General features: G+C 41.7%; 3 protein-coding genes across 3 annotated transcripts; 1 reads left to right on the forward strand and 2 right to left on the reverse strand.

Moving 5' to 3' along the window:
• Positions 1-20,791: 20,791 nt before the first annotated feature.
• nf2a (NF2, moesin-ezrin-radixin like (MERLIN) tumor suppressor a) lies at positions 20,792-45,888 on the reverse strand. Its single transcript, XM_079162054.1, has 16 exons — positions 45,305-45,888; positions 44,091-44,216; positions 43,820-43,942; positions 41,150-41,233; positions 35,311-35,379; positions 35,082-35,164; positions 32,821-32,896; positions 32,137-32,271; positions 31,798-31,872; positions 31,525-31,638; positions 31,258-31,380; positions 30,611-30,828; positions 29,185-29,290; positions 27,524-27,642; positions 26,518-26,677; positions 20,792-22,207 (listed from the first exon to the last, which is right to left on the reverse strand). The coding sequence occupies exons 1-16, from the start codon at positions 45,419-45,421 to the stop codon at positions 22,157-22,159; spliced, it is 1,779 nt and encodes a 592-aa protein (XP_079018180.1). The 5' UTR covers positions 45,422-45,888; the 3' UTR covers positions 20,792-22,156.
• A 1,582-nt stretch (positions 45,889-47,470) lies between these two features.
• fbxo21 (F-box protein 21) lies at positions 47,471-53,709 on the forward strand (the record flags this gene model as incomplete). The annotated part of the gene is made up of 12 exons (XM_079161833.1): positions 47,471-47,694; positions 48,237-48,372; positions 48,469-48,578; positions 48,750-48,871; positions 49,064-49,210; positions 49,366-49,502; positions 49,616-49,752; positions 50,444-50,623; positions 50,777-50,909; positions 51,026-51,216; positions 51,321-51,478; positions 52,533-53,709. The coding sequence occupies 12 exons, from the start codon at positions 47,471-47,473 to the stop codon at positions 52,772-52,774; spliced, it is 1,917 nt and encodes a 638-aa protein (XP_079017959.1). The 3' UTR covers positions 52,775-53,709.
• A 1,339-nt stretch (positions 53,710-55,048) lies between these two features.
• On the reverse strand, positions 55,049-59,686 carry LOC306697054 (uncharacterized protein; the record flags this gene model as incomplete). The annotated part of the gene is made up of 5 exons (XM_079160796.1): positions 59,395-59,686; positions 55,616-55,691; positions 55,390-55,513; positions 55,210-55,270; positions 55,049-55,125 (listed from the first exon to the last, which is right to left on the reverse strand). Exons 1-5 carry the CDS (start codon positions 59,642-59,644, stop codon positions 55,049-55,051), a joined length of 588 nt encoding a protein of 195 aa, XP_079016922.1. The 5' UTR covers positions 59,645-59,686.
• Positions 59,687-60,948: the final 1,262 nt, after the last annotated feature.

Below are 60,948 nucleotides of genomic sequence, written 5' to 3' on the forward strand. Positions count from 1 at the left end.
AAAGTAACATGTCAATGACATATAACCCTTTAAAATGTCATGTCTTTCGCGAAAATATTGTCACCAAACACATACGGCCGCAATCTTGGGTGCGACCCTTTATTACTTTAAGACAAGTCATTCCCTACACAGTAGCCTTCACCAGCTGGATCGCCTCCACTTTCATTCAGGCAAACGAGTAAGACATCACTTCCAAACTCATTATGATTGGACAGCTGTTCCGTTGGGGACTTTCCAAAATCAACAATCACTTCCTGGACGACCGATGACGGCCACTGCCGGGTCTCGTAACGGCGTCGAAGACACTGCGGCCATTCCGCATTTTTTTAAAACGCGTCTCAATTTGGCACGCTGCGGCGGTATCTGGCTGCTATGACTGGATGTAGAGAATTGCCAGTTAATGTTTTATGGCAGTCACAGTGGGAAAGTGCTTACGGGAATTTTAAACCGATGCCGCACTTAATTTGTGGTGCTGAAAACTCTAGCACGGTTTGTTTCCTCGCGGGCCACCCGTGCTGAAAAGAATGCGCATGACCACCTATCCACCAAATGGCACAAGTTATATTCTACTGAGAGTTAGTAGCCTCATGTTTATTCTATTGTGCTGCTATGGCATGTCATGAATCAACCACCATTCCTTGAGAACTAAATCTCATTAGAGGTATATTTGTGTGTGTGTGTGTGTGTGTGTGTGTGTGTGTGTGTGTGTGTGTGTGTGTGCGCATGCGCAGTCTAGCTGGAAAGGGATGAGAAAGAGAGAGGTACAGGAAGTTTCTTTCTGGCAGATGTTCACCATCTCAGTTGTCTAAGCCAACGACACCGCAGCCTTATGGGAAATGCCCAGGTGGTGTGACCGGTCCGGGGAGGAAGGAATTGGATGTTATGGCAGACATCCTTTATCCTGGTTTGGCATAGTTTGGAGTGTGCAAACCTGAGCTCATTAACACACACAACCACTGCATCACAACTCCACAGTACGAGATATATATATATATATATATATATATATATATATATATATATATATATATGCAGTGTCTATATAAACAGAGCACATGCAGTAGAATTCGGAACTGTTTAATAATTCAACATCAGTCACTAGAACATTTTAATGGAGCTTCACAATTAAAGAACTGCAGACAACAAAACACAACTTTAATGTGAGAAATAACAGAGAAACCAAAAACTACATACAGACATTTGTTACTACCTTATCTTTGCTGGCTGGGTAGTTGTGTGAACTCATCACAACAATGTATTCTGAGAAGCACCACCAAAAGCAATGGAATGCACGAGACTTGCTTCATCAAATGTTGCTGCTGCACACAAATCAAATGGAATCATGCACCCGCACGTACGTACGTGCAAAGTTCTCTTGTTCTCTCAAATCAACACAAGGCACAAAGGATGTTGGTGTACTTATATTTGTTTTGTAACTGAGGCCTTCAGGAGGCCAAAGTACTTCTGAATAGACGTGTAAGATTTTGAGAAGGATCTCTTCAACGCAGTGCCAAACATCTCAACAGGTGTCCCTCTCTTTCTCCCACTCAACAGCCCGCCGCTAATTGTCGCTTCCCTTTTGGAAGTAAACAACATAATGTGTCATTATGCAAATGTTCACTTCTAAATGTGTTTGCCCTGCAACCGTGTCAGGGGCTCCTAAATTCCAGCAGTCAAGAAGGAAATGCCAGCAAATTCATCAGCATGCAGGAAGCAGCGTTCAACTTCAGAGGGAGGGAAGCGGCGCTCTCCTTACTACTGTCACAGTTCTGCTTTATTTACAGGAAGCTAAATGCCTCTCTGGCTGTAGTTTTAATGAGGATATAGCAGGGCACCATCGGCATAAAAAAATATTTAAAGCAACTTATTTCTCAACGCATTTATTGATTGCTCGGTGCTTCCCAGCGAACAGAAGTTTAAATTCAAATTTCCGCACCATGTTACTATGTTGCATAAGGGTAGGAACTTGCCGTATACAGCATTATTAATCAAGAAATCTATTATTGTTATACTATGCTGGAGTAGAGTGTGTAGCAGACAAATCTGCTACATTTGAATCCATGCCATAATAATCTGGGCCGCTCTAATTGCAAATCAAAGATCCCCAACAATGCCAAGTAAATGTGGCCAAGAGAAGAACGTTTACTCAATTATATTCCTTTAGGGAATAGCGTACTAGTGGTAGCATTAGTTGTAGTACCAGTAGCAGGATCTTCTGCTCCTTTTATTTGACTCGTCAAGTCAGAGAGACGGATGGTTTAAGAATCTGCTGCCTGCTGACTAAATGGCCCCTTCTTAAAATGAACTAATTACTGTTTGCAGGTTTTGGGCATATTTTTAAATAACTGTTGTTCAAAATAAATACACACAACCTCTATTAACCTCATCTAATTGCCACAAACAATATAAAGAACAGAAACCAGGAAATGGTTTATGTGTGTGAGAGTAATTTTGCTGATTAATTAACTGACGGCAAATAAATGACGTTTTAAAGTGGAAGGCCAGAAGAGTAACACAAACCCAAACACTAGTAAGCCCAGAGTAAGATATTGTTTTTCTGTCAACAGCTGTGCTTTTGTTATGAATTTAGCATTTAGGAGACAGGCACATGTCAGGACAACTCTCTGAATTATGTATGTGCCTCCCACAGTTGATTGCCCGTCTGTACCTTTTGTATAGGCAGACCACAGTTTTTACTTTTTACTCAAAGCTATATTTGGTTGTCCGGGCTGTTTAATTTGTGATTTAAGCCTCTATTTTGGTTTTGCAATTAGAAAGGAAACTGCCCTGTTTTCCACTTTGTGACCATGCATTTTAAATGAGTGATTTAATTTAAGGACTGGAATTCTATAACTCCCAAAAAAAATGTATCTCAAAACTTTTTCTGAAAAATGACAAAATTTGGAAATACGTGGTTTTCACTGTGACAAATTATGTAAAACAACGTGCAACATTACAAGTAATTGACTTAGTAATTTACTGCTGCAATGTTGCATTTCTCTTTTGAAAATGACAAGTTCTACTCCTTTTTAATAATTGGCTGTTTGAAGTAAAATGAGACTTGAGACATTATTCAAATATATGTCTGCTCCTTCAATCTTAAATTGTTCTACAGTAGCCTGTTATTCCAAGACAACACATGGAGAAAGAGTCTACAGTGGCACTTTCTGTTGTGTGTGTGTGTGTGTGTGTCCGTGTGTGTGTGTGTCCAGGCTGAAAAGTAGCTCTTCAGAATCCCTCCACACTCATTGAGTTAGAAGTGGAAGTTGCCCAGAACAACTGCAGTCTCATCGATTGTCCACTTAGCAGTAAGGGGGTTAAACACCTTGCCACACTCTTTTCTCTGATTTTTTGGTCACTGCTGCTTCTAACAATCCAGGAGTCTGTTCTCATGTCTACATATATAATTACATCATTTATCGAGGATGAAGGTTTTTGTCGAAAGACCTGCTTCGAGCCAGGCTACGCAGCAGTTACTCTAAATAACAACACAGTAGGGAAAATGAAAAAAAAACTATGTGCGTGTGTTTGTGTATGTAAACAACGTTAAGTACCGACTGATAAATCCATGTGTGTGCTGGCCACACTGACCCACCAATGGTAATGGACTATCAGTAGCAGATAATAGGATATTGATTGGTCACATGGCTATCATCACAGGTTTTCTCTTGTGTTTTCTGTGCACATGAATACACAATTTGTGGAACACGCTGTCTGCTTCTGGGTACTTTCCCTCCCTGACTAACTCATTAACGTGTGTGTGTGTGTGTGTGTGTGTGTACGTGTGTGTGTGTGTGTGTGTGTGTACGTGCGCGTGTCCTTTTATGTCTGAGGATTTGAATGGAAAATCCCCATATCTGACAGGAGAGTCCATTAAGATTCTGCACAACACGTTGGTTGAGGTTTCACTCGAGGGTGGAGGGGATATGCTCTTGCTTTACACACACACACACACACACACTCCTCTCCACCTTGCGTCTCTCCCCCCTTTATCAACACACACACACACACACACACACACACACACACACACACACACACACACACACACACACGGATACCCCAATAGCACACACACAAACATCCACCAGTCATCGTTGTCGTCTCTCTTCGACACCTTTCCCACCTTAAGGCTACCGTGCTGCACCCCTGCCTTCTTTATCTCTCCCTGTCTCTCTCTCTCTCTGCCTCCCTCTCTCTCCCTGTGTCTCTCTCTCTCTCTCTCTGCCTCCCTCTCTCTCCCTGTGTCTCTGTCTCTCTCTCTCTCTGCGCAACATACTTTTTCCCAGAATGGGAACGACTGCAATGATACTGCGGCACAGTCCACTAAAAAAAAATCCTCACCTGTAGAGGGGCATACCCTCCCCCAAAAAAAAAGAAAAGTCTGGCAGGAAAGCACTGAAGAGAAAAAATAGAAGAGCTGAGACTACAGTAGAACACAATAGACAAGATTACACAACGATGCAGGTCCTTTCTCTCATTGTGCCATTCTGTTTCATATTCAAGAGGGCAAGAATAAAAGTGTGTGCCAATGCATTTCAGAAGCTTTCAGTTTCTTTCCATTTTTGCCATAATCCGTTGCAGTATCTTGGTGTTTCTAAGGCCTTTTACACATAATGATACATTAAAATGACTTGTTGAACCTTGGGTGTTGCATGCTGTATACATTTTACACTTCAGTTAATAGGTTTCAACTTTGAACTTGTTTGCTGGTGACCTTTAAATGTCACTGAGGTAACAGCTGCCCCCGACATTATGTGGAAGTGACCCGCGACGGACAAGAAGCCGATATTCTTTGCGTGTCACAGAACTAGTTAACGGAACGGTACGACGCCACCTCGAATTCATCCCAATACTGTGACATGAAAACCAGCTGTGAGAAAACAAAACTGAATTCAGAGGCAATGCAGGGAAGATAAAATGGCTCAGTCACCAGAAAAACATGTTGGCATTGTACGTCTCTGTAAACCACAGGATACCTTGAAAGATTCTGAACCAGAAATGAATTTCATATGTTTCGTATATCAGCCTTGTATCATGCTCGCACAAAGCAAGGTCAGAAAAACATCATGGTTTGTGTTTAAAACAGTAAGGTGACAACGTAACAACCGCAAAAAAACGTAAGTAGAGTAAATACACGACGTTGTTACGTAATGTTACGTAACAAGCGTAATAAATGTACTATTTACTTTTGGAATCGTATCCGTTTAAGACAAATTAATTCTAATTGGGTTCATAGAGCACAGAAGGAAGAGTGGGAGAGCTGGTTGACCAGTGAGGTGTTAGGGGGAATGAGGGAAGGCTACCTGGTGACGTAAACTTAAGCTACACCTCTGTGCTCAGTGCTACAGATCACAGCACTAATGATGTGTGAAGAGACTGTTCAATCCCAGACAAGAACAAATGAGCAGAATTGATTTAAGAATTCCCTTAAAAACCATCACGGAGGAATTAAATGAATATTTAACACGTGCAGGTTTTTTAGATTTTAGTCATCTTTTATGTGGATTGTAAGTTTGTGTCACAGCATGCAATGTCTTTGTTACATTGTTATATGAGTAATGTCACTGAGCGTCACAGAAAAAATAGACAATTGTGAGTGGATTTTCTTCAAAATGAACTCTCATTGCTTCTTATAATTTCGTATTTATCAAATGCCATCAATCACGCATTCTCTTTATCCTGCTGCAAGACACTCCTAATGAACAAGTCTGCATTTCACAGAGAAAAATAATGAATTTGTGTTGAATGCTTTGACATCTGTTGCGAAAAAAAACATATGAGGCCATCATTCAAATCATATCAGTAATTTTGGGGCGTTCGTGAGTTGAATGTTTAAGCCGTTTTGACCGGGATTCTGTTATTTAAGATGTATCACTTGATCATGCAAACGTAATTCCCTCTTCTTTAATGATGCTGGATTCTTATGAAAAAGTCAGCTTTGCCTTTTCGTCGACAACCCGTCACACACATCTTCGCGCAGACTTGTGTGAGAAGCAAATTCCCTATCAGAGGATGTTGCCTCCCCGGGCACTCGTCATTCTCAGGGACACAGTGCTTTGATATGCATTTTTCAAGTGAGGCCTAACCACTGGGCACTTGAGGTTTCATGAAGGGAAATATTTATGGCATTAAATCGGCAGATAGAGCACTCTAGGGGGCCCGTAATTGGTACTAGTGGGTAATAGTTTAGGATAATGTTGGCACTGTATGCTGAGGCGCCGTTGTTGGGCCCGGGAGTCCGATGTCAGAGGATTTCCACAGAGATATAAATAAGGTCTGGTAGTTTGGATAAATAAACAGGATGCGGCCCTAATTAAAAATACATCTGAGAGGGAAGAGCTAAAAAGGTAAGAGTTATTGGCTTTTGTGTGCTTCCAACCTCATTGAATAGGCTGATTCTCATTGTCATGACCCATATATTTTCACACCTTAATGTTGCTTTTAGTGTTGTCCAGCACAGTCATTTGTATAGTGAGGGTATAGCCTCACTTTACAATATGTAAAACAATGCAATGTCCCGTACTAATCCATCTGTCACTGGTGTATTAAGCAGGTTATTGGGAGCTAAAGCTTTTAGACAGATTCCCTTCAAGGGCGCCCATTGTATACTGGATGACCTTCATCATAATACCAATTACTCATACAATTATTCATCCCTGTGTGCACCTCAGAGGACAAATTACATGTTCACCAAGCGGCAGCAGCAGAGTTGTTTTAGCTCGACACCTACATCAACTCAAATGACAAGAATGAGCACTCACGCTCTCGTTCTCCCAAACAACTACAACGTATTCTCAGTAAGGTTTGGAGATTACGGTTGCAATTTTAAACGCTAGTTATCGTTGTAAATTGAAACAAAACAAAAAAGCAACAAAACGTCTTGATCATGTTTAGTAAAACATGGTTCACTTAAAATCAGTACACATGTTTCATTATTAAAGTAACGGACGTAAATTCTAGTAAGTGAAAGTTAACTTTTGGTTTAACACGAGAACACAGTGGTCTCCTGTTTGTTTGATCCACCCGACCTCCTCCTTACACAGACTTCCATGTTTGATTAGCAACATATTCGTGATGAGTGAAAAACATTATTTTTGATGATCTGAGCGCATTCGTGAGTCTGCATCCGATTTGTTAAAAACTTCAAGAAAGCCACTAACTCATTGTCGTTTCTTCTTTAATTTCTTTGGTTGATCACATTGAAGGAAAAATGTAGAAAATCTGGATGGATGAACTACAAAAGGGCAAACTGATAACTAAAAACCTGAAATAAAGTAATACTTTTTTATTTTTATTTCAAAGCCACACTTTGTGGAAAACATGAATCCAACAGAAGGTAATAGGAACAACGGCCGGGAGTTTTTTACATGTATTGCCAGTTTCTAGACTAATTATCCATTTTAAATTATCCATATTGTCTAATTTCCACATTCCACATTTAGCCAGATATTGAGTATGGATCTTAAAAATTCCAAAGGAGTCAGATTTTGAAAAACAGTGTGAGACAAATAGATATTAAGAAGAATGATATTCTGCATAGCACAGCAGCAGTCATGAAGTGAGTGATAGCGTTGAATGAAAACCCAAACTTCAGTCTGATTGCGTAGAATTAATTAGCTTTGCCTCCTCAACGCGGGCCAACAGCTGGAGTGTGAAATAGACACAAACTCGTCTTAATTACCATTTGATTTAATCACTTTTGTTTTTCCCTGTGTGCAGCACATCTCCCCTAAAAAAACACACCTATATTATTTCCTTTTTTTTTAACTAGACATGCGGCATTTAACGTGCAGCAGTTGCTTGTTTCGGGAGAGAAGTGCAGAAGGACACAGAAGGACACTTCTGGGCCTGCAGCCCTTTTCCAGAAAAGTCTTTGAAGTGAGGCATCTTCGTTAGCGAGAGGCTGCACATTCGGTGGAAGCTGCAGAAAGAGGCGGGTTTCCACAGAACTTACGTAAGTCTCCCAGATGGCACTGACTGCATTTGATCGATGACAGAGAGGGAAAAATCTGGAAACAAAGAGGACAAGGGGCTTCATGACTTGAGAGTGTTGTCTTTATTGTCACAGTGAAGAGACGGTGTACTATATGTCTAATATTCAGATGCTTTTCTCAATCTGCATAATAATAATAAAATCATATCCACAAGTACATGCACATGCATACACAACGTCAACAGAGGGGAACATTTCCGACGCCAGACCTCACTTCGTTCCCTTATTAAAAAAAAAAAGGTAACTTCACACATTTTCAGTTAAAACCCTGTTCATTCAACCGTAAAAGCCGGACAGCACGGACTCCTTGTAACACCCCCTCGGCTTTTTCTATTTCACCACACATTCTCATTTATCTCACCTTGTTTATTTTTTTCCCCCACTAGTTCTGAGGGTAATGGAAACAGGCAGGAGAGCCAATTGTATAAGACGCCAATGAAATTACCAGCCACTCGGCCCACAAGCCGACCAGGCCTTGGTATTGATATCCCCCAGATTAAACTGCTTCCCAATAAATTAATTTGTGTTAAAAAAAAAACATAATGTGAGCTAATGCCATCCCCTTTGACAGCCCCATACAGGCCAGAGCGAGCTGCAATTTTACCCAATTCACTTTCTTGTGGTTTTTTTGGTTTGTTTGTTTTACTGAAAGGTGAGTTAACATTTTGGGCTTTTGTGGCAAACAGTAAGCATACGGAAAGTGATTTCCAGAGGACGGAAACAAAGGAAGCCTTTCAAGAAAATTAAAGTAATAATGCAATTAAATAAGCAACAATTGTAAAAAATGTGTCCTTTTCTAAATGCAGTTTGTAAGTACTGCATGTTTGCAGCCATTTTTCTTTTACTCCACCTCCATTACATGCATTGTCTCATGCTTCTATAGAAAATTGTCACTTTTTGTGTATGTTTTGAGACCAGATCTTTTTGTGAATGATGATATCGGTCGTCCTTCAGCGCTACATCAACAGTGCTCATGGTGACAAAAGATGAAAACAAACAAGTCATATTTTATTTTGCAGTAATTATGTGATATTGGCACAAATGCTGTGTATTTCATTACTTAACATTACATATTTCAACCAGCCGTCCTGTCTGACGTGTGCTCCCCAAATGCTGGTGAGGAATTAGGCAAATTTTGTTTGCACAGTCATGCATCGTTGCAGCAATGTAACAGCACAAAGCTAAGACAAATATCTACTACATACCGTTTCAATCACAAAGTATAAGGAATAATTCAAATATTTTTCTGTAGAACCATTCAAATCCTTGTAGTTATTCTACACCCAAATACATTGCCGGCTATAATCCATGGCTCTAATGAACAAAAGCAAACATTTACAAGTGTTTTTCATTATTTAGTCAACCAATCAGTGATCTCCTCTGTGTTGAATTTCTAAAAATGAACAGGCTGTTATCATAAATTAGCCTGCGGCACATCTGCTGGAAACATATACACCCAAATTTCGACACCAGAAATCTTACGGCATATAGATAACAGGTGTGCTGCAAAAAAAAAAAAGCTTATTTATTTATATATATATATATATATATATATAAGCGATGAGCTGACTCTATATCAGCAGACAGCAGTTCACCCCGGGGTGTGTGTTTCTACCGGGAGCGACTGAGGTCTCCAACAAGGTTGCTAGATGGACTCTGACAGACAGGCCAAGAGGTAAACAGAATCCTGGAGAGTCGCCGGCGGCATCAAATACACGAGTGGACTCACAGGCACCAGCTTTGGTGCTCGATGGGCATGAAATTGAATCGAGCAGTGGTGACGCGAGGTCATCATGCATCTGTGTGGAATTGTTTTTAAAGTGTCGTCTGCAGTGCCTCTATGATCTTGTAACTGAGTTTCACTTTGACAAGGTGCCAGCTACATGCAGGGCACTCTGCTGCGGACAAGGGTTTTGCGACAAATGCTCACTTACAGAGGACAAAGCAATAATTGTCCCAGAGTGACAACTAGCCATACATTTGACGCTTTGTCCGGGCTGTTGATGACTCAACACTTACTTCAACAGGTGCTGAGGCGTCTGGCTTTCGGGACTGATTTTCTGGCCTCTGCTCGGTTTTGGTTGAAATACTCCCGTAATACTGGCATTTCAACACACTCCCTGTCTCCTCCACCTGCTCGCAGTGTCAACTACTCAGCGATGGAGGACAGCAGCACGAGTCAGCAGCAGGTGTCGTAGCGCCATTCAACTACGAAGGCTAACCAGCTTCATTCTTAAGCCAACGACGAGATGAAGCGTTCTTTGTGTTGCAGGATTCCGTACTGTGATATTTTACCACTTCATTAGACCTTTTGTCAGTCAACACGGTTTGGTAAATACCAGTTCAATCATGTCTCGCCGTCTAGTTTTAAATGTGTTAAAAGCTAAAGAGCTGCAGTCAAAGTGTAACATATATCTATTTAGTTCTTTATTGAAGCAATATGATGTTGACACCGAATGAAATATTCAAAGCCAAGACTCTTTTTATGAAAATAATTTTGTCCACAGCTGTGAGTCCAAAAAATGTTTGGCTGCACAGCAAACGTTTGTACTGACTGTCCAACACATTCTCACTTGCAACGTGTCAAATAAAGACACTTGGTCAGTGGAACCTACGCTGTGGCATGGATGGTATGTCCGTTTCCACTCCTTACACGCATCGTGTCTTTTCAAAAATAAACTTCCATCTTCACAGGAAGTTAGATTTAGGGAACAAAACCACTTAGTCAGGTTTAGGAAAAGGGCATTGGCTGACCAACGACTCACGTCACCACTGGGGGACTAACGACTCCCGTGAGTTGTGTCCAAATGTCAAAGTTTACTTTTCTTTCCGTACAGGACACGAACTGAGGTCTACTGGAAGAAAAGTCTTGTGTTTGTTCGACCCATCCACCAGCCCTCCCTCAAACCAAATGTAAATTAACTCGCTCTTTATACTTTGCAGTTGCTCTGACCTTCTAATAATGACGTGGGTGCGTTTACATTGATTTAGTTGAAAGCCGGGTGCGTTGGTACCTGACCAACTGTTTGCATTTGACGAGTTGAGACCGGGTTGGACTTACAGGACATATGGGGCAAGACGCGTATATCTTTTTTTTTACAAGCTCATACTCTTAACAACTTCTTACCATCCGCTGCTTGTACTTTAATCAATGTAAAAAGCACCACTTAATAGTCTAATGTGAAAACTCTGTACCAAACATTGAAAATATTTTAAAATTAGACCTCGCTGGAAGATGTAAATTCAGTCAATCTTTTACTTCATGCTCCGTTTCGCCTTTCAAATATCAGTAGCTTATCTAATTTCTTTGGTCTTTTATGTCTATCCAATATTTAATAGCCAGAGGACCCCCTTATAAATGAACAACCGCCTTATTAATAAAACAACTGTGCTTCTCCAGCGCTTAGGAAATAGAATTACACACTTTTTTTCAATGTATTTATATATATATATATACATGTGTATATCATTTAGTTATTTATATAGTTTTCATACTTAGTTTATGTACTTATTTTATCTTTGTGATTTGTTTTCTGTAATTAGCCCAACCATGATGTTTTTCCCTAAACCTAAATAAGTGGAATGCGGAATGCATGTCATGATGAAATGCTATATATATGCCTTCCCATGAGATCAGGTTGAAACTACCTATGTGCGAATGTATGTATGGGGCTAATATACTGTATGCTATGAATTGGCATCAGTACAACAGACTAAATGTGCTTATACACTCCTACCAACGGTGAAAACCAGCCAATTCTGGATGCAGTTTTATATAGAAACCACACAGACTGAATAATAAGTGGTCCTCTGTACGGAGTCAGTGGTGGCAGCAAACAGACGTCTATTCAAATCAATGACGTCTGTGAGAAGCAAAGAGGTGACACGCTAATGTTACACTCCCCGAATGCCATCAAATAGGTCACCAAACCACAACCAACAACAGGAGAGGGAGAAGGATGATGTGATTGCGGGAGCAGACAAAGACTAAAAATAAAGCACACCATGACTGACAGCCACTGCTGAGCCGAGAAATGGCTATGAAGAGATTCTAAATATACTACTCTAGTCTAGACATTTCACAATATAGGATGTTAATGTTATATGTTTTTCCTTTTTAGGTTTTGCCTAATTTTCTCCTAAGGAAGCTGCTGGGAATGAGGCAGAGACAGAGAGAGCTGCACAGACAAATACAATCACAGGAAGACAGAGATGACAAGACTGAGGAAGACAAAAAAAAGATTCATTGCATGAGTATAGGTCTTAGGCAAGAGGGAAAATGCATAAAGCAGAACTGAAATGTCGCGTTTGACTGCCAGCCTAAAAATAGGGACCAGGCAAGAGCACTTCCAGACCTGAGAGTATTTTGAGTTCTGTTTCTTTAGCTGTTGAGAAACGGAGAACGGGGGACAGCGAGACAGTGGAAGCCTCTGCCAAGTTTGTGTGTGAATCCCCTACGCTCAACCAGGGGTATTGGGATGTCTGCCACGTGGATGTTAGAAGTATGGCAGCTTGGAGAGAAAGAGAGGCACATGAATGAACAATGCAGCTGACATCACTCCACAGCAAGACAGCCTTCTGTGCTGCATGCTGCCCCAATCTCTGCCTGTTACATAACACTATGTTACATCCAATTTCCCTACAGTACAAATATACCAAGCTAACAATTCAGTAACAATTCCGTTTTTACAGAAATGGCACTCAATATTCAAGGACAACAATGAAAGCCTATCTCTCAATACTTGCCTTCACTGTCTATCAAAGCCTATTCCTTCCTTCTGAATTAGTAACATTTTCATAAAATATATTTTCATTTTTTTTTTTATTCAAAAGACTAATCGTTTCCTTAACAGCTTTGCATTGTAGTTTTTAGCAAACAAAGATGGGTAAAAAGTCCATTTGTTAGCGACTATTTTGTGGTGTGATAGTAAAGTCATGTATGTTCATAGAGTGACATGTCGCCCAATGTGATGTGTGTTTAATAGATTTTGGACAACAGCGGTATGTCTATGGCACAGAGGAATAAACTGTGGCACATAGATTATTAGAAAATGTAGTCAAGTTACACAGATACTTACACGGCACACGTGGGCTAGTTAGTGAGGACAGAACGATGCTGCTGTCAAACATGCTGTCACCGGACTGCTGAAAACCCAAGCATTTTTAAAAGGCAGGAGATGATGGACCGGTCAGCAGCAAACACATGCCAGGAAGAACCCATGACTCCAGACAGTGAGAGACACCTAAATTGATACAAAAGATCCTCACAAGACAGAGCACTCAATCTTACACCAAGCACAGACACACAAAACCCAAACATATTTCAAAACACAGCTGGGAATATTACGGACAGTTTATGTAGATTGATGATGTGTCTTTCTCCCAATTTCCTCCCAAAGGTGAAGCCAAAACATCCCGGGTACAGAATAGATGATATCTTGCACATTTAACGTTGTTTAAAGCCAGAGTCTGTGCAGTGGTGATCGGGGGGGGGGGGGGGGGTCCAGCCCGAGCCAATCGTGAGCTGAGCACGGCCTCTAGCTTGTTAGCGTGACCCACCTAGCTGCTACGTTAGCACCATATTCTTTCTAGTTGTTTGGCTGGGAAGACACAACAACTAACCATAATATCTGTTTCGTCAGACACTTCCATCCCAGGTTATGAACACATATGATGGTCTGACAGACAGCGCTGGCTAACATCAGTGGAGATGTTGCTAAGCTAGCTCGCGACACGCTCAGTGACTGTATGAAGCATAGCCTGTATATAAAGATCTTTAACTGTACATACATATTTTTAGATCACTTTCACTTTTTGGGAGCTGTCATGTCATGTTATTTAAAGTCTATGCTTTGGCTACACAGGCAATTGTAGTTAGTAGGATCAATGAATTGTTAGCTTTGGTGTTTGCATGGGATTTGCAAACTTACCTATTTACACATCCAGCATATGGATAAACATTCATTTGGAGTTGTGTCTCTGGCCACTTGGCAAATGTACAACCAATATCCACTCTCCTTTTAGCCTTGTTTTTGGTATCCACAAACTCCTTAGGGGCTGACTCTTTAGTTGCTAAATGCTTCACTATGTTCAGCAGCTAGTCGCTAACTCTGCATTGATTGCTGGGCTGGCAGTGTATGGAAGTACAACAAAAAACAAAAAACATTCAGAGTGCTACTCAGTCTGCAAGTCAAAATGTAAGAGCTCACTGCCATGTCGTAAGAGCAGATTGTGGTAATTAAGTTCTTGCACACCAGAGAGTAAAAGAATGTTCAATCAAAAAGCCTTGCATTCCATCGATCACTTGATCACACTTCATCAACATTTTTTTGTTCAGTCCTTCGTGAGGACACAGACAAACATGGATAGTGACACATTGGACAACGAAGTCAAATAAAAACAGAAAATTATGGGTTTTTTAATCTCTAGCAATTTCTTGAAGACTTGGCGTGCCATTACTGCAAGTACAGTCTTGTCTCAAAAGATTTAATCAAATGGAGAGGAGAGAGATGTGCACGTTGCATCATCATCCCCCAGACACTTCTACGTTGCTGCTGTGTGGAGGCCAATTATAGTGCCACCACTGGGCTGCTGCTGCTCCACCTCTTCAATGTTTGGGCATCCATCGTTTGGCCCTTTTTGTTTTAACCTGGGGTTGTACAGTTTATATGCAGCTTAGTGAAATATAAAAGACTAAAATGTGGGCATATAGAGTACAAACAGGCCACAGGGCACCCACAACCTGTTTGCCACGTCTGCATGTGCGTTATTGGCCCAGTAGTTTTGTGACTTAATGGCCTCTTCTTCCTTTGTGCTGGATATAATGTGCAAACAAGGGAGACTCAAAGTGAGCTGTTTCTCTCTCCCAAAATGGGTCTCTAATGGGGAAGAAAAGGTACAAGGTGAGGCGATGTGCTTTAAACAACCAAGAACACCGAGAGGCGATGGAAGACAGCATAAAGACTCCAGCAGGGCGGGAAAAAAGCATGCAAATCTCTTCTCCCTCAACACCTCTGATGCAAGATCTACAACACCACAGCAGAAAGGTAGGTAGCCGCAGAAGTGGGTCAGTTAAGCAGGTCACGATGGATGAACAAATGGAGCATGTTTTCTTCTTACGATCTATTTATTAGCTCCAAGACTTTGCCGGAGCTATTTTTCCCTCTCTCTAGTATTTGGATTTGAAACCAGACCGACACCACCAAACAAGCCACCAGGGGCCCCAGGTGCTTAGACTGTTAGCCTGATCAATGGAGAAAAGGCTGAGCCCAGTCTACCGCGCCACAAGACGAAAGGAGTATTAATAATAACGCAGATTTCTTTTTTTTTTCATATAGGTGTCTTTCACAGCACTCAAGGACACCTTGCAGACACAGTTAAAAACAAGCAGCAATGTAATAAGATATGAAAGATTAGATTAGAACGGAGCATTCGTTAAGAGATTAATTATACTAAGAGAGAAATTGCAAGGTAAAGATGCACGGAAGAGCCCCTCAGGGTATGTGGATCCATAATGACATTTTGCAATTGATCATTCATGGTCTCACCTGCATTAAATATTCGTAAAAAGTGTTCCGTTAGTTAATAATTCACAACTGACTTCTCGTCATGGAGGCCAATACCAATGTCGGGGTGTATTGACAGTCTATACAATGCTCTTTGGCAGACATGCTTTTCCTGTATATATCCTCTGGTGTACAGTGTGGCAGGGATGATCATGATGACCATTGACTCCCACAGCAGCCCAGGTCCTGAAGACAGACAGAGCAGAAGTAACAACAGATAAAAGAGGAAATCAGTCGTGCTGGTGAGCAAAGAAAGAACGGATATTACTCCAGATTGATCCATATCGTGATGAGAGAAACAATTAGATATTCATATTGTATTTCATAATGGACTGAGACAATTAAAACAGAGCTCATCGTTATCTCATGGCCATTACAAAGTCTATTCATAGCCTCTCATCAAGCACCGTAAAGCTGGCAGGCAGCAGCACTTCCTTGAGTTTAACAAGCAGATATTTTGAAAAGGGAGACTTTGTTTTTGTTCAGCCTAAAATACCAAAATCATTTCCATCCTTGCTAAATGCGGGAGACATAATGAACCCAATCATGGCGATTTTCTTCAGGTATTTCACTCGGAGACATCTGCAACCTGGAATGAAAGAAGATACTAATTTGGCTGGGAGAACCGAGAAGGATTTTGTGATTCTGCGTGCGTCCATCAGAGTGTGGGTGTGTGAATTTGAGCGAAAAAAAACAAACACACGCCAGCGACCTGATGCTTCCAAATTTTCAAATCCTATACACCCCCTGCCACCACACTGAGTCCTCGGGGGACTGGGGAAAATGTAATCACACTAAACACATGTGTAAGGTGACGCGCACTATCAAATAAATACCCGCATGGAAAGGAGCAGAAAGAAGTAATGTCAAGAGGATTCACAATGAATATGTAGCAAATAAAACACTCCCACAGGAGCATGCACGGCAGCTGCAGCTCACCCCCACACACGGTGAGGCAAGTGGGGGATTTCACCACTTTGAGGAAGTGTGTCATAATGAAAGAGTCAATGGATCCTCCTGGCAGGGTAGTTCTGCAGAGCATGCTGATAAATGTGCTTATTGCTCACGGAGCATGCAGGTGTCGTCAACATTTGTAGATATAGATGTATTTCTGTTCATGAGCCAAAACTTTAATGTGCTTACATGACTACTAAAACTGAAAAAAGTTCCCTCCCACATCAGGGAGTGTTGAGCTGCAGAGTATTCCATGAATGAAAATGTAGAAATTGTACATGCCACTTGATTTACACGTATTTGTTTGCTAGTAGTAAAATCCAACGTTTTATTGACTGCAGCGGAGACAGTCCAGTTACTTTGAGTGAGTTAATTGACACACCAGAGAAAAAACCCGGGAATGTCAGACTGTTTCAGATGCTTGGAGCATACAGGCATGACTTGGTACCAAACTGAGATCTCCTTATGCGTTTTTTTGTACATTACAAATCCCTTTGGCTGTTCACCACCTCAACTACCGTGAAAGAAAAAAAAATTGTAAATGAGCAATAAATGTGAACAGTGCCGTGGAGTGTGAACACAGCCATAGAACCCATGCTAACTGGACACACCTGCACCAAAAAAAACTCAGATTCATGCTATTTATACAGTATTTGAAATAATGAGTGAATCAGCAATGGTGGTTGCCAATCAAAAGCGTTTGTGAAGCTGGTGAGGAATAACTTAGCTGAGTTTCAGACCGATGCTATAAAACAATACAGGGGGCTCAGCTGGTGGGGGGTGAGTTGTCTAAAGAAACACTCGAAATACGATCCAGAAAGTCCAGATCAATGCATTTAAAGGTTTAACAAACTCCATACCACTGCACAACAGCTTATACAACTCATAAGCAGGACTATACAACTGTCACGGCAGCAGCAATTGGAGTTGATTTGGCCCGTGCAGTGCCTTGCCGGATGAAGTTGTATCACACTGGCAACCCCACTGTGCCGACAGACTGGCTTCATTTAAATGAACAGTTGGTGGATAATGGGATACCACCTGCAGTCTCTGGTGTCAAAGTTACACGATTTGTACAGCCATCAACCTCGGCTTGTGCTGAAGAGGACAGTCATTATTAGAATGACCAAAAAAGGTTGCTCAATAAGGCTCACTCCTTCCTTCGTAAAGTACCCAGCAATGAAAATGCTGCATTCTGCACACACTGCAAGAGTACCTTTTTGGTTAAAAGATCATATTAAGATGGCCAGATAGCAATATACATTAGCACGCCTATACGTTCATGAGCGCATACATGTGTGCACGCATGAATGTGTGGTACACTTGATGGTCCTAGTTTGGGGGGATTTCACCCTACTTATTACTAGCAGATGTGGCTCATGACACAGTTCAAAGATGGAACATCAAAGGGACACTATCTACATTTCTAAGAGGTTTTTAAATCCATACAGGTGAGGTTTCAGATAAGGCTCAAAGTATCTAAAGACGTAGCAGAAGTGCACGGTCCCCTTTATCCACATCAAAGTAGTTCAACAGGTAAAGTTGGCACTCGGAGAGAACAGGGTCACTTAAGAGGCCAAACTTTTATGAAGCAAACTCCCCCAGAGAAAACCAGTCTGGTCGTGGACTAAGAGTACCAATGTGGGTTGTTCCTCGAACAAAAGATTCAGTGGATGGATTTTAAATGTGAAGCCAGAAAGAAACTGTTCACGAGATTTGTGGTAAGGAGCAAGACGGATTCAATTAGTGGTGTGCTGTGATATTAGCACATATTAGGATACAAACAGCCATTTAAAACCCCTATCCAAATCACTAAACTAAACTATCAGTCTATAGACGGATGAAATCTCTTCCTGTCCTTCACGTTCAGCTCTATAGTTTGTCCAAGTACGATAAATCAGGTACCATAAATAATCTACCAGCAGAAATCGACAGCAAATGGTTAGAAATACATTTTAATATATTGTTGCATTTGTCCAGTGTTGAAAAGAAAAGGACTTCTGAGCTGGCATATTTTAGAGCACGTATGGGTGGGAAGAGATTAGCTCATGGGAGTAGATTTGAGGAAGCGGTTGATAAGCCCACAGGAAATAGCAAGCTCCACCAGAGCTGGTGCAGATAAAGCACACAATAGATGGATAAGTCTGTGGAGCTTGCAATACCACGGGAGGACACAGCTGAGGAGGCATGTGAAAGGAAACATAAGGTGGTGTTGGAGATGGAGGGCTGAGGTTGGAAAGTACGATCAGAAAGTTGGTTGCTAAGAGTTTGTAGAAAAGTTGATCTGGATGTAAACGTAGATCGGTCATTTGTCGGCAGAGTCAACATTAGTGACAACAATGAAGGTAATGATTGTCAATGAAGCATAGGCTTTAGCATTGTTCGTCTTTAGCATTGCAGTCAGCACTGCATTATAGTAGTAGGGGTTGGTTAGGCCTGAAACCTGAATCGAAAATGAAAATTTCACCTTAGAGTTGTGCATTAAAATGCACTTTTCTTAAGTCTTAAACATTCCATTTGTCAATAATAGTCAGATGTTTAATTAAAGAACTGGCTGTTATTACAACCATCAGTGTTGTTTAGTTGCATAATTGTTTTGGAGAATATTAATACTTTTAGTTAATGCAGGCAGGTAGAGAGACCAGAGGTGCTTAAATGTGACTGTAACTTCATATCGTTTTGTATCAAACATAATCAACGGTGATCATGACATCGCTGTTTTAATGCTCGTTAACAGTTTTGGAACAAAGAAACGGACGTGACCCAGCTAGCTAGCTAGCTAGCTAACTCACAGAGGGGACGCTCTGAAGTAGCATACCTCATTGATGGCAAAATTCTAAATCCTAAATTGTCAAGGTAGACATATTAATATGGATCAACGTTGGTAACCATGGTAGAACAAAAGTATAGTTAGCATTGCTTGGGTTTAAGACGGGTTAATTGCAGCTAAAGCTAAGGTTATGTGCTGTTATGCTAGCCCATGTAGGCTACATTGGCAGTTCCACATTAAAGCAAGTCCATTTTAAGAGATTATTTGACATCAATAACATCTTATTACAGTTAAACAGGTAAAGCAGCAGCATACCAGTCAAGTCAATGACCGGTCCAGTGGGTTGCTAAACTATGAGCTCAGCCAAGGAAAGCTGTTGCGTGGGTAAAAATGATAACAATGTTTACTGCAAGTACCTGCAGAAAAGTAATAAAATGTCTCTTATGCAATTCATAATTTAAAGATTGACGGTTAACATTTAGTTAGTGGCTCACTTGCAAGCCATTCGGGTTCACAGGTAACCCCTTCTTACATCTCCATAGCCAAACCTTAAAAGCTAATAAGGAGATTTTATTTGCTATTGTACTAAGCCAATAAAACTGCTTCATTGTTTTGGTGCCTGAATTGGCACTGAATGGAGGCTCACTCCTGATAACCCCTTATGACACTAGGGTTTTTGCTGCCTATTGTGTGCGCTTGTTCTATATTCAAGCCCCTGGCAGGTGCTGTGCAGTCTCTGTTAACTCCCATCACCCCGCAGCAAACTGAGAACCTTTTCCAATCTGCTGCAAGACGAGTGCGTTTGTGTGTGCATGTGTGTGAGTGCAGGTGTGACGTCGACTGGGATCCCTTGAGAATGGATAAATGATAAAAGATGCGATTCTTCCCATCACATCCTCTCCCCTGTTTCAGAATACGGTGTCGAGGCGGAGGCAGCAGTGACGGAGAATCTGTGTGGCTGTTGGTTTGCCTGATGCCCCCACAGACCCGCCGCCCCTAGTCTGAGCCCCGGGACCCCATGGGAGAGTTGAAGACACCTCTTTTGTCACAATACTGACAAGCCAAGGGTGCCATTCCCCAACTGCCCAGAGGTGACAGAGCTGTGGAGAAGCACCCCGACCTCAGCGTCACTCACTCTGTCAGAGAGCTGTCAGTCCCAACACCACGGGAAGGGACTCACATTAAAGGGTTAACACACACACACCACTCGCCCACGCATCCGTAAGCACACACACAAAGATCGTGTCACTCAAGCAAACAGGGTATGTGATCCGACACAAGATGGAGGGTGCTTACGTAACACTTGAATCATTTCAAAGGTGTAATTGGATGCGTTTGGGTCGGGTGGAAGAGGCTCTTGGCACTGGCAATATCAAAGCTGACATTCATCAAAGTCTGCCAAAACACAAAGTTATTTATGGAGAGGGGAATAACTAAACTCTACACAACAAAAAATAAGACCTGATATTAATTTATTTTACATGCAAAACATACATATCTGGTACAATGTCTCTATGAAAATGTATACGTAGTAATACAAAGGTACTGTAACTTCACCCCAAGTCTCATTTTAAATACTGCTTACTTTCCTTGTTAAATGCAGTCAAGAAGAAATATATATATATATAAATATATATGTACTTTATTTCCTTCACATTATAATTCCCAAAAATAAATTGCTTTCAGAGGGAAAGAGCACATTAATTCAAAAAGACACATTAATTCAAAACAGATGCAAATTCATGTTTCGAAAAAAAATAGTTGTCTTCACGAAAGAAAAGAAAAAAAGAAAGCTGAGATAGATGATGGATGTGACACAAGCTCTCATCTGAGAATCAAAGTTCTTTCATCCACTTTGGTGTCTGAGAACAAGTGATCGTCTCTTCACTTCCCAGAGCAGAGTGCACTCGCTGCATTATGACTTCTCTGTGTATACAAGATGTAGACGCAAGTCCTAAGGCCTCATGTACAACATTTAGTCTACATTCACCATAAACAGTTGCATAAAGACACAAATGGACACAAATTCTGAAATAAAAAAAACAAACACTGCTCATATTACGCAACCAAGACAAATCACTTGTTATAAATCAAAGAAGGGGATTTTTGTGTTGAGAACATCTTTAACATCTTCCAACTATCGGCAAGAAATGGCTGTTTAAATGCTTTGTGGCCTGTTTTTGCTGCCTGAACCTTCAATTTAAAGTTTAACATTCCATTGAAACAAGAAAACTAAGGCAGCATGCCAGATTATATAAAGACAGATTATATATTGAGGCATTGGCATTATGAATCAATTGGGAAGTCTAAGCTGCCAATAACGACTAAATATCAAATATTTGAGTCAGGGTAAGGGGCAACACATCCGCCATATAATCAATTCCCTCCCTTGTTCAACTTTATCCCTTGGTGGTTTATTTCCATTAGAATTTCAAAACAGACTAATTAACTCCACAAATACTGTCTCATTAGAGCAATAGTGGAACTGGAGCAGTCAAAGACCATTTTCATTTCTTCAAGTTGCCCATCTTTGTTCTTTGACGTGAATAAAACCCACTTCGAGTTCACTTCGAAATATTCACGGAGAATGTCCTGTATTTCACACGCTCTTACTGTAAACAACACACACTCACTCAGATGTAGTGCAGGAACATTACGAATGCATCCTTCTTTGTGCGCACACATGAGGCCTCTGGAGTTGCAGCAGACGAAGGCAGTGGTCTTTTTTTTTTTTGTTGTGTGTTTCATAGTGGTTTCCCAGGAAGTGGAATATAAGGTCTTGTAGTGTGGCCAATCATTGAAACTGACCAGGAATGTAGAATCGTGAGGCTCTCTGCATTTGTGCATCTCCACCTTTGACAGGCTTGTAGTTTAAAGTTCCTCAAAGAAGGCCACCCTGGACTTGGTGCTCTGTAGTGTTAGCTGTGGAGGAGACAAGAACGACAGACGAGATAAGGATTTATATCGGAGTACAGAACATACCGCATTACAGCGAGCAAGCAAGCAAAATCAGTGACCGAAGGGAAACCCTCATTGAAGACTAATTTCACCAAAATCATCTCTAATGAAGACATAAGCACATGCATGTTTAATCCAGTCATGCCTCTTGACCAATCAAAAGACTAAGTGATCATAAGGAGATGATATCTGTGCCCCCAAGGTTATTCTGTTTTTCATGAATACCGATGGTATGTGAAGATATGAAGCTTTGTTGATACAATTTACTCTGAAAGAGACATCAGGCTCGATCAGAGTTTACAATAAAAATAAATCTGTAGGTTTTTACTACTACCGCAGAGACGATCAAAGAAGAAGATCAATGCCAGTCGGAAAAAGTTCTGTTAATTGTTTTTCCTTCACTTTTAAATACAAAAACAAATTCAGGACACTGCATGTTTTAACTCCTTTAGCACAGCTAAGCATAAGTGAGCACTAATACCAATTGACTAGGCAAACTTTTTCCCCTCTTCAACATCTGTAGGGCAGAGGGAATTAAGGTGGCTGCCAAAGTAAATATTAGACAGGGGATGATGCAGGACAGTTTGGGGAAATCCAGATTATTTCAAGGGAATGTGTAGATGCAGGGATTTAAGCAAATCCAAACAGACAATGTGTGGGCAAGGGATGGATTTGCAGCTTAATATTTACAGATCACCTTCTATTGTCCCGGCTGACAGGCAGCCTCAACTATACTTGTGAGCGTGTGTGTGTGTGTAACTCTGCAGCATTGTACTCCACACTGCCCACAGTCTGAGCAGGAACTCTGAGCAGTGGTTGAACTGAATGGCACAACAGCAAGCTATTTTGTGGTTGACCTCCTTGGTGTGCCACTACACACAGTCTGGATGGACTGCCACATGTAGAAAAAGGAAAAGAAAAAACGCATTTCCTCTCTGTTAAACTTCACACAGAATCACTGCAGCTCTTTGTGATTCGGCTGTTGAGAGTGAGCTCTCCTGGCAGGCCCGGTGCTAACGGAGCAGAACCTGTGGCCCGGTAAGAGCGCAAAGGCGCTGGGTCGTCTTAAGGGGTCATTCATTAATCATCCAGAAGGGGGGAGGGGAGGGGGAGGGGTCTGGATGGAGAAAACTTTTCCAGCAGAGAGGGGGGGGGGGGCTCCTGGTGCTTCTGGCTCAGAGATCTGTGCTCTGTTGCTCTTCTTTTCCTCTTTATTCTTCCCCTCCTCTGGTTTCCAGCTTCATACTGCATTCTGAGCACTTCTCCGTGACTCAGCCTCCCTCATACGCCTCATCCTTTGAACAATTTTGGTCAGCCTCCTCTAAACTTCTCGCATGTTTTGGCAAAGCCGACTCTCGATTCCTCTTCGCATCTCCCTGCAGTGCCACGTGCCCCCCCCCCCCCCCCCTCACAAGCAAGACGAATGTCGCCCGCCTCTGGTTCAATTAAACCAACACCTTTAACTTAGCTCCGTCTCCCCCTGCTTGCCAAAAATCCATCCAGATGACTAATCACCTAGCAAAAGTAAATTAGTGCTCACTTAACAAGTGTGTTATACAGTGGGAGACGAGAAGGAAGGAGGGGTGGGCTTCTTCTTTCTTTTCTTTTTTGTGTCACACGATATGCTGAGGGCATAGCTCACATTTTCATTTGATACTTTTATTAGAATTACAGAGATACTGGAGTGGGAAGATAAAGGAGAATGAGTCTAATCTGCCAGTTCATCAGAGGACAGTGGAAATATAATCTACTTTTCATTACAATTCCATTGCCTCTGACCAATCGATTTAGGAATATCCCCCAAGCTGAAGGCAGACTGTCACTTCTTTGTGTTATTTCATATCGCCAAGGAAAAGGCCCTTGCAGTAATGAAATACTGCAGCTCGACATCAGGTGCACAGATTTCCCTCTCTTTTGATCAGTGAGAGCGCTTTTAAAAAGTATTTATGAGCGGTAATCACTGTGCGTTTTTAGAGCAGCCTTCACAATACCACTCCTTAGAATAATATGATGGTTCGGCGTGGGTGTTGTGTGAGATAGAACTATCTTATTTTTGATAGATACTTATCCTTAGAATATTATGTGAGATCAGAATTAAGACCGCATTTACACTTCCTGTGTCTCTAGCTGATCGGACAGCGGTTGAAGTTATTTAACCCTTCAAACACGGTGTTGCATTAGCCAGCTAGGATTCAATGTGACCATTAACAAAAGGACTAATGAAAAAAAACAAGATCTGAAAACGGAGCCAATTTCACTTGATGGCCGACATGTTTGAGCTTCTCTGAAAATGCAGGCTTTATTTTCAAGAGATGCTCATAGCCACTTTATCTTCTGTGGACACTTGGGTGTTAGAATACACTTTCTTGGATGGTGTCAATGGCAAGAAGAATAGCTGGCAAACCCCAAAAGCCTTTATTTAAGAAGTGCTTTCTCCCAAATGCCACCAATATTGTAGACTCAACACAGTGACTGAGAAGATGTAAGCCATAGCTACATAAACAAGGTCATATTACAAAAGAAAACAGTTCATGTTAATGTCTGTCTAAATGCTTTTTATGTGTTTGGTGAGCCGGAGACAAATTCCACCCTGGTTGACAATAAAGATCTATTCTATTATATTCTATTCTCTCAGATGATTCAAAACCTATTTACATACAAACACCACGTTCTGAGAGAAGAGAACACGAAACACTGCGATTCAAAGGGGATTTTATACGATTAGGAATTTATATATTGACTTTAAAAAAACTAAATAGATTCCTTATTTTCTCATCTTTTAGCTCCAAATACTGAATGAGAAATGCCAAGATATGCTGGGCCGCAAGGACGGGGAAGAAGAACACTAAGAGCAAGTAAACACGGATGTAACAAAGGCTGGGTTTAAAGTACTTACATACACTCGGCTTTGCAAATGTTTTATGAGGAAAGAAATGCATTCAACACATTCTTTAGAGCTCAAGTATACACACACGGTGCTTTGGTGAGTCACAGTGAACATAAAGACAACAGGTTGCCCACACACACACACACACTCGACGTACAGGAGTGCAGTGAGTTGCTTGTGAAGATCTTTTTTGACAACTGCATCCATTTTTTCCCCCCAAATTCCTGCAGAATTTATGTCAGATCTTTGGTTGAGTGATGATGTTGTCAAATAGGTTCTTTACACCAGAATTTATATAAATCACTTTTAATTAAGGTGCTCAATACGGAATTCAGAGCATATCTTTTGCCTCCACATGGCTCTTAATAGAGACAGCTGCTCGCAGCTAACGGCGCTAAACAGTGCTGACAGGGCTAACAGCACACCTGAGGTGGGATAGGGCAACGGGTGGGCAATTATTTTTCCCAAGGCGGAAAATATTATGATCAGTGGTGGAATAGAACAAAGTATATTTGCTTAAGTACTGTACTTATGTACAAATTCAAGGTACTTTACTTGAGTTTTTCCATTTTGTTCAGCTTTGTACAGGCAGCTTTAGTTACTTGTTACTTTAAACTTTATAGTTTTTCAAACCTTTCCTAACTACCCAAACTGTACAACAGAGTATAAAGGAGTTAATAAACTCCCCCTTAAACATTTGCAGCAGGAATAATGATCCCAAAAATATACATATGTAATAACCATATATAATAGTAAACAGACAGGGATCATGTTTCTGCTAAATTAGTACTTTTATTACTATTGTTTGCAATCCAATGACCTCATTTTTTGTTTTTCAGTTCAGTGGAGAAATCTGGTCTGTGTTGGGCTTGAACGAGTGAACTGAAGTCTGGATCTGGATTTGGATTTGTTCAACTTCATCACGGAGAATGTTTGTTCACATATGTAGGTAGATCCCAAGAGAACCACGGAGACTGGGAGAAGTTCGGATTACAGCACACAGAGAGGAAGAGCGACGTCATTCTCTGCACAAGACGCCATTACTCCACTATATCTTTACATTACAAACTGTTTTTGCAATAATAATGCCCTGAATCCAATATATAGAATCTTACAGAGGTAGATATAATAAGATTTCTGTTCTGCTTAGTGGGAGGGATCCGTACCGATTCTGGATCAACCGAGGTCCGTTACACCACTACTTCTGCTACCTATTGACTTTCTTACAATGTGCTAAAACAACTACAAATATTTGACTGCGGGTACACGAGTATGAATAGAGATAATTAGACACGCACAGTGCATTTTGGAGGAATCCCACGAGGAGTATTTTGTGTTACAATGTGTGTCGTGTGTCCAGGATGCAAGCAGCCGAGCTGATAGCTACCTTTTTAAAGTTGCTGTGCTTGCTGGTCCCCTGCTCGGCGTTCTGGTTGTGAATGATGTCCAGAGGAGTCTCCCTCTCTTTCATCTTCAGACTTTCAATCTCGGTCTTCAGCTCATTCAGCTGCTGCTGCAGGTGCTTGCTCTTCTCCATGTACTCCACCCTAAACATGATCAAATGGCAGGTTGGGAGACAGTTTAATAGATTCTATGTCCCCATTAGACCTGGCTTTAATAGCTGAATCATTCCTCGCCATTATATGGCGTCCTTGTTTTACTCTTCTTAATAGGGGCAAAGGCATAAAGCAATAACCATTATTGAGAGTCATGAAGCTCATAATGTTGTCTAATACCCAATAACCCAAACAATCAATGATTTGTAAAAACATTGTAATACCAGAGAACCTGAAAGAGCTGTATGCATTAGTAGATGGCGAAAGAGAGCGAAGATTTTACAAAATAATGGGAAAAATAGTGACATTTTTTGGAAAAATCCCGCTGGCCACTATTTTCGTCAATGTATTACATTTTGTATCTCTATATTCCATCGCAGTCTTTCTTCCTCTTATGAACAGTTACTCACCAATTGAGGAGCTGCAATCTCTCCGCTCACCTGCCTTTATTTCAAAAACCTAATCACCTAATTACAGTACACGACAACAAAGACCCAGATAATGTATTCAACTCCACAGCCATGGGTCATATTTCTGAGTCCAAGTGCAGTTTTTTTCCCCCTGTCTGCAATCACCGATAAACGCTGGAACGCTGGCAGTGACATCAGTGACAGCTAATGCTGTGGGTCAATTGCCTGAACTCCTGAATCAAAATGTGCATATTAAAAAGTGATTTTGCTCCTGAATCGAGTTAGATCTTTCTCAAACGCATTTAAAAAATTACTCTAAAATAGATATTCATTAGAGATATGATCCCGTCTGCAGAATAACACATCAAATTTAGCTGAGGCCCAAAATATCAGGCAGCATCATGCAGAGCCGAGGCCGGCCACTCACTTCTCCTTCTCGATCTCCATGGAGAGGCGTTTCATGTCGGTATCTTTAAAGTCAAAGCTGAGGTTCTCCCTGCTGAAGCTCAGGTCGCGAGGCATGCTGTCAGATTGCAGTCCAGGGCCCTGGGAGGGGAGATGGAAAGAGAGATTAGAGGAAAGGAGGCGATGTAGACGCATTGACAGGAGGAAAAAAACTGAAAATGGGGCAGAATAAAGAAGAGGAGGGAGCGATGGAGAAAGAAAAAGCACAGAGGAAAAGACAGGAAGGGTAAAATAAGTGCACATAGGATGAGATAGATGGCCATTTGATGGACACAGATCAAGAACACACAAATACATATGCTTTCAGATCCTGACCAAATGTCAGAAATGCATTGGCCACATGTCACCTCAGGAGTCGGCTGGAAAGGAAGTGAACCTAGTGCACAATATAAATGTAAATTCATATTGGTTGGCCTGTGAATCCAAACTACAGTGTGGATATACTCAACCTAAATACGGTCTGGCCGAGCACAGAAGGCAATTTGACCATGTCCGGCGGAAATAGGAACGGAAAGTTATGCGTACTTGTGCAAATGTATGTGTGTGTGTGTAGATACGTTTTCTTGCATGAGCTGATGAACTGTATAGGGGAGTTCCAGTGGCAGCATGTCATTTATTTCTATGTTAAGGATCTGCATTCATAAGCGTACAAGCTAGTATTTCTCTATCGACGGCCAGCATCTTAATATGTATCTAGGAATGTGTGTGTGTCTGAATGTGCAGTGTGTGGGTTTTTAGCATGTTGGAAGCTCTTGCGTGGGCTGCCTTATGTGCTGCCTGTTCTTACGCAAGTAACTTGTGTGTGTGTGTGTGTGTGTGTGTATGTGTGTGTGTGTGTGTGTGTGTGCTATTGGCAGTCAAGCTAAAACTATATGGCCATTGCAATACCAGTAGCCGTTTGCTGCTGATACTCCTGTGGGGTGCTACTGCATGAGCATTCGTGCAAGTATTGCATAATCTATGAATCTATGTGTGTTATGCCTGGTCTGTTTTATGCGAGGCTGTTTACATCTGTTTATATAGTTGATCATCTTATTTACTTTCAATTAATCCCTTTATTTGTGTCTTTAATTATAAAAGAATTAAGGAATGTCCATCAGAATTGACCACAGCCCACGTGAGAGACGTCTTGAAATTGCACTCTTTGTCTGACCAGCTCGATGTCTCTCTTTTCTTATTGTTGATCATTTTTATTAGATTAGACATATTAAAACATGTATCCATTTTTCAATCATGTAAATTACATTACATTTCCACTAATGTTAATTCAAGTGTAGAGCTGCAACTATTCGTTGATCAAAAGAAAATCAAATTGGCTGATATTTATCAACATTTAATGGTTCCAGGTTTTCAAATGTGAGAATTTGCGGCTTTCGTTGGTCTTATGAATAGAGGATTTATTATTTTTGGGTTTTGGACTGTTGGTTGGAGAAGACAAGACATTTGAAAACATCTCTTTGTGCGGTGGAAGATTGTAATTGTTTTTCTAATGTTTTATAGATTAAATGATTCATTGATGACGTAAGGAATTGTTAGTTGCAGCCCTATTAATATGCACTGTCACTAATTAATCAAACACTGTGTGTTTGTTGAGTATGTGTGTGTCTGTTTTAGGTCCGTTACCGCATAGACGGTCCTGCTGGTAATCTCCAGCAGCTTGTGCTTTGCCCTGCGCTCCGACTCCTTGGCATCCTGCAGGTCCTGTTTCAGCTGCTCAGCCTCCTTGGCCCTAAGAGAAAAAAAAACGACAGACATATGCAGTTAATACTTTAATTCACCTCCCAATCCTTCAAAGGGAGTAAGATTTATCTAAATTGAATCCCAATGTTATCTTACATAATCGCTACGTCGGTACTCCACGAAGCGGGAACGTCACTTTGTTATTACCCAGGTGATCAATGTGTCGCCCGAGCAGACAATCATTTCTGACTCCATTATTTCACCATTGAGCTGGCACACAGAGATGTAAGAATGTTATACGCAGGTGATTACATTTCTTTTGATTGTGTTCCTGAACACTCAGCAGTTCCTCGTTGATGTGGGGGAGCAACGTGCCTCAAGGGTTTGAGTGGACATAGTCATTTACATGTTGAGTGCCACAGGTTTAAATTTCTCTGTTTCAGAAAGTGCTCATCCAGAAATTGCAGTTGCTGGCAAGTGGTTAATGGTACCCATTTTAAATGAGTGCCTAATAAATTGCAGCGGCTGTGAAGTGATATTTTTAGCATCTGTGTTTTATTATGGAAACCACTCACGTTATTTTCTATGGGTTGTTATTTCCCAGGCTTGTCAGAGTCACTCATAAATCTGGTTATCCGTCTGACCTCTGAAGAAAGAAAAGCCAACAGCAGATATAATAACTACTTGATTTGAACCGAATAACAGAAAGTGACAAAATGTCCTCTTAAGGCACAAATAAAACACAGATCGAAAAGTCCCTTCCAGCCCTGTGGAGCTTCAATGTGTAGTAACAGAGACAGTTTGATAGGGGACTCCCACCAGCAATCGATACAATTAAATAGCACAAATTAACTGCTGCACCTCGGAGGAGCAGAGCTGCTGAACAAAAGCTTTCTCCCTTTTTCCTTCTGAGTGCAGCAGTGGTGGCTGTAACCGCATGATTACCTGCTGCAGTGCGAGAACAAAGCCTTTAAAATGAAATGATTTTAAACACGTTAGAAGTTCTTTGATCGAGCTATTAACATGCAGCTGCGTTACCTAGCTCTATGCCCGCAGCATATCGACCGACTTCTGTTCTGCTGAGCAAACCCAAATGCGGCGGCGTGTCGTTGCACCTTAGCATTAAACGGCATAGCAACTCAAGAAACATTTGGGAGGCTTATGAGTGGAGGAGGTTATTTAGGAACAGTGTTTCATGCGTCAATGTAAGATGTGGGGATAAGTAATTTAAGGATTTCAAAAAAACTATGCATGCGGAATTTGTGTTTGAGAGACAAAGCCACATAGCAGCCACAGCTGGAGCAGCATCACATTCACTGCAGCGTGGATGGCACTCTCCAATTCATCCACTTCTTCCTCCTCTCCCCACCTCCTTTCTGATTCCTCGGCCATCTTGAGGGCCAGCATCTCTGCCTCCAGCATCTTCTGCTCCATGAGCCGTCGCTCCTCCTGGCCACGGATGGCAGTCACTTTGATGCGCTGCATCTCCGTCTCGGCCTCGGCAGCTTTCTGGGCCAGCAGCTTTGCCTCTTCCTCCGCGATCTGGGCCTTCTCAGCCAGCAGGTCCGCCGTCTGCTCCGAACGCAGCTGGAGAGGAGCGGGAAGAGGAAGGTCAAAGATGAGAAGGGGGGGGGGGGGGGGGGGGGGGGGGGGGCACGGGAAAACAAAGTTGATATGGGAGCGGAGGTGGGGGAAATGAGGCAACAGAGATGGAGTGAGCGACGGAAATTTGTACAGAGAAAGAGAGGAGTAAGAGGGGAAAGAGGGGTGTAGAGGGAGGGATGTGCATGAGTAAAGAAGGAGTGAAGGAGATTGACTGAGGGGAAAAAGGGAACAGTGAGACAATAAAGGGGAAGAACGAGCAAATTACATTCAAAACCGGATACACAGGGAGGAAGTGAGGATGGTGTGAGAGGAGCGTAAGTTGATCAAATATTTCTTTCTGAAACTTGGAGTATATGCGACGTAGGCAACAAAATGGTGGATTTTGGATTAAGCTAACCACGTGAATCTTACCAGTGCGTCGTTGGCCATGTGAGCCTCGTCCTGCAGCTGGATCAGCCTCCTTTTCAGCTCGTCCCTCGCTCTCTCTGCATCCTCCCGCAGCTGCTTCTCCCTTTGCAGACGCTGCCTCTCTACCTGAACGACACAGACGGGTGGAGTGTGGACAACGACGAGAGCATATGGTGGGAAAAATGAGTGGAAAGATGGAAAAAGGAAGGAAAAAAAACAAACAAAAGATGGATGGCTAACCCTACCCCACCTCCTCCTCTTTGTCTCTACCTGTTTTCTGGCCCTCTCCTCTCTGGCCTGAGACCTCATCTGTTGTACTTCAAGCGAGTCCACCCGCCGGCGGCGAATGAACAGGTCATGGTTCCCGATACACAGCTGGAGGATCTGCACGGGAGAAACAAACCAAGAATGGACGCTACTGTATTCACAAACATGTCAAAATGTTTGGTATCCCAAAACCTCTAATTCGTTTGCTACTTTTGCTATTTTTCATCACCTTCACCACGAGAAATGATAAACGTCAATCATCTCAGCTAAACTCACCAACTTGTTGACTCTTAGCCGTGAGGAGTTGAACTTGAAAACGTTGGTTTTCTTGTCCACAGGTTTGATGGTAAACTAAACATTGAGACGACAAGAACACCATATTTTTGATCAAACCACAAAAGAAACACACACATCTGTAAGGCTGAGCAATATCTTTGAAATCAATATCACAATATTCATATAACAACGTATTTTCGAAGCAGCGAACATGAGATAAAACCTCTTGATATGTTAGTTTTTCAAACCAATAAACTATAATACTTCAGTATCGCCTATATATAGCTCCATATTCAAGTCTTTATTACAATGCAAGTGCTGTGCCGATAATTCTCCCACCTCCTTGTCGCTGTAGGAGATGTTGCGGATCTCATTCCACGGGAAGGAGCACTTGGGTGTCAGCCTGTTGTCCGGCTCGTAGATGTGCAGACCCAGGGCGTCCACTCCCAGAAGAAGACCTGTTCCCTTTTTATTCTAAACCACACGCAGCACAGTCAACAGAGCTTAGTGAGCAGACCATCTATCCAGCCAACATTTATTTGTGCTCGCATTCGACTGAGGTGTCATTGCGGTGGCTCTGCTCGCCAGAACTATTTGTTAGAGTTGAGCTGAACAAGAGCCAGTCTGGATTTGTTTACTTGAAAAAAAACATGCTACAGTGAATTACTTCAGCTTTTTGGTTGACTTGTTGGTGGTATTTTTTAAATGTCTCTGCCTTTTCGAGAATGCGCTGATCAAAGCCAGAGCCACCAGGTGAGCCTTTGTTTTTTTTATGGGTTGTGACAGGTTGGTTTTTATTATGACTCACCTGGAAAAAGATCCGGTGCCGAATAGCAGTTAATAACTTAATAACCCCAAAAACATTTCAAGTAATGCATTCAACTAAGGGACAATTTACAACAGCCGAGTCAGGCTTGCTATACCCCCCACTTCGTTTCATTACACCACAGTGAAATTGACTTGCCTCCTAATCTCCCATATTGGCTGACATTGTAAAGATATAGCAGAGCAGCATTGGCTCACCCTGATTAAAAAGTAATTGACGCCATACATGTCCAGATCCTGGGCTATTTTTAAATACTCCATCTCGGCTTCATCCCTGATTCAAAGACAGACGTAGAGAGAAAGAGATTGAGAGGGATCCAAGGGAATGGAGAGGGGAGGGGAGGGAGGGAGGAGAAGAGGGCAGGGAGGGAGGAGAAGAGAGGAGGGAGGGAGGAGAAGAGGGGAGGTGCAGAAGTGGAGAGAAAAAGGAGATCAGACCTTGTTTCCTCTGCTTTTGAGTGTAGCATCTGTCACGTTGTGTGATCTGTAAAAACTCTGCCACATAGGTCTTGTGAGGGTGAAAACATAAGCACAGTACTGACACGAAACACAAGTATAAATCGCTAACAGGCTTTAGAGGTCACGCTCGATGGAAGAGAAGACTTGTTTGGATGTCTCCAAGACTCTAAATACTGTGAGAGATAAATCAAACGCGTCAAACTCTTTTCTTCCTCTCTTTCTGCCGCCTGGTTGGCAGATCAGTTGTGATTTCAGCAACAAGAAAAAGGGCATTAGCATACTCAAAAATCAGGGCATGCATCTGACTAAACTTTTAATAACTTGCTGTTTGATATGGGTGGTGGGAAATTGATGAGTTAAGCTTCATCAAAGTTTAAACAGGCAAGATTGCATTATGCCAAGTAAACAAATCTAAACTAGGTTGGAGTACATTCTGACTTTGGAGTGGCTCTGAGGACATTTGATTGGCTTGATTAATGCTGTGGAAGTGTAAAGCGTTGGAGATGCGCTCCATGAAGAAGAACATACAGATGCAAGCACGGCCAGTAAGCCAGTTACTTTGATGTTGTGCTGATTTTAAAAATGTATTTCTCATCAAGTTTAAAAAGAATAAGAGCCAAAATAAACATGAAATGAATATTATATTTTATAGTATCAAAGAACCCAGTGCCAAATGTTTGGTCAGATTTGTAGTTTTGTTTGTCTTTGATGGAATAGTTCCTTCTCCGAAATCAATTTTGCTAATATATGTTTGCTCTTAAGGGCCGTTTGTGTTTAAACAACCACCAATATTTGAGCTAAACTAACCTATGTCGTTCAACGACTAAGAGGCTACAGCCACACTGCTTTGAGCTAAATGCTATGCGAAACACGCTAATGTTTTCCAGGTCTTAAGTTTATTTATCACGCTAACATTTGTTAATTAACGTTCAACAGCTGATGCTGATGGGAATGTTTTGCAGGTAATTGGTCATAAAGCAAAGTTCAAATAACAAATGAGATCACCAAAGTTATTGCACTTCATTCTAAAGGGGGACATGAATCTGTGTACCAAATTTCATAATAATCCATCCCATAGACGTTGAGACATTTCACTCTAAATCCCAAATGTGGGAGGAGAAGTCAAAGGCAAAGCCTCTATTATATATCTTCTGGGAACCATGAGTGTATTTCCCAAATAAATGTCATAACAAGCCATTGAAAAGTTTGACTGAACAACAGACAGACATTACAAAAAAAAATTGCAATTCTTCAAAAAACGTATCTCAAGACGAAAAGTTATTGTTGGAATTGATACCAAAACGCAGGTACTGTATTGTATTTTTTTTTTTATATATATATATATTGTAATGCTACCCAGTCCTAATGGAGGCCGCTGACTTCCCTCCTGTGCCCCCGTTACACTGCATTACTTACTAAACTATTGAAATGCTGAAGGTGTGAGGACTCCCCTCTCTCTGCTGGGGTTGAAAGGGTTATTGATCGGCACCAGCGAGTCAATTATCACTTTCAAAGTGCTGCGGCTCAGTTTTGTTTTAGAACTCCCTCTCCAGCTCCAAAACTCCCCGCATCCCTCACACTTACTCCCTGTCAATGTTCAGCTTAGTGGTGGAGCAAAGTGCAAACACAGACAGGATTTCATTACTGTGTCATTTCAGATTCATGAAAGCAATTACAGCAACACAATTTTATAGTCCTTTCATTGTGATATATTTGCTCCTTACTGAACGATTGTCTTTTGAAAAATAGCATGAATTGTGTTTCTCTTGTGAATATTCATGTAATTACACTTTACAATGAGTTACAGGCAGTGGTGCGCCGTGTATGTTTTTGGTCAAAAGAACTTCATCAATGCTCCTTTTGAAAAACGTCCCTACAGAAAGAACTTTTTGCATCTCGTTGCATTAAACATTTCTTGTGAAACCACGTTTTAAGCCCATCCTATGTGAATTGGAAATTTGCTGACGACTGCGAAACTTCACAGTGCAGCGGATCTTTACCTCGTCCTTCCCCTGTGCTCTGCATAACACGCTGTGATCCTCTCCTCCCACATCTCTGCAGTCATCTGGTACAAGTTGATAACCTGCAATTTTTGGAAAGGCAAACATCAATATACTTGAATGCGTGCAGAGAATTCAGTGTACAGTGGATCATAATGCAGGTTTATGCAAAGACTAATACGCATCTTCACTCATCGATGACATTAAGAAACACCCAGCTGTTGCTCACCCTCTTTGGAAGCAGGTCCTCTTCAGCCAAGAAGCCGGGTTTGTGAACATTGGGGTCGTAGTCTCCGTACTGTAAAATAGAGCACAAGGGCCTGAAAGGATTAAAATCACTCCAAACTAACGGCCGCTATCCAGCTTCCCTCCGATAACAGGACAGACTATGTCTCTCCCGGGAGCTGTTCGTGAAATGAAACTACAGCACCCGTAAGAAAAGAGGTCTCTTGGAGAATGAATGGAGGCTGCTCTGCCATCGTGTCATTTTACATGAAGCTACCGTTTCAAAAGCGGGCTGTGTATTTACAGAAGCAGGTTAACTTGAATGTTTAGCAATATATGCACATTGCGGTGTGCCCTGCCGCATGTTTTTTAAATGCTGTTATCTTTTGTGAAAATCTAATTGTATCAAAGAGTTTTCACATTTTGTGCAATGCATATGTCCCCACACCTTATCGAGTCACGATGTATGCATGAGATGCGCATGTCAACCTTAGTAAGGAATCTAATATTTAGTTTTTTTTCCTGCACTGGTTTTACTCAAAGGTTTGTTCTTATATCATTCATAGCATGATTTATACAACATTGTATTTCCCAAAACATGGCAAAAATAGTGTTTTAAATAGCTGTCAGTATTTGCTGATTGATAGAGTGATAAAAGAAAGACATCTAAAATTCCCTTATTCCCAAAATGAAACAATCATTTCAAACCTGGCTTTATCCGATGTTCAGATGTTGGTTCGGGAAATGTATGCACGTAGCATTTATTCAATAAGATAATGCACAAATTCAAACATACAATTTCAGAAAACTTGTAACACAAAAAAGAATTGTCTTAATCAACTGGGGAAGTATCATGATGGCATCTATTGGTACATGTGTTACCGTATTCACCCGTAGTGTCTCTCCTCACACTCAAGAGTGAAAAAATGAATAAATAAAAAGGGTTGAGGAGAAGTCTTTGACTTTGAAGGGCTGACACCAAAAATTGGTACATCGTCCTGATGGATTCCTCCCTCAATGACTATTGCTCTTTAGGTTTCTACCTCGGTAGGAAATAGGAAGTCTCGTTCCCTAAATCATTCTGAGCCTGACACCAAAAAGAAAAAGGTTCCTTGTAGCGTAAAAAAAACAAAAAACCTTCTGATGCCATAGTAATTGCATTCAAAATGTCATTGCTGTGTCACCTTGAGTTGGCCCGCTACCTGAAGGAGGAGGAGAATATACACAACAAAGAAATTGTCTCAGAAAGACTGGAAGCGACTGAAACCGTAACCACTTATTTGGATGCGACATTGTGATTGGAAGGGGGAAAAAAACCCACAATTGAGTGCTTAAACAACGACAAGAGATTACAAATGCAACTTTGAGCACATTGATTATATTATTTAAAGGTGCTTTTGCAAATTTGCACACAGCAAATTAGAACCGTTCACCACTTGTGTCGCTTTAATTAACTAACTCATTCTATGTTGTTTTGGTTATAGTGCTACTTCTATTATGAGGTGTAATTTGATTTTATTCTTCTGCACGTGTCTGAAAACCGTACTTTACGGACCTGAATTTAATAAGCTCAACACACCGACTGGTCATCCTGGAGCAGCGCTAACAGAGTGGAGAGGCTGAGGGCCATTTAATTAGATCCTTTCCCTTTAAGTTTCCCATCTTGCAGCTTCGACTCCCTCAGTTCCTCACCTGTTTGTTTGTAACCGCTACATAATGGATGATATCTAGACGTATAGAGGCACCATGGGCTTCAGCTCAGGCATTTTGACAGTGACAGCGCTCTGATTACACACCTTTCTTCCAATTATTTCAAACAACAAGGGACGACGATGTGTCAACAGTTATCACCAGCGGTGACCATTGACTAATGGGTATATTGTGTTCAACGGATCCATTTACAGCCTTTAATTCAGAAATACAGATTTCTCATAGCTAGCCATAAAAAAAAACACTCTAAAGCTAAGACAACTGTGCAAAGGTCTCTGAGGTTTGAGCATCACTCTTACTTTTCCTCCAGCACCAGCGTGGTTTTGAGGGACATGACTTGACAAATATTGCATAGATTTCCATGAAATTTAGTCCCCCTCAGGATGAATTGTGTTGGTGATGTATGTATTCACAATGTAATATATATACAGACTGTATATATACTACATCTATATACAGTATATTGCATCTTTCTATATTTACACTTTTCAAAATGATTTCCCTTCTCAGGTTACACTTCATGCCTAAAAACTGTGACTGAATTGAAATGACTGTCCAGCAGGCGGAAATAAAATGTCTATATCATTTCATTTCTACCCCTCATTGTGACGCTGGCTCGCCGAGGCTGTGGCGGGCCTCGATATTGTGTCAGTTAAATCAGATGAGCGATGAAGGATTTACATAATCTCAAGGCAAAGCCGACAAATTCCGCAAGTATTAAACAGCATATTGTGTGGGCCAGATTGAAACTGAAAAGTGCCCCTCTGTTAAGCTTTATGCTGTTTACACAGATTGGAAATGTATCTCAATTACATCCAATCTGTGTCACACGCTGTGAGGGGACAAAAAGGAAAAACAGATCGTGACACGGCTACAAAGCAAACACGCTGCAGCCTAGAAGCTAAACTAAAGATGTATAGTTTAGGTAGAACTCTTGTTGAAGCCCCCTTTAAACCACAGTGATTCCCCACCAGTGTCAAACATTCCCCATTAGCTTGTCGTGTCCCTCCACACTCGGCTGGACAGGCGTCTCCTCGCCTTCCGTGGCGTTGTGGCTGAGGGAGCCGTCCTCACTCCCTCCCTCCTCAGCCTCCACGCCAGAGTGACTCTCATTTTTCCGGAGGGGCTGTTTCTTGAACATTCCCCGTCAACACCTCCTTGAAGGCTCTGCACCCGCTCTGAATAAAGAGCAGGAGGCGCTGAGACCTCGGCTCAACTGTTGGCTGGCAGAGCGTTCACATGCAATTTCCCACAGAAAAAAAGTTAAATCTGATGACTTTGAACATTTAATACATTATCAAAGGGTTTCTCACATACTGGGAACTTCATGTGCTGTCTTAAAGAGGGTTCAAGTCTGAAGAGAACACCTTGGCCTTTATGAAACTACAGTTTTTTCGTCTTTTTTCAGACATTTTATCATCTAAATAATGAATCAATTAATCAACAAAAGTAATGGCAGATGAATCATGGGAAATAATTGTGAGTTGCCCTAAAAAACATATTAAAGCATTTCATAAATATAATGTGGCTAAACATTTTTACTGTTCAATATAATAGGAAAACAATAATTATGATGGATAATAATCAACTGTAGATGAACGTTCAATGCTTCATATGGGTGCAGTCAACGTTCGTATATTGTATAATGGTACATACAGTGTCATTGCAGACTTAATACCGTACGAACTTCTATATTTCTGGGGGAATGAGTGAGGAAACAATAAGAGTGTCTCTGGTGGACTGAGGTCTTGAGATCTTACTGTTGGCGCATCTGTGTTCAAGGTGAAATAACTGTAAGGAAGTCAGTTAGAGCATTCGTGCTCCACTATTCCTAACTTGTATTGTCGCCTTCATTCATGCACTCTCTGTGAGGTAATGTCAGTCGGCTTTCATGACACCCGAGTGCGTTTGTTATGAATTATCAACATTTTTTTACCCACGACTGGAAACTGATTACACACACGGATTCTGCGTGGGAGAACAGTCATTATTCACTTCTTTTAAAAATGAATGCTGTCTTGGAGTACGTCTTTACTCTCTCCTTATTGCCATCTTCAGGCATAATCATGATTAAATATGAGCAAAAGGTAACAAAGTAGATCCCCACTGTGTGTGATATACTCAACTGTACGGGTTACCCAGCGGTGCCGCACAATGAAAAACCTCAAGACGAGAGGGAAATAATGGAGGGAAAGTCTGCCAAAAAGCTTTCCGGCAGCTGCACTGCTTAACGAGTACCTATCTCCCCCCTTTTACGATGCCAATTTACTCACGTTGGCTCTAATCAAAGTGGACTGCTGATTAGATGAAAACAGATTGTGGCCCCATATTTTGCACCGGGTCCCGATCGAGGGCGCTGACAGCAGAGAGCACGGGGCTCAGGCTCATTTGCTGATTTTTCTTCATCCACGCGGTCTCTTTTTAACCTAGGCCTATTAAATTGGCACGGGAAAGGCAAATCTCTGAGGGCTCCTTGCCAAACCTTTGAGGTAGAGCTCCGGTCTCACTAGACCCTGTCCGCCTGTCAGAAAAGCTGCACCTCACTCTCCTTATCTTTTTCTTGGGGGATTTCAGAGAGATGGGATCCTTCAACCAAAACGGCTGAGATCGCCGGGGGTTTATTAAGGGAGCTCTTTCCTGTGGAGTGCTTTCCATTAGACTTCAGGTAACGTGTGGTTTGATCCTCAACCAATAAATCAATGAAGGATTTCCTACGGCGCGCTTTCATACGGGATAACGCAGCTTCTAGTGCTCATAGAGGATGCTTAATGCGAGGCGTCGCAACGAAAACGAAAACCGTGACACAATGTAAACACACAAACTAAAAGATAAGAAAAGCAAATATTATATAATACAACAAGTACAAACACTCACGTACACTAACTTCAAGGCCAACCTGTAAATCTGAACCTTTGTGATCAAACGGCTTCTTTCAAGGAAGTCTTAGTTCTTAACACCCTGTATCTGCTCCGCCGCCCTACAAGGGAAGCTACTTTCTGCCACTTCTATCTGCATATTTTAAATGATTCACTCACTACCCAGAGCTCAAAGTGAGGAGAGGCACACGCTGTATACTGACTGACACATTTACAGCTACAACTCATATGTTGCAACATCTGCTTAAGGAAAAAACACATGTTACTACATCTGTAGTCTGGTGGTATGGTGGCGGATACTCCTGCATCTCTTGGATGAAGATGAGGGATGACCATGTCAGGTCATTGTGCTGCTGGTTCCCAGGTTCATTGGCTCCACCTCTCCTCTATTCGGGGTGTGTATCTTCTTATTCTTACTTTTGAAGTGCTCCTATGAGGCAGCCACTTGCTCGCAACCCCAAAAGGGAGGGATCGATCAACAATTTTCCAGCAGAATACCACATCGCCCCAACTTGGAGGTGCTGACCCTCATCTCTGCTTCCTTAAGCCGTACACTGTAGGTCGCAGCGCAAAGAGGCTTCATTCAGTGGCAAGAATGTAATGTAGACGTAATCCTGAGGTCACCGACGTCTATTCTCACTTTAATTAAATGGGGATTGTGGTGATTTTATGTATTTAAGATGTTCTCCAACAAGAAGGTGCTGCTTTAGCTTCTGCATGTTAGTACAGTTAGGGTACTTTAAGAGCACCTGGTTTTTACATTTCATGCAAGGCCCTGCAGCACTGCAAGAATGTACAGAAATCAATACTAAACTAGCCAGTGAAGGTGTATTTTAAGGTGTACCGTGTAGTCCTCTGGTCCTTATCAGGACTCAGACAGCAGAGTTCTGGATCAATTGTGGGTGATTTATGTCTCTCTTTTTTGGGAAAACCAGATAGGAGAGGATTACAATAGTCAAGCCCGCTGGTGATAAAACATGCAGTCTCTGTGCACAGGTCTAAGAGATAAAAGAGCTGCACTCTGGGAGTGTACTATTTTACAGATGAACAAACAACTGAAAGTGAAGCAATTTGCTGGGTCAACACTGCTTTGCTTTAAAACCAGAACAGAACAGCACCCTGTTGTAGGAAAGTATTCAAAGAAGAGAAGAAGTTGTCATGCAGATTTTAAGACAACTGACAATAAACCATCAAAGAATACACGGACGGACGGTGAATGCTGAGAATAAAATCCTGAATTCCACAAAGAGCACTTACCTTGGCATGGACGGCGTAGGAGGCTAGCAGCACGGAGGCCTCGGGTGGACAGTGAATATCCTCCTCGAGGATCTTCTTCTTCACCTGAGGACATATTTTCAGAATTAATCATGCAGCTATTGTATACACTGTGCCATTTAGCTGTCAGCTATCATTGGAACGGGGACGTCTGCTCTTTGTTTCAGTTTGAGTGTTACTTCTCCTTTTTGTATTGATTCCTGTGAGATGAGGGACCTGAATCGTGTTGACGGGTGATCGTAGTGGAATGACACACAATGAAAATAGACTTGACACCTTAGAGAGAAGAGTGTCCGTGCCGGGTTTCTGACAACTGTGCTTTTAACTGCCAGAACTTTATTCCCTTAATTTCACTTCAACAAATATAGGAACCCAACAAAGCTAAAACATTTATACGGTACACTGTGGCTAACCAAAGAGCCACAAAATCAAGTTATTATACGCTGCAAACTGAGTGAATAAACGTCCAGTACTGCGACAGTACACTGGTACCTTTTTTTTTTAGAGAAGTCTGGAAACAGCACAAACTGTGCCAAATAAATATTGCAACAGTTAAGCATCATAGCCACAAGGGGACCTATTAGACACCGAAGCAGGAACTGTGCACCCAAGCCAACATGTTTTCATGTGATCATTAAGCTGCTCCAAGAATATCCGCTCGCTAGTCAGCAGAGTGTAACGGCATGACAGAAACACGCCAGTCCTACAAATCAGAATTAGAGAGCGCCGCACATTTTTTTATAACTCATGTCTTTTCTGTGCCTCCAGCTACATTCTGTGTGTGAATACACTCCAGCTAGTAAGAGTGGCGAGTTCAAGGCTTGCTTCTCCATTTTATAGCGTATGGAAAGAGTGTTTTTGTGTTTACAAAGTGTTGACTTAACCCTCATGGATCCCAGGAACAGCATGAATTCTTAAAATGGCTGGCAATCCCCTTTAACAAGCTTCCTCCAGATTTTAAAGTGCTCCTGTCTCGTCGGGTGTCACTTCCCCAGCTCCGTCACCCGTCCAACTAATTGAATCACAAACTTGCAAAACGACACAAGAGAGCACAAAAAGCCAGATTGTAAGGTGAGACGGTGCAGACATGCTTCAGCCGTAGTGGGCAATTTAGTGCTCTAAAGCAGCCAGTCACACTGTCTACTCGTGTTTTTGAACTGACGAAGGTGTGGAGCCCGAGAGGTGACGGCCCCTAATCGCGGAGAGCGCTAAGAGGATCTGGTTTACAAATGAGACGACGGAGATTGCAGGCCGAGGTGACGAAGACGAGCGCGTCTGTGCGCGTGGCCTTAAGTGTGTGTGTGTGTGAGGGGTGTGTGTATTTGCATCCGGGTCGTCTGTGATCATTTCTGATAAGCACTAATCCAGCTGTCATGCCTGTGACACTATCTAAACAGAGGCCTGCTCCCGACATTACGGGAATTAATGAGAGCAGAGTAATAAGCAGACAGGCCCGACGCATTAGTATTCTTCTCCCCTTGTAGCTGGGTACCGCTTTCACTGTTGAGCAATTTGTCGGCTCTGGCCTTTTGTTTCTTTTTTTCAGCAAGGTTTTCCCTCCGACATAAATAAATCGCTTCAACTATCTCTAAACGGATTAAGGACACAGAGAGGCTTTTTATACGCCTTAAGTAGACAAGTGCCTCCATCCACATGCCGAGGAGCATGCTGCTGTCTCAAGCCATACGACTAAACCAGTACAATGGGCTATGAATGCTATGGGGGATAAGCGTCCCATGGAGAATATGTCATTAACCGGGCCAATGACTGAGCCCTTAAAGCCTAATTGGTAATTGATGAATGCGCGCGTGGTAGCATTGGACGAGGGGAGCGCGGTAAACAAATCTCATTTCTCGCGAGGGGAACGGTGTGGCGGACTCCACAGGAGTTCCCCCCGGAGAGTATTAAGTGGAGAGAAAGGGCCGCGGTGCTGTGTTGTTGCAATGATTCCACACGGCTGCGCACACAATCGGACGTTGGGAAAAGTGTATTACAGGGGGGGGGGGGGCTCTGCTCAGCAAGCTGTCAGAAACTCTGTGGACGCGCGCGCCCCCTGTTGGCACCGGATCAGAACAGCGAGGACGCCGCAGACTACAACTCTGCATCCGCCAAATGCCTGGCGTGCAACAGGGAGAGAGATCATCCTCAACGCACAGAGCATTTTGAAAGCTTTTAAGTGTTAAAGATCTAACACACCTATATTTTCAAAAAGCATTAACTTGAACTCATCTACTTTCTTAAGAAAGATGAGACCCTCTTTAAAAGATTTCTTCTTCTTTTAAAGTCAGGAACACAGCGTCCCTCCGAGAAGATTACGATCAAAGAAAGAGAGGCTTTGAAAAAGAACAGTCTGGCCGCCAGTTAGCCACGAGGCGGGAATCCTCAGCTTCTGCTTTGAGGCATGTTGGATTTCAGGTTTACCTGTAAGCCTGCTGCAATGTCGACTTAAGAGAGCAGCAGAGAAAGTGTCAGTCTTCTCTGGCATGACAGGCACAAAGGAAAACAGATAGGACCGCAACATGGTGAACAGTAAACAGTATATCTGTGCTATTCAAAAGCAATGCTTACACACTGAATCATGTTCAATCTGATTTACCTTGATTTACCTGAGCGCAACTACAAAACAGCAGGTTTACACGTATGCACAGCTACCTGTAGGAAGAAGAGATGCTGTGTGATGTCTTGCACCAGCTCCTCCTCAGCGCTTTCAGGGTAAAACTTGGCCAGGAAGTGAAGGGTGATCGGTTCCTCCTTCGGTACCTCCTGATCCAGAACCTATACGACAGGGAACCGAAGAAGTCAACATCTGCCCGGCGGAGCCAACGCGTTCCGCCTTTTCATGCTCGCTACGTCTTTATCGACAATGGTCACATGCCCCCTCATGGCTGTTCAAGACCAGTACCACGCCAGTACAATCACTCACCTTCTTTTCCATTTTCAGCCAAGCGACTGTGTCCTTGATGTTGTACCGGAGCCCAAAGAACCACGTCTCCCTCAGTCCCAGAGCTCGGCACACCAAGTCAAAAAGGTCTTTTCCTTTCCACTTGACCTGAAACGTGACATGTTTTAGTCTGACACAGTTTACTCAGTAGAGAAAAACAAACAAAAAAGAAGCATTAGCATTATTGGTTTAATTGGTTTATCCTGCAGCTGAAAATTCACTCTGTTAGAGCTAAACCAATGACCGTATAATTCACATCCTTAGCTGGCTGTCCCTCATGCATAAGAACCATACCATACTGCAGCTACTGAATGTACATACTAGCATTTCCATCATCACCTCAGTCTGTGGTTCACAGCAGGGAGCCATACATCCAGCTAAGAAGTGTGAGGCGGGCATAGATGGCTTTCATCTCAAGCCTCTGAACCAACTCTGGGTGGAAGCTTCTGTCAACTGCATTCAAGGTTAGCATGAGTTTAAAAAAAAAAAAAAAAACTGCTGGAAATTAGGACATCAGCTCCACCGGGGCCAATCAAAAACTCTCATGGCTGAATAAACATTTTGTCTATGTGACAAAATACCCGTTTAAATGCTATTTACAAAAAAACAAAACATAAGTGGTGCAATTATCATCCAGGCACAGAAAATAGAAACCTGCAACTAGCTGCTCTGTGTAATTACCAGCTTTGCAAACTTTGGTGGGGTTCCTCCCCTTTAAATACAGAGGGAGTCATGTCGATGCCCTTTTCAGATCTGGCATATATCATCAACCAAATCATATGCTGAACCAAAAATACACCCTGAGACCAGCAGTGTCTTCACAGGGAGGTGATTCAGCAGCATTGCAGCAAGTCCTATACTGCATTGAGCTTCACCATTGACTAAAATGTGCATGATTCCATTGCTGCATGAGACACAGATGCGTTATAACAGACGTGGGTCTTTTTCTGTAGAATAGACGCACTGTGCCAGCTGCTTTTGTCCAGTTGGTTGCTGCCATCTAGTGTCGGAAAAGTGAAACTCTCATAGAGTGGTTCCCATTACAATGCATGACAGATAGCAACACAGTGAGTGGGACAAGTTAGAAAGCACTTTGTGTTGTTGTTGTTGTTGTTGTGGTTGTTGTTGTTGTTGTTGTGGTGGTAAACCTGATGGTGAAGGTGCATGAAATCATGCTTTCTGAAACGCATACACACCTCGCAGCTGAACTCCAGGTCTGACTCCGCTGTGCATATCCTGACGTTGAAGTTCCTCCTGGATTGTTTTCTCATCAGTGAGTTAAATCCCATTTTCGCTGCTAAGGCACTCGCCATGTTGCGAACAGCTGATAAACTCACTATTCACGTGTTCAGAAGTGGTTGGTTTCTACTAAACTGTCAAGGCATTGTGCAGCAGAGCTGTGTGCGTGCGGCTTTCCAGCTTCACGGTAGCTCGCTCAGCTATGAATGGGTATAGATGCGTAGAAAGCAACTTCAGTTAAAGTTGATATGCGGCGTTCACTGACATGTTCTTGGTTTGTGAATGTCACAGACACACTAAGTGTTTTTATGGTAGTTTTTTAATAATCTTACGTTATCTACAAAACAAAACCTGTAGAATGAGCTGATACATACAATGTAACGTCCCAAACCCGCTGCTAACGTTAGCTAGGTTCAATAGAAACAACAGTTTAAACTCTTATCTCGCGCTAAAGTTGTGCTCCTTGATGCCGTGAAATCCGTTAACGTTTTCATCTAGGCGTCCGAGAAATGATCAATCCAAAGTATCCCCTATGGACGGTTCAAAACACTTGGGTTGTTGCGTGTAAACTGTGCTGTGAACGACGCGCTGGTTACCTGCTGCTAACCGTTTGTCAACGATCTCACCCAAGAAGCAATGCTGCGTTCAAGAACCGCCCAGAGTGTTGTAAAAGCATTGTAGCGCAACAATAACGATTTACAAAGGAGCTTCTTTGGGTCAGATTCAGAGTGCGTGGCATTTTGGTCTGAGATTGTAATACTATATCTAGGTTAATAATGATGTTAAAAATATTTAAGATAAAATAAGATAATCCTTTATTAGTCCCGCAGCGGGGAAATGTACAGGATTACAGCAGCATAGTGCAAACAAGAGACAGAGTAAAAAAGCAAGATCAAAACAATTATAAAACAGTAATAAAACAGTAAAACATATTAAATAAGTAAAAAATCCACAATAAATAAAATATGATATATACAAACACTACAATAGTTGTTGTATTGATTATATACATATATACGTATTATTTATATTGTAAATAGTCGTTAAATGTTTATGCTTACATCTGTTCTACCTTATTTTTTGTTTTGTTTTTTATATATTTTTATTTTTTCCTGTTTATTTATAAAGTATGTATATGTACGTGGAGAGCAACGAAAAAAATGGAGTCAAATTCCTTGTATGCGTAGCATACATGGCCAATAAAGCTGATATACAGACAGAATAGTTGTTGTATTACCAGAGTTATCATATTGTTGTGTATTGCCTCTCTTTGACTTTCTGATTCCAATCCCAGCCCAAGGGGCCAGGTTATGGTAATGTAAACAAATACACACAATCTAAATGAGAACGAATCAAGTTCTAGGTGGGAAATAGTTTTTGGTGCTGATATGATTAGTCGATCAATCGATTAAATCGTTTCTCGCCAGAAACCTAATTTGCAATTTGTCGATTAATCGATCAATAGTCACTTGACAGAAACTTAATCTGCAACTATGTTTCAAGAAAAAAAGCCAAACATTCCCTAGTTTTAGGGAAGAGTGAGAATGTGCTGCTATTCTTCGTCAGTCTGAACATCCTTCAGTTTTGGAGTGTTGGTCAGGCATAACAATCAATCTGATGATGATTTTTCACCTTTCTCTGACATCTTAGAGGCCAAATGATTCATCGAGGATGTAATTGACAGATTATTCCATAATGTAAATATTAGTAAATTGCAAAACCAATTTGTTTTACAAGTTATCTGTTCTTTTGAAACCCCAAATGCATTAGTTTTTTCTGTAGGAGACATATATAACTGTCACTGACAGAGGACATCCTGCGAGTTTATTCAAGTACCTTAAAATTAGAGTTTCTTTTGACGGCTGAAAAGTACCTCTTTATAAATATATATTTGTTTGTGTTTCAAGAGGTTTAAAACACACAAACATACAGTATATACAGTATATACATGTACATATATATATCAATTGGAGTATCCGAGTATTGTGAAGGCAGCATAGTCTCTCTTGACCGAACAACCAATCACACTGCACTACACCTCCTTAGCCCCGCCCTTAGCCATGCCCCCTGCGCCATAAGTGGGCGGCGCCTGAGCAATGAGGTAATCGGGGTAAACAGTAAAGATGGCGACGTCTGTAGCTGGAGAGGGGCAACAAAGTCTAAATGGGATTATATGCGACACACAAACAAAAAAACTGACCGACCTGCCGACCGAGTTACTCGAACACATCCTGTGCTTCCCCGTCCTCGACCATGTCGACATTTGTAACGTCTCCTGCTGCTGCAAACGGCTACACGACGTCTGCCATGGAAGGGGGAAGGTCTGGGGACACCAGTACAAACTGAGGTGCTATGATTTGTTTCTGTGGTGTTTCGTCGGAGTCGTGGCCTCTGGTGGCTTTTCCCCACTATCTACTAAACCCTGTCTGCCTGTCCATTGTTGTGTGTCTCGTTTAGAGCCCTACGTGTAAGGGTTAAGGGTTCATTATTAACTGCGAACTCACAGGCAGCTGTCAGCCGCTGATGCACCAAATTCACCATCACGCCAGGCCACTCTGCAGACGACAGTGGATTTAGTAAATCTCGGCGCTTAAATCTTTCACAAGTTTCATTTTAATGCTGCATTTTTACCCAGAGCTGCCCCAAAATAATGCATTTGTGTGACCGTGAATGCTACATGTAGCCTGTGTGCTGCAGGAGGCTGCAGCTAATGCCAAAAAAGCGAAAGCCCTCCTCGCGACTTACTTGGCTGTTACTCTCCTGATTCTGTGTGCAAAACAGAAAATCTGCTCACGATACGTGATTTCACAGCCATGTCATATGCTGCTTAGCTGATTCTGAGCATGCGCAAAACGTGTCACTGAAATGTCTGTTTTTTTTCATCAACAGATGGCCAAGACTGCAGATGTTTTACCGTCAGAATGAGTGCTGTGACTGGCTCAGAGAATACAAAACGCGCCATAGAGTTGGTATACAAATACGGAGGACCGTGGAATCAATCTCCAAGAGGTTCTTCACAGAAGTCGTAAGTAATCCATTTGTAATCAAGAATACATACATGTTTGTGCAAGAAGATGTGAGCTTTCTAAATCCCAAACTAACCCTGAGATCTGTAACGCAGCCTTGCGTTGGCCAGGTGCTGGGAGACAGCTTTGCAGAGATCGAGTCACTCGGGATGCCGGAGCACTTCTGCGAAGACGAGCTCCTCTTCATACTCAACTCTGACAAGAGGTGAGAGCAACAGTGGGCACGCACAGCAACACCTCAACACTTGCCACACACTTTTTGCAATCACTAATGTGTTCGGGTGTTGGAACTTGTTGATCCGGATTATTAAAATCTCCTGTTGTGTTGCACACCGTGAATGTGTCTCTCTCTCTTCTGTTTTGCTCCCATCATTAGGAAAAGCTTGACTTTGAAGTACTATGCAAAGAAAATCCTTTACTTCCTGAGACAACAGAACATTCTGAGGAGTTTGAAGACCTTCATGGAGCAGCCTGCGGAACAGCAGTCATCGTTGGAGGGTGAGGCTTGAACACGTGTCAAACAGCTGCACACTCTGTTTAGCTTAAATGTCTAATTACAACACTATGTATGTTTTCGCTATTTAGTGATTAGCTAAATAACAGCGTCAGATGTTCCCATTTTTTGTGTTTTTCTTTTTTCAAAGGCAGCATCATCACATTATTCATTCCCTCTCTTGTCTGCCTCTCTAGGTGCTGTACTGGTTGATCAGTATTGTAACCCTCTGGCTGATGTAACACTGAACAGCGTATCGGCCCAGCTGGACGAGATTGCAGAAAAAGTGAAGAAGATGCTGAGAATCAAGCACCCCTCTCACCCCAGCCTGCGTATCGCTCAAGGTGGACTTTTTAAAATTAGCAAAACTACAATTTCAATACATCTGGACAATTAAAGCACAGTGGCATGGACTTCTATTCCTAGTAAATATTTGAAATCCATATTTTCCCTGTCAGGCAGAGTTCTTCTAACGTTCCTCTTCCTGTGTATGATGTAGGTGACTGTGTAGTGGTGGAGGACTTCGAGCTCCAGAGGCAGCTGGTGTCCGCCCTAAACGCTGTTTTATACGAGCAGCTTCAATACAAAGGCAACGAGTTTGACTACTACAACCCTCTGAACTCTTACATCCACCAGGTAGGTCTTCTATGAAATAATGACCATTTCAAGTCACAAAAGGAACAATATTTTCCCAACTGTTTTAATTTCAGAGTACTTATATTTCTTCTAAACTGACCTTTTCCATTTAGGTGCTACTACGCCGTACAGGCATTCCCATAAGCCTCTCTGTCCTCTACATGAATTTAGCCCGGAAGCTGGGGGTTCAGCTGGAACCGGTCAACTTTCCTAATCACTTCCTGCTGCGCTGGTGCCAAAAACCAACAGGGTACGTTTTGAAATTCCCAGCTCTCACGTTCCTCTCAATGTTGTCTTAAGAGTAGAGCTGTCACTCACACAGTTCATGAACGACTAGTTAACTCACGTGACTGTCTTCCTTCAATCACATCCATTTGATGCACTTCAAAACGCTTGTATGATGTGGTATGCACAGAACTAGTCTCCTACACAGCTGTTAAGATAAGGACGTAGTGCTGTCATCAGTCATTACATCCTATTGGCAATCTGAAGGACATGCAGCCACATTGATACCTTTGTTCTAACATAATGGGATTGTGACCCATTTAGGTTTTATTAAATTTAATTCTGCTTGTAAGTCTCCATCATTATCAAACCCTGGTTCCCTTTCTCGTCAGATCGGCACTAAGTATCAGCTGATAAACAAAGCCGGTGTTAGGACTGAAACAGTCGTATTGGTGCATCTCTATTATATATATATATATATATATATATATTTATTATTATGTTTTCTTTAGCGTATTATCACCTGAATATAAAAATTGTTTGATTTTGAATACCTTTAGAATTAGGTAGTAGACCTTTCAGTTGGTTGCAATCTGCAACCTCACCGCTAGTTGTCGCCACATCCTTCACACAGATGTCTAAGACACAATTTGTGACAGATTTAGGTAAAATATATATATATACATAAAAAGATTTGTTTTATTTTGACCCTGCAGGAGTGAGGACATCTATGACTTTGTCTACATTGATGCCTTTGGTAAAGGCAAACAGCTGACCGCCAAGGAGTGCGAGTACCTCATTGGCCACCAGGTGACGGCAGACTACTACAGTGCCATCAGCACCACCGAGGTGCTGCTCAGGATGGTGGGAAACCTGCTTAACATCGGCAAAAGAGGGTAAGAGAACAACCACCTGACTGTCCCAGCTGGCTCTCTGATGCTGGAGAGAGAGGGGTTGGTGGAGGATTGATATACGGTCAAAGCATGGTATGAATTATTGTAATGCATTTAATGCAAATGACTTTACCTGCACTGTGTGGTCTCTGTCAGGGAGGGCAATGAGAAATCCTACCAGCTGTTGAGAGACTCTCTGGACCTCTACCTCACTATCAACCCAGATAATGTGCAGTACCTGCTGCTGCAGGCACGCCTCTACTTCCATCTGGGCATCTGGCCAGAAAAGGTCCGAACACACAACCTGATGCTCTAATGAGATTCACTTCAATCAAATATGAACCGTTTCAGCCCACAGCGCTTCACCTCACCGCATTGTCCACTGATGTCTGTCCTCTGTTCCAGGTGCTTGACATCCTGCAGCACATTCAGGCGTTGGATCCCTCCCAGCACGGGGCGGTGGGTTACCTGGTGCAGCACACGCTGGAGCACATCCAGCACAAGAAACATCCCGTCACACCCGAGGTGAAGAAGCGCAGCGCTCCAGAACACCTGGAGGTCCAGTATTCCGTCGGCCTCATCATGAAACACAAGAGGTGGGTCACGCGAAACATGTTGTTCGGCCGTCCTCTTATCCGTGAACGCATCCCATTGCAATCCCCCTCACAGTGTGTCTGTCCTGGTCCATCTCCTCCACCAGGTCCGGGTATAACTGTGTGATCTACGGCTGGGACCCAAAGTGCACCATGAGTCAGGAGTGGATCACCACCATGAGGGTCCACCAGCTGTCCAACGGGGCCAACCAGCCTTTCTACAACGTCCTCGTACAGGACGGAACGTGTCGCTACGCAGCACAAGGTACGGATCGTGTACACCAGTATGGTGATGGGAAATATCCTCACGGTGAGCAAATGTTTGCCGGTTACGTGATGATTAATGAAATGAAGGGGATAATTGCCCTTGGGAAGGAATGTATCACTGCACCCACCGGTATAATAAATCAAGTGAAATGGCCAGACACAGACAAATAAATCATGAATTGCTAAAGTTCCCAATTATGTTTAATTGCGCTTGCAAAAGAGCATTGCAAGAATGCATTTATGAGGCCAGAAAGGAAGAGAAAAAAACAGAGTACCACTCTAATAACACAAGCCCACTTTGTTCACATTGCTAGTTATTTGGGGGGAAATTGCAGAAATAGTACAAAATTGGAACATATGACTGATAAACTGATGTTATCTACTAAAAAAACATAAAAAGAAAACTGCCAGCTGATAAGACGAGAGGAAGTCTGCAGCACAAACAATGTCAAACTTCCTAGTTCTCATACAAGCATGTAGACAAACTGGTACATGGGGAAACTGAGGGAATCTTTTCTAACTGCAGACGGGACAAATGCATCCCTGTCATAACATGTGTACTCGGACATTAGTATGTGGCTTGTTGGACATGATGGGTGATAGGAACTCTATGTTTAACTTGCATTAATAAGAATCAGTCAGTAAGAATGAATAAAACAAAGCCTGCAAGCTGGTTCAAGGCACACGCTTTAGTGATGCTGCATGATGACATTTTGTACATCTCCACTAGGCTGACTCGTATCATCCCTTGTCCTTACTTGCTCCCTCTGCTGCTCGGCCTGCTGATGCAGCTTTCATTGTTTGCACGTGTTCTCTTTGCCCCCTCCACCAGCTCAGCATTCACCTGCACTCTGTTCCCTGAGATGCCAAAATACATTTGACTTTTTCTTAATAAACTCAATATTTTGATATGTGAGTTGTCTGTTTGCCTCGGTCTTGTATGTATATTAATAATGGATGGGACTGTTTTGTATGAATTTCCGCTTTCAACTAGTTTATACAATCTCCATTGTCTTTAATCAGACTGTCACTTGTTCATTGTTGTTCCTCAGAGAACCTGGAGCCCCACTCGGCGCCCCTGGAGATTGGCCACCCGGAGGTGGGACGTTACTTCTCCGAGTTTGCCAACACCTACTATTTTGCCAACGAAGAACTGCAGACGCGATACCCAGAGGACATAGTTGAAACTTTGGGCACGGTGCAGGAGCTTTACCACAGACCGACACCTGGCCTTGGGAACCAGGACCAGGCTTCTGCCACAGACCAAAACAACCACCAAGCCGCGCCCATGTAGCGGCGCCGCTGTGTCAAACCCGGGATAACCGATTACTGGTCACCCATTCTCAATTCACAGTCCACTTAGCTGTTGCTTCGTTGCACATACTCAAGACCAGGACCTGTGTACAAAACCAGCTAGTATACAGTATTCTCAGAAACAAGAAATGATTCACAAATGTGATTTTTGTACCACAGTCAGGCTCCTGTGCAGGTCAGGAAAGAAATATCTGAAAAAGACCAAAAAGTTGTTATTGTTTGGACACACACGTCTAATACCACGGTGTATTTGTTGTGAAAACAAAGCTCAAACGAAGGAGCGATCGGGCCTAGACGATGGTCGTTATCCAGGAAGCAGGATCTTCAAATCCAGTCATGCAGTTGAGTTTTAAAAAAAAAAAAGCATGGAAACTCCAAAATAATGCATAACTAGACACCTTGAAGAAGAAAAAAAGAATGTAGACTTGAAGTTAAGTGGACGAGTAAATTCAGGATGGGTATCCAGGTGCTGTAAATCTTCCTTTACCTAAAACCAAGGAATGCTCCTTTACCCAGAGCTCCCCAACCCGTGACTACAACTCCCTGCACCCAGCACCAGTCAAATCAGCCCCCAGCATATAGTCCCAACCCGTCCCATCCCGTTCCGCCCCCCCCAGTTCCAGTGCCACACAAAAGACTGTACAGAAGATACTTTGTAAATTGACTCCCACTTTTAATTCCCCATCTTTTCATCACGTTTCATGCACTTACGAAAGTTAAACTTTCACATTTGTAGATTACCTCGTTTGTTTTTTCCTGTGTATTAACAAGTGAAACGTGTCATGGCTCCTCGGTGTTGTTGAGCTGTTAATGGAGAAACAGAAGAAGAACCAATAGCGTCCCCGTTGACTTGAAACAGAAATGACTCTCCGCTGTGAGGAACTTACAAAAACAATAAAGCGTTTCAAGTTTTAATGTCACTTCTCGCTGACTTATTTTACTGAGCTCAATGAGCATTCATTGCTTTACTAGTGGAATGCACAAACCGGGAGACTGTGGGTTATTTTTCCCCTGACAGTGCTCGAAGTGGGACAGTTTGAAAAAGGAGGGATCAAATATAAAGAAACATTATAAAAAAATGTTATGAATCAGCTCTTTTGATTTACAGAAATAATTGTGTAACTATAGCAATATCTGTTGATTTTTTTGGGGAGTTTTTCTCGGTGGACCTCCAATCCTACACTCACCGTAAAATAACGGTAACCTACTGGCAGCAGGGACGCCAGTAATTCACTTTTTTTACGGTGCAGCTACCCTAATTTACATTATTTTACCGTATACTGGATTGTGGTATGTAATAGTAGGATAACTGGGTTGCCAGAATGTTACCATTTATTTACAAAGGGTAATACAACCCGCAACAGGAAGTGCAGAGATTGAGACTCATTTCTGGGTTTTAGGACTCATTCTTGAAGCATTATAAACTTGAAATATCTGTAGTTTTAACAGCAGTAGTCACAGTTTCAGTGGTATTAGTAATAGCAGTAGTACTATTAATTGTAGTGGTAATATTTTCAATATAAACAGGGCAGTTTCCTGCTGGGAAATAAGTTAAGTTATGATTTTTATGTATTCATTAATTTTGATAATAATACTCCGTTGCAGCCATATTTTACACATCTGAAGTCTCTTGTGCTCCTCCTCAGGGAGGCTCGAAATCCGCCGTGTCGGACGCCGCCCAGCTGTTGTCTCAGTCCGAATCACCCAGAACACCAACTCGGCCTCGAACAATGTAATTGGTTTCATAAACATCTATTTTTTGCAGACTCCTTCTGACAGTTCTGTATTTTCAACATCCTCAAGTCCCTCAAATCCACAAGTCTTTAGTTGTCAACCAACCAATCTACTTCGCTTTATATTGATACAAATATACACATTTTACTGTTTATTAATAATATATTTTATATTTATTTTTATATATATATATATATATATATATATATATATGTTATGAAATAAAAATATAAACTCAAAAATAAATATTAAATAAATATATTAAAAAGAAATATACAAAAAAAAAAATATATATATATAAAAATGAAATTGTATATATATATATATATATATATTATATATATATATATATTTATATATATATATATATATATATATATATATAAAAAGAAATATAATTTTATAAATAAAAATACAAAAATATAAATTCAAAAATAAATAAATATACATATACAAATATAATCTTATGAATATAAAAATATAAACTCAAAAATTAATATATTAAATACAAATATAATTTTTATTTAATGGAATAATATTGTCTTGGTGACGCACTCTTCGAGAGGACACATTTGTTAATGGTACATGAAGAAGGGCCTGAAGAAGAAGGGGATTGTTAAGCCTTGAAATTTGATTCATTTTCAACAAGTGACGACCGCCAAACGCAGCCTAACAACTTACCAGAGTCAGCTGTGGAGCCAAAATGGCTGACGATGCTCACCAGAGAGTAGTCAGTTGTCATCTAAAAAAAGATCGCAGGTAGCAACACATGCAGACAGCAGGAACTAAGGATTCGATTTCTGTGTTTTTCTCCGAATCTTTCTTCTAAGTTGCATTTTCTTTACTGAACATAATTTGTACCTGATTATAAATGCTGGATCCAGAGTTCACCATCAGCTCCCTCGATAGCTTGACGGGGGTTTGCACCTTTTCCAAGTCATATGACGCAGTGAATCTGAATCTCTTCAGGTGGAGGATCAGGATGCTGTTGACAGGAAAGAGATGGAGGAAGAGGGTCAGATCTCAGATTGACAGAGGAAGACAGAAGGAGGTGAAACTGACACCGGTGATGGATGATATTACTCACTCTGGCAGGGTGGAGAAGGACACCTGCTGCCAAACTCTTCGGTGCCGCACGTGCAGCGATACTCCAGCTGGTTCTCCTGCAGCAGGGAATTTAGTGTAGTCGAAATCTTTTCAAAGGTGATGGCAAAATCCCTGCGACAAACATCTTCATACAAATTAACAACATTTGGTAGAGTGCCGGAGGCAAAAATCCTACCAAATGTTGAGTAAATGAGCAGATGTGGAGCTTACTTTGAGATATTCCTCCAGACACTGGCTCACTGAGCAGCCAGGCTGGAGGTCCAAGGACAGGTTCAGATGTGCCTACATCACAGTAGACGTTATTAGATGTTGCCTACATCACAGTAGACGTTATTAGATGTTGCCTACATCACAGTAGACGTTATTAGATGTTGCCTACATCACAGTAGAAGTTAGTAGATGTTGCCTACATCACAGTAGAAGTTAGTAGATGTTGCCTACATCACAGTAGAAGTTATTAGATGTTGCCTACATCACAGTAGAAGTTAGTAGATGTTGCCTACATCACAGTAGAAGTTAGTAGATGTTGCCTACATCACAGTAGAAGTTAGTAGATGTTGCCTACATCACAGTAGACGTTATTAGATGTTGCCTACATCACAGTAGACGTTATTAGATGTTGCCTACATCACAGTAGAAGTTAGTAGATGTTGCCTACATCACAGTAGAAGTTAGTAGATGTTGCCTACATCACAGTAGAAGTTATTAGATGTTGCCTACATCACAGTAGAAGTTATTAGATGTTGCCTACATCACAGTAGAAGTTAGTAGATGTTGCCTACATCACAGTAGACGTTATTAGATGTTGCCTACATCACAGTAGAAGTTAGTAGATGTTGCCTACATCACAGTAGAAGTTAGTAGATGTTGCCTACATCACAGTATACGTTATTAGATGTTGCCTACATCACAGTAGAAGTTAGTAGATGTTGCCTACATCACAGTAGACGTTATTAGATGTTGCCTACATCACAGTAGACGTTAGTAGATGTTGCCTACATCACAGTAGACGTTATTAGATGTCGCCTACATCACAGTAGAAGTTAGTAGATGTTGCCTACGTCACAGTAGAAGTTAGTAGATGTTGCCTACATCACAGTAGACGTTATTAGATTATTACAACATCCGATAATGTATACCATCACAGTATACGTTATTAGATGTTGCCTACATCACAGTAGAAGTTAGTAGATGTTGCCTACATCACAGTAGACGTTATTAGATGTTGCCTACATCACAGTAGACGTTATTAGATGTTGCCTACATCACAGTAGAAGTTAGTAGATGTTGCCTACATCACAGTAGACGTTATTAGATGTTGCCTACATCACAGTAGACGTTATTAGATGTCGCCTACATCACAGTAGAAGTTAGTAGATGTTGCCTACATCACAGTAGAAGTTAGTAGATGTTGCCTACATCACAGTAGACGTTAATAGATTATTACAACATCCGATAATGTATACCATCACAGTATACGTTATTAGATGTTGCCTACATCACAGTAGACGTTATTAGATTATTACAACATCCGATAATGTATACCATCACAGTATACGTTATTAGATGTTGCCTACATCACAGTAGAAGTTATTAGATGTTGCCTAGGCCGTTGGGAAATTATCTCCAGTTCGCGGTCCAGTGGGGATCTGTCTAGAGACAGAGTTTGTTTTGGCTCCACAAGGCTTTCATGATTTAACATTGGTTTAAAAAGGATTTCAGTCCTTGCTTCCAGCTCGCGATAGGTCTGGTAATGTTTGAGTTCATACTCAAACTTACGTAGTTGACCCTGAGATTTGAAGTACTCACTCAGCATTTCAAGTTCTTCATTCACAGGATGAAGTTTTAAATGTGACTCAGAGCCTTCATCGGGAGTGATGTCCAGATTAATTACAGGCTCTTCACTTGGAGCAATAAAGGGTTATTCCTGTGCTGTTGCAGCTGGCCAAGGTTCATCAAGTGCGTCCTCATATACTGAGTCAGAAATTGAATGTTTGTCATCGAAACTCTCCATGGAGATTTCCCGAACCTCCTTTCCACATATGAAGATGTTGGAGATGCCTTTGCCCACAGATGAGAAGAACTTGCTGATGGTGCTGGGCTTTTTGGGTAGTCGTGTCAGTCTCCATTCGACATTGTTGGCCATACAGTTCCCAAATTCTCGAGGGTTCTGAGAGGGTTCTTCCTGTGCTGTTGCAGCTGGCCAAGGTTCATCAAGTGCGTCCTCATATACTGAGTCAGAAATTGAATGTTTGTCATCGAAACAATGTCGTGTCAGTCTCCATTCGACATTGTTGGCCATACAGTTCCCAAATTCTCGAGGGTTCTGAGAGGGTTCTTCCTGTGCTGTTGCAGCTGGCCAAGGTTCATCAAGTGCGTCCTCATATACTGAGTCAGAAATTGAATGTTTGTCATCGAAACTCTCCATGGAGATTTCCCGAACCTCCTTTCCACATATGAAGATGTTGGAGATGCCTTTGCCCACAGATGAGAAGAACTTGCTGATGGTGCTGGGCTTTTTGGGTAGTCGTGTCAGTCTCCATTCGACATTGTTGGCCATACAGTTCCCAAATTCTCGAGGGTTCTGAGAGGGTTCTTCCTGTGCTGTTGCAGCTGGCCAAGGTTCATCAAGTGCGTCCTCATATACTGAGTCAGAAATTGAATGTTTGTCATCGAAACAATGTCGTGTCAGTCTCCATTCGACAATGGTGGCCATACAGTTCCCAAATTCTCGTTGCTCTAATTTCATGGCCAACCGCACCTTTTTTAAACTGCCCCATATCACACACAGGTCTTTGAAAATGGCCTTGTCAAGTTTTTTTAATATTTTGGGATCCAAATCGACATCCTGAACTTCGATCCACGTTCTTTCAAACAGACGCATAGTGATGTCCTCGATGTCCGCAGTCGTCCAGGTCAGATCTGTTTTTTTGAATATCCGCGAAACCAGTGCCTCCACGAATACCTGAACTAACCTTTCCTTTGGTCCTTGCTGTGCTGTTGCATCTGGCGCAGGTTCATCGACTGCGTCCTCATATGATGAGCCAGTTGTTGAACGTTTGTCATTGAACCAGAAGAACGGATGATACTTAGGGTACGTTTTGTGTGAGATGATCTTATCATTCATCTCTCTCATGAAAGACCACATTTTGGTCAGTATCTCAGCATACGTGTCCCAGTGTGACAATTCCCTGTATCCGATTCTTTTTGGGATGATTATAGGCTGCATCCCCCCATTTGCTAAGTAAGTGACGAAGTAATCCCCAACTGAACTTGTGTTTTTACATCTGACGATCTTTGGGCAATAGTCACTCTCATCTTGATCAGTTACAGGCTTCATCCCCCCATTTGCTAAGTAACTGAGGAGGTAATCCCTAACTGAACTTGTGATTGTACATCTGACGATGTTTGGGCAATAATCACTCTCATCTTGATCGATGTATGACATGATTTCAATACCGTAGCGATCTATGATATCCATTCCTGTTGGAAATATCTTTTTATATCTCTTCTGGTCTTTCAGAATTAGCCAAAGAAAGTATTTAGCAAGACCTTCAACCTCCGGAGAGATTTCCTCTTTTGACAGATCACGCTTAATGCCTGTCAATGCCTCAATGATCTCGATTATTGAATCTTTAATCTCCTTAACAATAATTTCAAGATGTTCAACCTCCCACACCATGCGTGGTGAAGTCGAATATCTATCGAAAAGACCTCCGGCGTATTTATCTCTTATGCCTTTGAATTTACTTGGCTTACCCGGATGTTTCAGCCAGTACTTCATCATGTCCCTAAAAGTACGACATTTGCCTCTCAAATCATCATAGTCTGTGAGATCAGGCTGTTTGACGCTTTCAGTCTTTACTTCCAGGTCGCGAATGGTCTGGTAATAGTTGAGATCATGCTCCAATACTGTGGCAGTCTCTTCTGCGATAAAGTGGAGGGGAGATTTGAGAGCACTTCTGTCCATCAGCATCTCCTCTATCTGTGGTCTTTCTAGTCTATCCATGGTTTTATTCTGATCTTCGATGCAGTAAAGATTTCACGTCTACTCGGGTCTAGGGTAGGTACAATAACGCGTCACTGTCTATGAAAGACATCAAAGGATCAGACGCCACAAGACGTGACGTCACAACGGCTCGAAACAGAACGCACTCTTCTTCGTGAGTTTTTTGCGTCTTCTTCTTCTTATTATTTTGAAATCCCGGTAGATTGGTTGCCGTGAGACACTATACTGCCCCCTATAGTTCAGTGTTGATTACTGCATTCCCACTGGTGCAGTCAAATGTTGTAAAAATTAAAAAGAAACTTCAATCTTCAAAAGACTCACAAAGAAGAATCCTGTCAAGTCTCGTGAAGCGGGAATTTGCAGCCCACTGTCACGGACTGGTAAATTACATTTCACTATATTTGAAACATGAACCGTTTGCTTATTATTTAGCCCGCTAGTGCGGCTACTTTACTGTGTTAGCTGGTGGCTAACGAAACCGTTCATAATCAATGCTGATGCTAATCAGGCTAATTGCTGATTTGTGTACTGTTGACATGTTTTAACCAGCGATAAACACATGGTTCTCGGTCAGTTATTGGGGATAATAATAATAATAATAAATAATAATAATGCATTTTATTTGAAGCGCACTTTTCATTCAGAGAATCTCAGAGTGCCACAGAGCCAGTACATAGTTAAAAACATAGTTAAAACATAGTAAAAACATATTGTAATAAAAAAAACTAATAAACATAAGCACAATAGAGAACAGTGAAAGAACAGAAACACAAAAGAAATAGCTGACCCTGATTTATCAGAAACGCCTTCCTGAATAAAAAGGTTTTTAGGCCAGTCTTAATATATGATGTTATTGATTACACAAAGTTTGAATAAAAAAACCACCGCTGAATAAACTAATAATAAACCTTAGACATATACAAAATAATAAAAAAAAAATATGCAGTTGTTTGTTGTCTACTGTACTGTCTTGACAAGTAGATTAAACATTATTTACATGTTTTCACCTCCCGCAGAAATGTAACCGTCAACAAAAATCCCCACAAAACGAAGGAATTAGCTTGTCATTTTAGCCAGCTAGATTTGTGTTCATTTGCAAGTTGTTATTTCAACGTTTGGTACTTTACTTAAGCAGCTAGCTGGCTATAGAGCTGCAGTTGACAATCATTTCTAACATTGATTAATCTAATGTTTTATTAATGGGGAAAAATCACTATTATTATATCCATCATAATGTATCAGATGTGAACAATATTTAGATCCCTGGTTTTGTCCGACAAGCGGTCCAACACTTGGAGAAATTA

This window comes from Pholis gunnellus (assembly GCF_910591455.1).
Source record: "Pholis gunnellus genome assembly, chromosome: 6".
Lineage (NCBI taxonomy): Eukaryota > Metazoa > Chordata > Actinopteri > Perciformes > Pholidae > Pholis > Pholis gunnellus.

Bases quoted from the DNA above. Each gene is read 5' to 3' on its own strand.
- nf2a (XM_079162054.1), bottom strand. From the start codon at position 45,421: ATGGCGAGTGCCTTAGCAGCGAAAATGGGATTTAACTCACTGATGAGA. The intron at 30,829-31,257 runs GTAAGATTCACG...GCTCCTCTCCAG, and splicing joins ACATGGCCAACGACGCACTG to CTGCGTTCGGAGCAGACGGC. The intron at 22,208-26,517 runs GTAGCTATCAGC...TCTCCTCCACAG, and splicing joins AGCACAGCAACTTTAAAAAG to CTAACACTACAGAGCACCAA.